The sequence below is a fragment of the Pisolithus orientalis genome, assembly GCF_024613125.1.
Source record: "Pisolithus orientalis strain OTSU chromosome Unknown F5J12scaffold_87, whole genome shotgun sequence".
Lineage (NCBI taxonomy): Eukaryota > Fungi > Basidiomycota > Agaricomycetes > Boletales > Pisolithaceae > Pisolithus > Pisolithus orientalis.
In genome coordinates this window covers 1-68,993 of record NW_026260868.1, presented here as the reverse complement: position 1 = coordinate 68,993, position 68,993 = coordinate 1, and the positions used below count along the sequence as shown (strand labels likewise).

The window sequence follows — 68,993 nt, the reverse complement described above, 5'->3', positions numbered from 1 at the left end:
CTTCAGAAGATAATTTCCCCTGAGCACACCTTTTACAGGAAGAAGTCTCCCCCTGTATTTGTATTTCAGGAAGACCCAATTGATGAAGGTGCCATAAAATAGCTTGTACAGGATGGCAAAGTCAATTATGCAAGAGTAATTCTGGAAAAGTCCTAACCAGAGGGCAAAGGACCATGTATGCATTGGTAGGTAGAAGTGATATGCCCAAAAACCAGTGTAGTGGTGAAGTTGGAGAGGCTAAGCACACCTCTAAGACAATCCAGCCATCTGGTGCTTGGATCACCTCGTGTGTGAGTGTCGCAGTGCTGTGATACCCATTTTTCAACAGCACATTTCTTGAACAACATTGCTTTGAGAACAAAGGACTATAGACAACATTATGGAGCAGTAGATTCTGCCCATTTTCAAGGAAATAACCACTGTTCCTTCACCTAATAATTGAACTTGACTTAACCCAGCAGTAGATGCAAGGGAAGGAGTAGTAAATTCTTGAAAGGTGAGGAAATCAGTTTTAAAAGGTGTCACATGATGTGAAGCACCAGAATTTAACATCCATATTGACTCACCCTTTGGAAGGTTCTTGAATGATGTGTGCACACCCAAGGGGTAGCAGTCAAAAGCATCATATGCATTCCTATCAAATTCACTGGGGAAATATCCCACAGCTGATTCATTAGGACCATACTTGATATCTGGATTATGATGAATATGGAAACATTTTACAGGCACAGGTGTAGGCACAGATTCATAAAATGTCTTTAAGGACATAGGGCAGTTTTTCTTTAATACTGGGACAGATCTTCAGTTGCAATGATCATGTCCTTGAACATCTCTGGCAGGGCTACTAAAATACCCATCTGCCTTCTGAGATGACCTGCCACTTCCCTCAACATCCCTAATTGCCACCATGTCCTCACAAGCCAAAAGGGAATCTGCCACTTGATTTGAGGGCAAGCTGGGACTACAAGGACATATCCTGTCCTCCCCAATAGTGGGAAGGGGAATCTGCCTCTGATGAGAGTTCAAAGTCTCCCATTCCCAGGGTTCCTGTAGGGGTGAGACCACTCAGTATAAAATGAGGGCTGCTCAGTGACATATAGAACAGGTGCAAGGTGAATTAGTTTGAGGGATATTAACATGAATCTTGACTGACTCAACTAGATCTGGTTGATGGTTCTGAATTTCTTCAAGATACCAAGAAGCTAGTTGGCCTGTGGAAGCATCTACTGGGAGATTGGGAGTTAACTCAACCAATTCCATAGCAGTAGTGATATCTTGTCTGGTAAGATCTGGATCATATGCCATGGTTTCACCAATGACATGAGAACCAATATAGGTATTAAGGTCATTGGAGTAGACATTCTCTACCGGAGCAGGTTTCTTGGGAGAAAGTTCAGGAGTTTGATTGCGAGGTATTTCAATAGCAGTGATATTGAATTCATCAGCAGCATACTTGTATTGTTGATAGTCAGGGATTTCTTCAATATAAGCAGATTCAACTGCTTCTGCTCCCTTGACTTCAACATCATTGGCTCAGGCTTTGCCCTTACCACATCTATGGTTTTGTCCTTGGCCATGGCCTGAGGAACCAGACTGTTGTTGCTGCTGCTGCTGTGGGTAAGGCATATAACTGCCATGTCCACTACCTCTGCATGATCCTCCTCAACCTCCATGGCCTCCATGTCCTCTGTGGAAACTCAATTCAGATCCACCACTTCCATGGTGATCTTGTGTATTGTGCCTGCCATGGCATATATTACAAAGCAGTGGCTTATTCATATGAGCAAGAAGAGAATTTGATTCTTGCTTAACAGTAGTGCCTGATGATGAAAGTTTCTCCTGCTGAGAGAGAGGAGACTTTCCAGATTTGTGGCTCCAGACTTCTTTCATTCAAGGTATGACAGTATCAGCAGAGAGTTTATTGGCAGGAATAGATGATAGGATATTGATGGGAGCCTGTTCCCAGGCTTGGGACATGGAATGAACAAGGACAAGGGCTTTCATTTTGTCATTAAGACCAATGCCCTGGCCTTGGATAGTGGCCATGATCATGGTAATCTCTGAGATCTTGACCATGATATCATCCTTAGGTTTGATCTGAATGTGGATCAACCTTTGAAATTCCATAAAAGTTGTCATGGAAGAAGGTTCGCCATATTTGGATTTAAGTTCATCCCACTTCTTCTTGGATGTATCCTTCCTGTCAATAGACATAGCAATCATCAGATCGCAGTATAGCATAATAATACCTTGAGCACGAGTATCAGAGATGTGACATCCAGATTGTACAATAATTTCAAAAGAAGAGTATGAATCCCCAATGCTACAACTATCAGAAGCCTCATGGTACCAGCCTCCAGATGCATATGGTACATCCATTGTACTGGGGAGAGGATAGGAGTGCATGAGTGGTACAAGAGCTGCAAGCTCTGGCAAGAGTGGTAGAAGGTGTTGGGCAGCTTTGGGGCTGCACAAGATAGTTGAAATCATCTTTCTCCATGGAACATTCAAGATCTTGAAGAACATCCTCCTGGGATGGCCAGTAAGCATATTCTTGTCTACTGGAAGAACTAACCCATCCAAGATGGTGGTTAGAGGACGAGTATCACAGGTTATTTCCCATATCTCCTTGAATTTTAAGTTTGCAGGTAAAGGTGAACAACTTCTCATCAAACTGATCTCCACTGACTTGTCTTTCACAGAACCACCTTGGGACACATCTAATGTCAGTGGTACCATCAGCCCAAATTCCTCAGAAAGAGCACTCAAGATGCTTGTGCCAAACCTGAAGAGGCAGGATGATCCCACAGAACTCAGGACTGTAGTGGGGCATTATAGGTGATGTAGACGAAGGCATCATGAGTGATGGTGGAGGCAGGAATGGTGAAGAGTGAAGGATCTTCATACATGAGAGAAGGAAGGTTGCAACCATTAAAATGTGTGATTGCCTGAGGAGAGGATGTATGGGTTAGCTTCAGAACAAAGTTGGTAAAATAGCCATGGTAGTTGACATGGATCCCAGGGGAAAAGTAAGGTGAGTCAAAGCCAGGAAAGTGGGGCATAAGTTGCCACACTGTTTCCATGACTGACAACAGAACAAGGTAAGTGGCCAGGTTCAGCCACTTGAAGAATGCCATGGATGAGGGCACACCCTCACACCAACTACCACAGTCTCGTACATATAGCATTTCCATAAACTCCATGATCTCTTTAACTGTGTACTTCCTCCATTTAGCCCCCTCATACATTCCATCCCAGTGTTCAGCAATTTGCATTTCAAGACATTTTGCAATGACCAAAGACATACTTGAAGTAGATTAGTTCCCATAACTTGAATAAATAACCATGAACAAGTTTTGTTTTAAAATAAATTGAACTCAGTGATGTCATCAGGGACAACAGCAAGAACAAGCTCAGGATTGAGCAACTCATTCACAGCCTCAACCTCCTCAGCCAAAGGCATGGGAGCATGACAAGGAGGTGCAGGATCGACTGCTCCTACCTCCATGCAAGGCAGTATGGGATCTAGGTCAGCATTGAAGTTGACATCAAGAAGATGGAAATGGAGGTAATGTGGTGGAGGGGTTGGTGGGCACATAACAAGTGCTTGTAGTAAAGCATGGCACACAACTGCTTGTTGAAGCAACTGCTGGTGCTGCTGCCACTAAGTGGAGAGACCTAAGAATGTCATCCAGAATGCTGTTGAGCTCAAGAAGAGCCAATGCAGGTCACCAGGATCATAAGCTCCATAATACAACAATAGAACTGACTGTTGACAGCCAGTGAGAAGTGACAAAATGATGGTGACTACCACTAACTCTAGCACATCTAGGCCTACATGATCCATAGTGATTTGCCTGTCAGCAGTGATCTATTCTATGCAAATTGCATAAATAGCACATGCCTAGAAGGTGGGGCTCATAACCTATTGCGCAGAGGATGGGCTACAGTACAAAGAGCTAAGACAAGAGCACTTGCCTTTTACTTGAGTTAAAATGGTAGTTTTTGAAATAGGTTTGTTGGGACCCTTGTTTGAGAGGACAGTAGAATGAATGTAGAATTTGATGTAGACTAAGGGAGAATATCCCTGAGTTTATATACATGTTTCCATATGCATGGACCAGTAATGTATATGGAAACTGTTACTACATATAGTAAAGAATAGTGGAGAATGCTATGGAATATGACACAATATGTGATGTCATACTGATGTCACTGTGGAGCTGATTGCTAAGGCAAGTCATGTGATATTACATGTGTATCAAAATGTGTAAGTCTAGATGAATCTAGATGTTGGACATATTATCATATTTCCAACAGCAATGTTGTCACAATAATGAAGCAGTGATACTGAGTTGCCATGGCCTTCCAGCTTGGCTGTAGTTGGAGAGGCATGTAGTAGTCATCACAGAATTGGATATGATAGTGGAATGCACCATGAACACCCCCAGGAGGACTAGTAGGTCACTGTCAACCACTATGTGCATCATGTTTACCTGGATGTACATGAGAGTGAAGTTTAACTGGATGTCCACCATGATGTGTTAGTTGCACCAGGACAAGAGTGGTTGGTGGATACCAACCAAGAGCTTATTGCTTTTATGTCTTCTCCCTTCTCTGACCTGAGGTCATGTCTGAGATCTGCTCCCAAGCAGATGCTCGGATTTCAGCACTAATGTGCATTCATAAGAAATGGAAAAGTGTGTATGTGCATCTTCTACTATAGTGGCACTCAAGGTGGCTTTGGAAGCGCTCTGGAAGCTGCTCTGGTAAGTGGCAAATTTGAGAGCAATGCCATGACAGAGTTTGAAAATTATGCCTCCCTATTGACAACACCCTCAACAGTCTGCTCACCTGCAGTCACTCTTATCAAAACCCATGGCTTCATTGAGTGGACAAGCTCATCAAGGAAGGCCTTCTGTAACTGCAACTACTGGTGGTGGATCATCCTCACAAGTACCTGGGAGTGGGAGTAAAGGGAAGGGCCCAGCATCCAACAAGCAGCTGGTGGCTGACTCCTTGATGGAAAGTACCCAGCTGAAAAACATCAATTGGGATACTCCTCATACTGAAATACTTGTCCAGTGGCTTCTTAGCCATCCTGCCAACTGCAGGATTCTTTTCAGTGACAAAAAATCAGGTGACTTACCCACATCATTATCATCTACTTTGACAGAGAGACCAGTGGGCCACAACAAGGAGGTCCAAGCGATGATCACCCAAGCTGTTTTCAAGGATGACAGTGTCTACAAGGACATGTACACAGTGAGTGCTGCCAAGTTTCAAGTCAGTGTGGGCAACCATCTCAATACATGAGTCTCCAATCATCTGATAAACCCAGGATTCACTAATGATCATCTAGGCTGAAAGCAAGCTATCAAAAGTGCTGTGCACAATTCAAACAGTCAGGGGAAGGCATCATACCTGGCCATCCAAAATTCACCAACCTTCATGGTATGTTACATGACTGATGTACAAGAATGCAGGGGCTTATGTACACATACAGATGCCGTTCTCAACAGTTTTCCTTGGTATTATGACTTACATTCCATTTGGCAGGGGAACCCATCGTTCAATCCTGAGCCCTTCAACTCCAAGCCGAACAAAAACCATGCAGAGGGCTTCTTAGTGGTTATCCAAAACAAGACACTTGGTATGAAGAATGTTTCAGGTTCCAGGGCTGAGATCACAGGTGATTGCATGGGTGTGGGGGGGACAGTGGGGGAACTCAAGGAAGCTGAGGAGGACATGCCATCTCAAGCTGGTGGTGAAGTCACTAATGAGGGCAAAGAAGATGGTGGAGCTGGGTTTGATGAGGCAATGCCAGGGTTTGGGGATGAGCAGACTGGTGGTGATGAGTACCCCAACATCAACATGGACTCCACATCTGTGCAGGGTGACAAGGTATGTTCATGTTCATTCAGAGCAATGTTAATGAATTTTTACTGATAAGTTATTGCTAGTTACAATGGCCTTCAATGCCAAGTGACACTCATTTCCCCTCTGGGTTCTCCCTCCTGTGAAGGGGTCATATGCCCTCATCAGATAGCCAAATTGCCTTCTCTCAGTCTTCACCATATCTTCACCCTCCTCCTTCATCTGCAAGTATTGCCTCTATGACAACATCTGACTCCTCTGGTAGTTCTTCCCAAAAACCTAGCCAGTCCCTCTGGGACTCATCAAAGACAAGTTCAATGAAGCCAAGTTTGATGCTAACTAAACATGGCAAGTCTCAGCTTCAAGACCAGGTCATCAACTTGAGTCACAAAGCTGAGTTGCTAGTGGTTTCTTCTTCTTCTGGGAAGACTAAATGCTATATGATCAAGATGGAATATCTTTGTAGGAAGGAGGAATTGATGAAAGAGCAGGTGGAAATGGTGACTAAGATGGAATTGGAGTTGGAGGCAAAGAAACTCAACATCCAGCTGATGAAGGCCCAGGAATTCACCTTCAACAGTGAGGCAGAGACACTTTGCCTCAAAATCAAGCTTGCAAAACTCATGAAGGCCAATTCAGATGCAACCCCTCCCACTGCATAGGTTTATCTTGTCATGGCCAAGTTTTTACCCACACTTCCCCACTGTATCCATCTCCAGCATGTTCCCACTATGTACTCATGTCATATTCATGTTTCCACTATTTCTCACAAGATGTACATATGGTGAATGTATTTTTTTCATCTTGCTAATACTACTGTCTCCCACAACCACCATTAATGGGTTCATTCCCATCCAAGATGTTGAAACAACTGATCCAATAGCTTTGCTTGAAATCACTGACCAATGGTCTCCACAGCCTCCACCACAGCAATTCTGTCCCCATCATCAAGGCTGCTTCCTTTGTTGACTGCCCAGTCAGTTGAATGCTCAATCATATTGTCCATTTCCTCCTCAAACCAGATGATCATGTTGTGTAGGATGATGCAACAAAGCACCCAGTAAATCATGACTTTCATATCTTTCTCTGTCTGGATTATCAGGCATACTTCACAGAGGCTTTGAAAGCACCCTTTCAAGGTGGAAAATGCATGTTCAACTCATATGTGGATCTTCCAAAGCTGTCAGCCCATGTACTGCAGCAAAACTAGGTGCATACCTTTGAAAGGTACTTGTTATACACATTCTGATCTCAAGATAATCTCCCACCTTTAGGTTTTTTGAAGGGGACAACACACCACATCTCTGATGGGGATGCACTGTCTGCCCACGTCCAATGATTGCATGGAATCAACTGCATAGGGTTTGAAGCAATGCTGAGTCCCCTGGAAGGCCCACACATCATGGATGCTTCCCAGATGTCCAAGTCCATAGTCCATGACAAGAAGATTGTGCAGCAAAACAATAAGCTATCTCAATAAGTTTCTTCTGCTGTTCACACTCAGCATTTGAGTACACACCTGGCAGTTCAATGAGTACCTAGATTTTCTATCATAGAAATGTTCCCCAAAGATATGTGGTTTCTCAAAGGGGGGAATACTTGAACCATCAGTGGTGAACATGCCATTCCTCCAGGATGAACAGGTGCATGACTCAGTGAAAACCCATGCTCTTTCCATCTCCTGCGAGTCTTCAGATGGAATATTGATGAATCTATTGTGCTCATCCAGTATAGCTACCATCACACAGTTTGTACAATTGACAACTGAGCCAACGCTAACACTGGCCCACTGCACTACATCCTCAGGCAATGCCATGTTTCCATAATGCCCTGTGCAGAAAAGGAAGATCGCCAACTGGACTGCAACTGCCAGCTGACAGTTTTCGGAATTGCTTTGGAATATCATGTGTCCACTAATCTGATCCAGAATGTGATCAAAAATTGGTGGGTCTACACGAAGGCACTTCCAAAACAGGTGGGGCCAATTGTTGGAGTTTATCACTTTTACCTTAGTTGTGGTTCACCGAGCACAGCATTACATAATCCAAAAGCGGACACTTAGCAGTTTATTTTTTCCTTACTGCACCTCAGCTTCAACCAACTTGAAGTCTGAGGTGGGACTCCTTCCATTCATTATATTGGAACACTTACTTACCTACCTACAGTATATTCCTCTCCATAGGTAGTTAATTGTTTAGCTTCAACCAACTTGAAGTCTGAGTATATTCCTCTCCATAGACTTGACAATCCTGCAGCTTGTCATCCTCCAAAAGGTTATGAGCCCCACTTGTGAGTTCTAATCCTAGGAAAATTGAACATGTCAAGTCTGGTACAAAGTGTCTACTATGTCTGGTCTGTCAGCATCCACTTCTGGTCCCTCAAAGGTCCCAGTCTCCACCTCAACAGTAACCTCTACTACACCTTCAGGTAAAGCTACTCAAGCCTCCAGTCGACTCTATGACATACCATCCCTCGAAGACAATGGTTCGAACTTCCAGACATGGAAGTACCAAATTATGATGATCCTAGATGTCCATGGACTTTGGGAGCTCATAGAAGGAAAGTTGAAGGCACCTGATGCAGCAGCTGATCCAGTTGCATGCACAGACTGGCACTACAAGGATAAAGAAGCAAGGGCTCAAATCACGCTTACTCTAAAGGACGACCCACTTAGTGGTGTTCTGCATGCCACAACAGCAGCAGAAGTCTGGAAAAAGCTATGTGAGTGCTATGAAGGCAAAGGGAAACAAATGATAGCCTACCTTATTGGTGAACTATTTTGTGGTACCCTAGCAGATGACATCTTGATGGAGATGCAGCTTAATGCCATGTGGCAGAAGGCAACAATCCTAAAGTCTCTTGGACAGCCCCTTGAAGACTCTCTTGTTGCCATAGCCATGGTCATCTCCCTTCCAACCTTGTACTCAACCCTTTGCACTATACTCATGTCATCCGATGAGAAACTAACTCCAGACTCTGTCATTTCCCAAGTCTTGATAGAAGAGAAGTCTCGCTGCACCTCTTCAGCACAAACTGCCCTCGTAACAAAGATGCCTAACAAAAGGGAAAAGAGGAATGACAAGAAAAAGAAAAAGGCTTATGGCTATTGCAAGAAGATGAACCATGTCGAAGATGACTGCTACAAGAAGAAGGCTGATGAGGGAGCCAAGTCCCCGTCACAGCCTGAAAAGGATAAGCCTAAGGAGGACAAACTTGTTGCTAAAGTTGCATGCATCTCACCTGCTGAAGACAGTGCCCTATGGCTCTTCATGGCCACTGACAATGGTGAGAATCCACACATGCACTGGGTCATTGACTCCAGTGCCTCTGTGAATATGTGCTGTCAGCAGAAATGGTTCACTTCACTAAAGATGCTCTCACCCCTGCAGCCTGTAGTCGTTGGAAATGGGAGCACAATTCCTGCTACTGCCATTGGACAGATTGAACTTTGTATGGATCTTCCAAATGGGAAGACCAGTAGAATCCTACTACAGAAGGTCTATTTTGTTCCAGATCTCAGCGCAAACCTCCTCTCAGTGGCATACCTTGCCACTAGAAATGTCCAGGTCACCTTCACAGGTGGAACATGCTCAATCACTGATGATGCAGACACTGTAGGTGTGGGTTGTTGTCAAGGCTCACTCTACATCCTTGCAGCAAGGACTCACTCTCCAAGTCATGGAGCACTTGTCATACAAGGACCATCTCCACTACTTGACCCTACCCTTACTTTCCTGGCACTTGCAGCTGCAGCACCAAAGTCTGTAGCCACACTTGACTTGTGGCATCAACAACTTGGGCATGCAAATACAAAATCTGTGCTTAAACTGGTCAAAGCGGGAATGGTTGAAGGCATGGAGCTTACCAGCACTGAGCACTTGAACTCAGTATGCCAACCTTGCCTTGAAGGGAAGCAACACCATAAGGTGATACCCATCAGGTCAAACATTGAAAGCCCAACAGTACTCTACCAGACATACTCTGATGTATGTGGCCCCATGGAGACTACAGCCTGAACTGGACACCACTACTTCGTAACCTTCATTGATGCTCGCTCACACCACCTTGTGGTTAAACTAATAAAATCCAAGGATGAAGTCTTCCCCTCAGTGAAAGACTACCTCACTCGAGCTGAAGTCAAGACTGGCGAAAAAGCAAATTATTTTTGGAGTGACTGGAGGTGGGGAGTATGGCTCAGATGAGTTCAAGGCCTACCTCAAGTTGAAAGGGGTCCACCACAGGAAGATGAATGCCTATACCCCACAGGAGAATGGCATTGCTGAGCAGATGAACCACACACTTGTTGAAAGTGCATGGGCAATGCTAAAAGACACTGGACTGCCAAATAAATATTGGGGGGATGCTATCCAGTATGTGGCCTACCTAATCAACCAATCACTGACCCATGCTATCTCCAAGGATGTCACACCATATGAAGCCTTTACAGGGATTAAGCCATCGCTGGCCCATATCTGAACCTTTGGCTGCACCCCACACATACATATACCTGAGGAAAAAAGAAAGAAGCTAGATGCAAAGTCCTTAGAATGCATTCATCTGGGCTTTGCAGAGAACAAGAAAGCATACCTATGCTTACACCAGCCCACTGGTCATGTCTTCGAATCCCAGGATGTAGTATTTGATGAGGGAAGCACAGCAGTGGGCCTAGATCACGTCTGGATAGAAGAAGATCCTGCAGGCATGGTTGGTAAACCAGCAGACATAAGAGGGAATGTCCAAAAGGGCAATACATTGCACCTGGATACCATCAGGGCTTCAGGCATGGAAGGCCATGCTCACATGGAGTCTGATGATGGGGATCTCGAGTCTAGTGAGGGAGAGAGTGAAGATGTTGTCCATGAGGTCAAAATCGAGTCAAACAACACACCTGATCACTCAGGATCAATGGTAGATCATTCCCCACAGCACTCAGAGGGTAACATGCCAGGCAGCAGCCAGAGTCCTGAAAAAGCGCTTGAAACGGCCTCAAAACCATCAGTAAAGCGAGCTAGGACGATGCCAAAACCTACCATGCATAAAGCGACACCCCTGCAGCCCTATCCAACTCCAATTCCACCTCGAGAGACCCACAGGTCCACCAGAACACAAAAAGCACCACCTAAAGAAGATGATTATCGCTTTTTCATCAATTCCTATGACAGGACAACCTTACCTAGTCAACAGCTTGTGGCACCAGAGGGTTCAGGTGCAGAGAGTGAGGGTGGAAGCCCCATCGATGAAGTCACTCGAGGATGAGAGCATGCGTGTGGCAACAGTGAGGCTGAGGTGGCTGAGATGAATGAGGAAGTGGCTTACAAAGCATCCACAATACATGACAATGAACCTCACTCGTTCAACGATGCAATGCAATGCACAGATGCAGATCAGTGGTACACTGTGATGATTGATGAATTACAGACCTTTAAGTCCATTGGACTGTACGAGGAAGTTGCCCTGCCTCCTGGCTGTAAACTGATTGACTCGAAATGGGTCTACAAGATCAAGCAAGGGCCGACTGGTGAAATTGAGAGGTACAAGGCTCGTTTGGTAGCCAAAGGCTTTACACAGGTACACAGGATCGACTACATGGAGACATTTGCACCTGTCACCAAGTTCGCAACCATCCACATACTCCTGGTGCTTGCCGACAAGTATAATCTCAAAATTCATCAGATGGATGTTAAATCTGCATTCCTAAATGGACTATTAGATGAAGAAATATACCTTCACCCCCCTCTGGGCTTTCCTCCTGACAGCAACAAAGTCTGGTGGCTGCTACGAGTGCTCTATGGCCTTAAACAGGCCCCCAAGTCATGGTACTCTCGTCTTTGGACTGTTTTTGAATCCCTGGGTTTCACTCAAAGCCAGGCCAACCATAGCCTCTTCTTTAAAGTCAAGAATGGCATACTCATTGTTGTTGCTGTCTATGTAGATGACAAGCTAATACTCTCAAAGTGCCACACAACCATTGAGCATGTCAAGGCTCAGCTCTTGCAGGAGTATGAGATGAAAGATCTGGGGGAGGCACATTGGATTTTAGGAATGGAGATACTTCATGACCATGATAAAGGTATCATACAGCTCTCACAGAAGAGATATGTCAAGAGTATTCTCGAGCACTTTGGAATGAGTGAGGGGCAAGCTATCGTGACCCCCATTGAGCCTAACCTAAAGCTCAAAAAACTAGAAATTCCAGAGGCTGACACCAAGTCATACCAGGGCACTCTCAGAGCCCTTATGTATGCAATGCTAGCAACGAGGCCTGACCTTGCCTTTACTGTAGGCATGTTGAGCCATCATGCTGCATGCCCTGGGCATGAACACTCTACTGCGCTAAAGCATGTTTTTCACTATCTGCAACACACCCCAAATGTCCATCTTACCTATAAGCGAGACTCAAATGCATGTGCAATTGGGTATGTAGATGCAGATTGGGCAGTGGATATCAATGACCACTGCTCTGTTACTGGCTATTCTTTCATCCTTTCTGGTGGAGCTGTTAGCTGGTCATCGAAAAAGCAATCATCTGTTGCTCTCTCGAAGTACAGAAGCCAAGTACATGGCTGCATGTGCTGCCACGAAGGAAGCTATCTGGATTCATACCCTAGTCCTCGAACTTGAGACTGTGTCATCACACGAACCCACTCCCCTCCTCATCAACAATCAATCTGCTATCTCACTGGCTCAAAATGCGATGTTCCATGACTGCATGAAACATATTGCAACCTGTCATCACTTCATACAAGAGAAGGTGGATTCTGGAGAAGTAGTCATCAACTATGTGTCTACCAATGACCAGGTGGCCAATGTGCTGACTAAGGGTGTGTCTAGGGAGAAGCATGTTCAGTTTCTCTGAAGCTATGGGTATTATTTTCTTTTAATTCCTTCTTGACTATACTTGTTGAAGGGGCATGTTGGAGTTTATCACTTTTACCTTAGTTGTGGTTCACCAAGCACAGCATTACATAATCCAAAAGCGGACACTTAGCAGTTTATTTTTTCCTTACTGCACCTCAGCTTCAACCAACTTGAAGTCTGAGTATATTCCTCTCCATAGACTTGACAATCCTGCAGCTCATCATCCTCCAAAACCAATGATCCACAAAATGTTTGAGGAGGCACAGCTGAGATGCCCACATCATTGGCATCTCAGGTCTCTCAGGGATATGTGCATGCTCTACTTCATCTCTGAGAGCCATGATTGCATTTAGCAGCTGAGCATAACACCCATTGCACTCAGCTGTGGAGTCTGTGTCATTGGAGGTGCTGGATTCGAAATCTGACAGGATTGGAGTGACTGGTGATGGTGGAGTGATGAAGAAGAGAGTTGTGGGGGAGCTGGAGCCTGAACTCAGTGACATTGACATAGATTCTGAGCTGCTACCATCAACTCCATGTCATGCATTTTCAAGCTTTGCTATCACAACATGAAGGCTAGTCTCATTCAGCTGTTTGAGCAGATCTTGGCAGACAGATTTCCAGGGCATCTGGTAGCTCTTGGATGATGGGTAGATGTTTATTGATCATGTACAATGCATTAATATGAGTTTGATATGTTATTTGACATGTATCTTCCAGGATAAGTAACTACCATGTATTGCTAGTCAAGCAGTGCCACAGGGCATGGCACATTGGAGTCAAATGTTATAGCAGCAGTGGCCTGTCAGAGTGTGATTCCAGAGCACTTTCAAAGCCACCTTGAGTGCCACTTATCACTACTTTGTGAAGTAGAGTCAGCAGAAGTGGTATGGAAGGTTTATGAATATGGTCATAGCTAGTTACTATTCTGTGAGGCCCGATTCATGTAAAGGGGGTTCGAGGAAACATCATAAAGTGTGCTGGACAGTTACATTCGCAGGAACAGGTACTTGCATATTCCCCGTGCATCTTCACTGCTGTCATATGATTCAATGTTGTTGCAGAGTACTTTAAGACCAACAAATCCACTAGCGCAACACGTTGAAATCAATGGCTTGGGTCAGATTTCGACGGCATCATTTGTAACCACAAACTTCGATGAATTCTTTTGCATCCTCGGTGGCTGCTGCCAGGAACTGACCTCCAGGGTAATGAATTTCTACATTCCAATTCCAAGTATCCAGAAAATGCAAGATGCAGTATTGTGATATGGTAGCAGAACTAACGGAGCTTGGGAATATTCAGAACCGGGATCAAAACATGTGCCTGAGCAGAAAATAATCACAACGGTTATCAGTACCTTCATCCAAAATATGCTATCGTACCAGCCAGCACCGAGCCATGCAATGAAGGCGCAGCCACCTGTGGCGAACAGGAAGAGAGTTGGCATCACCATCAATGAACCAGCTGGCATAGCGTTTGAGCAAGTTGCCGTTCAATCGCTGTTAGTTGTTGGTTGTTACCAAAGCGATAGGATTCATCAATAACGATGACCACACTCACCCTAATAGATTGGGGGGTCATAATGCCCAAGTACATAATGAGACCAAGACCGCTCGCAGTCGGCAGCATAGCACAAGCACTGGCACCTGCGATAAAAAGGTATGGCAATTCCTTCTCCCATGCTACATAGGGGGTTAGGGGTTGGGCAGCCAGATATGTAGTAGTGGCCCTTGCATTGTGACAGTGTGAGTGTACTGGGGACACATCAGAGAAACTCAACTTGGGACATACAAGGCTGCAAGGGTGGCAATGATGGTTATGTTTTTCATGCAATCCATTAAATGGTCTTTGAGATCTTTGTGAATTTAGGAGTTTAACAACTTCTCAGTCAAAGTGAGCAGCCAAAGAGTCAGTAATACTATAAGCACAAGAAGAAATGCACAAATCAATCACAAAAGATCTGAAGAAATAAATCATGGGTGGTAGGAGTAAGTGGGTGGATACATTTGTTGGGATCACAAGGTATCCCTGGTTCTTCTGAGCCACAAACATCCTGGATGGCAACATACTCCTGGCCTGAAGTTGAACCTGGAGAGCTGGAGGTAGGAAAGTGATCTGGATATGAGATTGCTTCAAAGGGAGGAGGGTGTCCAGAAGCTGCGACAAAACCAATGGCTTTAGCAAGCATGTGGAGGCCAGACTCCTGTAATGCATTCACATCTACCTCATCTTCATCACCTGCTGTGACTGAAACTCCTGGAGTGTATGATACATCTGACAGAGTCAAACAAGAGGAAGAATGGTCAAATCTGGTCTTGTTGTCATCACCTGATTGACCCTCTACAGCATCCTATAAATGAGCAACCCATCCAGTAAAAGTATGATGCATAACAACATTGTTGTAAGGCACAGGCATTGCAATTGGCACCTCATTGATGACAGCATCAGGTACAGTGGAAAGGACTGCAGGAGGAAATGGAGTGGGCAGGAATGGGCTGGGCAGATGAAAGTGAGAGGTAACGCCAGTATTAAACATGTCTGAGGCAAGAGGAGAAAGTGTTGTGGGTATATCTGGGGATGGCTGGACCTCCTGAGTGTTTTCTTGAACTGTTAGACACAACTGACTCACAGTATGAAGTATCAAAGATGGACAGCAAAGCCTCAGAGTCTGGAGTCACAGTATCTTTGGAAAACAGGAGGGAAGTGTGATGGGAAGCTTTATTGGGCTCTTCCTGCAAAACAATGACAGGCTCTGGCAATGAAGGAGAAGGAGTTTGAGGTGGAGCAGTGATGCCATTAGTTAATACAGGTGAAGCAGGTGGATCTAAGTCAGATGGTGGTTCCTGAGGCAGTGTTTCACTGTGCTGAGTTGGAGATGGCTCTGGAATGAAATGGGGATAGAACTGGACACAAGCAGACCCTTCAACCTCATGATAATGGTCAACAGGGGCAGGAACCTGTCAGATCAAGTGAGTATGGAGCATCAGGAAGTCCTGGAAGTAGCTGCCTGACTTGTCAGTACCTCTTTCTCCAGCAAGAGCATGGTTTGAGTTGAGATAAAGGGGTGACAAATTGGGAGTGTGACAGGAGAGACTGGTGAGCAGGGCAACAAGTGACTGGCACTCTTCAATCCTGATCCTCTGGCGAATCCTGGCAATGACATGGTTATGCTCCAATCCACTCGTCTCAGTGGACTCCAACTCTTGCAGAAGTTGATGCACAAACTCCAAATGAAAGGGGCTTGAAGGCAGGTGGAAAGGTCTGAACTGGGATGGGCTGGAAGGCAGGCAATGCTGAAGTGACATCAAACCCATCTGCAATTGACTCAGGGTACAGCAGGGTGGAATGAAGCGACTGAGGGGGTGACCATGAAGTTGATGGGGGTGGAGCGAAGATTACAGGGGAAACTCGATGAGGAGTACCAGCTGATACATCCATCATGCCTTCATCAACATTTTCCTGAGGTTGGGCAGGCTCTAGAGTCGCCATAAGTGTATCTGCAACAGTTCCAAGCTGACCTTCAGTGACACACATCTCCAGGGGTTGCTCTGAATCAGCTCCAAAGACAACAAAGGTCCCAGACTCTCTCTATGATGCTAACAGAGTTCCCAAGGGCCCAAGGACAACCTAGGAGGAGATCAAAGCCAGCATTGGTGTCTGGGGCAACAAAAAGATTGGTCCAAGTCCTGGCAGCACCACAGAAGAGGGGGACATCTTGTACCAGGCCTTTCAGTGTCAAAATACCCCCCTTTGCATCTTGCATATTGACAGTTTGTGACATATCAATGGGCATGTGAATGACAGACTGAGCTATACCTGATCTGATGACATTCAGGGTTGATCCAGAGTCAGTGACACTTGTCACTTGTCAACCATTACAGGACAGATTGATGGTGATCAAGGGGCTAGATGTCAATGCCAGATAAGAAGCCACAGGGGGAGTTCCATCAACAGCTGTCACAGATTTGATGGGCTGTTGCATCAGTGGCTGTCTTTTGAATCACATCAGTTCCTGGAGGTGCTGAGAAACATCCCTTGGAACTGGTAGATTGTGAGAGGGATGAAGACAGGGATGTGGTAGTGGCAGGTTTTGACTTCTTGGACCTTTCTGCAGAGTCAGGGGCCTGTTCTGATGGCTTTGGGACAGAATCATCTTCCATGATAGCATCATCTCTTGTTCCATCGAAGGCAGGGGCATGAACATCAACTGGAATGAAGGCAGGAGCAAGTGGTGCTTTCTGTGGAGCAGGGATAGATACAGAGGATGAAGGCCTTGGAATCTGGTTCTCTTTCTCCTTGCCATGTGAATGAGGTGGGATAAGGACACTGTCAAAGGCAGCCTTTCTTTTCTCCTTGGTAATCTTGGTGGAATGATCCACAGCAGCAACAAGAGGTTCATCTTCCAACTCATAGATCTCAGCACTGGATTCTTCTTTGACATCTTCATGGACAACAAAGCGAACCACATTGGCAGGCTGGGCTGCAGCCTGAGTGCACTCATAGGCCTGGAGGATGGTCTCTTCACCATTGCGATAAATACACTGCCCATTGCAGTAAATAACTTGACAACTCTCATCACATGCCAAGGAACCCTTCTGAACAAGATCATTAACTGCTTCACAATTATCAAGACCATGACCTTCGACACCACAGCCATAACAAGTGATGGTCCTTCTAGCAGGATGAGTCTGAGTGGGTGGAGTTGTTGGAGATATATTCTCCCCTGTGTTCTGCTCACTTTGGTCCGATGTTTGGGTGCTTACATAATCACCTTAGAGCGCACATTTTACAGTAGTTTATTCACTGTTCCCTCAGTAGCTTGTTGCACTACTGAGGGTAAGCTCACTTTCACTACCAGTATTATACTTACTGATGTCCTGTAGATACCTACAGGTTGGTCTAATACATCAGTAGCTTGTTGCACTACTGAGGATACCTACAGCATCCTTCAAAAGGAGTAGCAACAGGAGGAGTAGGAGCAGGAGCAGGAGCAGGACAAAGAGATGGAGCATGAAGGACCTTTGCAGCATCAGGATCCATTTTAATGGCTTGATGATACAGGAGGGAGTAGTCTGGGTCACTAAGTGACATACAAGACAGGGATTTAATCAAAGTTTTGACCTCATCCTGTTTGTGAGCAGTAGGAGCTTCTCTCTCCAAAGTTTTGAGGTTTCTTCTGGCTTCATGGGCAGGGAGTAGGGGTCAAACACTATTGTCTCTGCCATCAGAGCAATGAGAAGTGCTATTCTGGGGCTGAGGAGCATTAGGGGCAGCTCTGGGGCCAAGGAAATCGAGATCATCTGCATCAAAGCAATCATGACAAAGGACCTCTTTAGCAGACTGGCACACATCTGCATAAGTGAAGGGCTTGCTGGTATCAAGGTTTGGATCCTTCAGCCTGAGATGACTCTCAACCAGGCTACAAAAAACAGGAGACAAACCAGCCCAAAAATAGCAATTGTGCTCATCAACTGAGATCCTTCCCTTGTTCTTCAACCAACCACCAATGCAAATGAAACCACAATTGTAAGCCCTAAAGTCTTGAAGCAACATGATGGGCTGTAACCTAGACTCCAAAGCAAAGCTCTTGAGATGCCTTTCAAAGAATCTTTCATCTGATAGATCAGCATCAAAGTACTTGAGGAGATCAGCCTTCAAGTTAGCCCAGTTAGGAGCATAGTAGTGCGCCATTCCTTTGATAATCTCCCTAACCTGAGCATTACAGTATTGGAGGATTGACTTGACCATTTCCTGGTCAGAACTGACATTATGGAAAGCACAGAGTCATTCATAGTGATCTAGGAAAGTGTGAACATGAGTATGGTCTCCTTGGAAGAGTTCTGGAGCAGATTTCATGCCAAGCAAGGGCAAAGTAAGGACAGAGCGAGCAGGAGGAACAGCAACAGCTGGAGGAGCTGCTGGAGGCATGGGTGGATAAACAGCAGAGGTAGTAGATGACATAGAAGTGAGATATATGGTGGATTTACAGGCAAGATTCGATGAGATAAGGAGGATAGGAGTTGTGATGGGAAAAGCAATAGACTCTGGTGATTATGATGACCTAGGAGGCAGGAATATGAAGGATGTGAACATGAACAAGGTTTTTCTTGATCCAGGAATGACCACCCCTTGTGGTGGGCTCCAGATGTGAGTCAAAGTGTGGTTCAGTGGTGAAAACCAAACAAAACCAACACAAAAGACAAAAAGAGCAAGTGGTGGTGTGCCTATGCAGTACCTAGATGGTATAACCTGTTCTTTGGGAGGGTTTTTGCAAGTTACAACACTCAAAGATGAGTGCTGAGGGTTGTGGGTGCTCCTGATGAAGAAGGAGCAGGAATGTGAGAGAATGCAATAGGGTAGACTGCTGTCAGCCTACAGAAGGATGGATGACAACTTAATTCGATGTCCTAAGCTGCACTGAGCTCAGGAAGGGCTTGGAGTGAAGTATATTGATGATAGACAAGGATAAGCAAAGTAGATGATAGTTAGACCCTTAATAAAGTCTCAACTATCAAAGCTGCTGAATGAATTACTGAGTGATGATAAAATGCAAGCAAGAGGGGCTCTCTGATGTCTTCTTTTTTTGCTATCTAAGTACAGTGATTTATATACAGTACAGGGGTGTTGCCCTTGGAAAACAAGGTGCAAACACTTGGTAAGTGATTGGTAACTGATGAGTAAGGAATGTAAGTGATGGGTAATCATCTTGGAAAGCATTGGTAAGCATTGGTAAGGATTAGCAAGCCAAAAGGCAAAGAATCAGTAAGCAAAGTCAAAATATTGGTAAGTATTGGCAATAGGTGAGTCAAAGACAGTCAGAACATCAAAGTATGAGTCAAGTGATGTCAGGAACTGGGAAAGTGCACTGGAATCGCATTAGGGGGAGGCTGTGCATGTCACATCTCAAAGAGATTGCTTCTAGGCCAAGGTGGGATGACAGAGAGGCAGCACTGATCTGATGCTGATATAGTACATCCAAAAGTGGACAGGGTGAGTCAGATGTCAACAGGGGTCAATCTTTGGGGGTCTGTGGGGTGACAGGAGCATAGGGGATTGCAACTTTCCCCCCCAAACCATCCTCTCAGGGAAGCAAATAAAAACTTCATGAATGAGGCTCTGTTGGAAGAGAGGATGAAGGGGGAGTGTCTTCTGCTGTATCTTGCAACAAGGAGGCAAGATGTGCATCATACTCATCATGGATGTGATCAGGGAGAGTGGGGAACAGTAGATTATACTGTAGCTGTCACAATCTTGGAAGAATGATGGACAAGACTGGTATGAAGACATTGCAGGGAGCAGGGAGGAAGGATCCATATGCTTCTTGGACCAGAGAGACTGAAATGACCACATAAGACCTTTCCAAGTGAATGACAGACCTGAGGCAACCAAAGAATGTCCTCCTAGAGGTCACACTGACAAAAAGAACATGCTGTCCAAGCTGGATGGGCTGAGAGGGCACAGACAAGGGTGGGATGTACCAGGATGCTTCAGGACAGAAGCTGGTAGGAACTCCTGGTAGATATATGTAGCCATGGCCCCTAGCAAAGGGGACAAGTGAAATGATTGATGTAGAGGCAGCCATATCAGAAGAATTTAGCAAAATGAGCATCTTTTGGAGGGAGTGCTGTAGAAACATGTGGAGTGTGCAAATCCTTTCCAATTTTGGAAGGTAAGATCGTGTGGCTGAGCACTACAAGCGAGTGTGGGAATGGTCTTGGTATCTGTAGAAATGGTGGAGATATGTCGAAAACTGGAATGCCATACATGGGCACTTAAGAATTTTAGCCAGTGCTTAACTTGCTCCCTTTCTTTTTCTCTGGCACTGATGACTTGTTCTTGTGTGAGGGATGACTGCTGACATTCCTTGCTGTCCTTCTTCACATGAGGGCTATGGTCTTCATCTCCATTCATCAGATGTATCCATGTCCACCTCACCAAACACCTTTGGTGTGTGACACCAATTTCACCTGATCACAGTATGCTCATTCACCCTGCACATAAAAAACACATAGCTTGCATGTATACATAAATCAATGCGTAGGTTAACATAGAAATGGTAAAGCATAGATAACAGCCTGTTAATACTAGAAATTCTCACTCAGCAGATCCTCATTACTGTCCCCAGCATGCAAACCCCCCGAGCAATGACCACAGGCAGGTTGCAGTGATGTGTTGGTCATGGAGGATTGCCTAATGATGGATGGCTGCATTATACAAGATGTGCTGTGATTTCCAGGAGTAGGCAGTGTGCAAGGGGCAGAAGAAACAGTAGCTGGTGATTCTGTGTACACACTGGGGAGAGGCAGTAGGATGGATCCAATGTTCTTGCCATAAAGTTCTTGATCCTGAGTGATGACTGAGTTGAAAAACCTACAAGTATATAAATATCAGTCACCAATAACAAGCTCAAGCTACTTACTCATGCCATTTATCATTCTTCATGTCCTTTCCAAGCCAGTCAAGATCCTTTGAAAACATGCAGTCGATTATGCTCCAGAAGTTGTAACCTGAACGAACGCACTTGTCTTGATTGTTCCTCTGTTAGCTCTTCCGAGGCTTTCATCCCGTTGAAGGTGATCAACCTTTTCGCAATGTGTGCGAGTGAGGCGTGTGAAGGAGGAAGTAAAGAACGAATTTGACAGCACTTACCACCCAACCATGCGACTTCTTCCCTCCTATTCCTTGCTCCCCTTAAACCTCGTGTACCCCGTAACGAGTTCTTGAAGGATAGGATGTAGCTGATCTTTTGCACGTAGACGTAACTCGAGTGCGTCCATGAAGGTTATGAAGTTCTGTGCGTTACATGTTTAGTGCGAAGATCAAGCGTACGGTGAGACGCGGAGAAGTGGGGAATAGGTGAGCAGAGTATCGAAGAATCTCCCTACCTGTGTCGTTTCAGCTATCCATTTTCCAGTCTCCGGACCAGCCTCGCTCGAATCCACCGTAACGGGTACCCCTACCTTGATCCTATGCAACGCAGCAAGCGTGTCAAGCTATGTCATCGCCGCACGTACAGAACAAGATCAAAATGTCGGGTGAAAGGAGAAACAGGAGAAACAGGACTCACGCGATAGCGGGTCATGAACTCCTTGATCGACGGGATCGAATCCTTGACCAACTTGAGCATCGTCATATACTGCGGCAACAACCTCGTGCATGCCGACGAGTACCTCTCGTCGTATACCCCAGTATGTACGAGCTCCACATTGAACCGACCGATAGGATCAGTGGAATGGATAAATAGTGGTGGGACTCACTCAGCGGCAGTAATTGAATCGCGGACGTATGCGCGTTCCAGAAAGTCCAGTGCGACTACAATACCGAAGAACGTAGCTAGAAGAGAGTATTTCTCCCGTTCTGCGTTGGTGGTGTACAGTCGGACGTCTTCGTCGAGGGACAGCCTCGTCGTGGTTACGGTACTCAGGGAGTGTACAAAGCTATGCCAACTCAGCAGCAGAATGTCAGTGGTATACGCTTGAGATCCCCAGGAGTGATGGTAATAAGACAGTTAGATAGACAGAGATGTCGTGACATCCACTAATGACAACATTGAAAAGCATGGAGTGGTATCGTATGCAGTCCGGGAATGACAAGGAAAAAGCGAGACTGGTATAAGTATATGTGCGGCCAGCACCGTCCATCAAGCCTGTTGAGTACTTGCCACCGCTCTCTTCAACGCCTCCAGTTCTTGGAGCAACTTCGCATTTGCTTCCTCCGCTTCCCGTGCCCTTTCCTCGGCTGCCTGACCTTCCCGCTCGGCCACTTCGCGTTGCTCACGTTCCCTCTGCCTTTCCTCCGCGCGAACTGGAACGACGCTAACTGCGGCAAATGTTATGCCATCATGTATGCAAAGAACACTATCAACGTCCTTGCACTGGATGTGTCGAAGGATGGGTTTACGGTGTCACCCCAGGCGATGAACGTGCTGACGAACGGGCAGGCGAGCGCGTTAGGGAGAGTGGAGGTCACTGCCACTGAGGTGCCCGCCAGTGTATGTGGCTTGTGAGGATGGGATGTGACGGCGCAGTTAACCTTTCGAGCGGTATGTTAGCAGGGATCAGCATTAAAGGAGCTTGTCTGTATTTCATGGCGGTATATCGAGTTCTGGACATGGACCAGTTAGTCTTCTTGTTATATCTTTACTTGGACAACTTGTACCAGGACGTTGTCGGTACCTTTATCGGTACCGTGGATTTGATTCCTGGCTTGTATAGCACCTAGGCGTTTGCTTCTACTTCTGAGAAACATTTTCAATTCAGATTCTCGTCGATCGTTCGTACGTACGGTCCGCAGGCGGGTGTTGTCCCAAATTCTCGTTCGATTCGTTGCAAAGATCGTCACGAAGAGAACGTTCGAACATTATGGTGGATATGAACTCGCCTTAATAGATCTTCAGCGCTTAGTCGAATACAAAAATAAGTCACATTGATGAACAGATCCTGGAACCCCTGAAGCTCCCCCACACGCTCCAGCAACCACAGCTCTATGGACATGCCATCAATGGACGCCCGCGAGGCATAAAATTCTGGATCGGAGGTTATCGCATGGGAAACGATTCGCATTTTGAAATTGGAGAACCCTACAGTTAGGGAAGAGAGGCGACTCCTATGGATTGATGGCCATCGCACGGTGGGTTGTCGAGGTGGACCTTGTCGACTTCGAAAAATCTCACGTCCGTCACGATGCAAGAGAAACCTTTTCACGAAAAAACGCAAGGGAAGCACCTGGTAAGATGGTAACACCATTCTAGCGGGCGAACATCGAAAACCACTTACCACTTTCAAAGAGAATCCTGAGCAGTCAGTTCGACATCCAAGTTCCAAGATGAAGTCCACTTTTGGCTTGGGTCGTGACCCGCAGTATCGACCAACTCAGCACGTTGATTAGGCGGCATCCGCTCCTCTTTAAACGGGTCTTCTAGACTGCTATGTTGTTATTGTCAACGCGCCGGGTGTAGCTCCGCGGGGTTGGGGAGCTTCGATATACCTCCGGCCGCGCAGCGCTGTACCGACATCTTGCTTCCCCTTACAACACGCTGCTTGGGTACCTAACACGTAGCAGGAGTTCGGTGGGCAAGCGATCAACCAGTGGCGGTCGTGTCCTAATCAACGAGTTGACCACTCTAATTTTTGATGGGGCCGCACACGAGCAACGATTTGCGCAGAGCTCTTCGGCCTTGGGATGAGCTACGTCCAATATGCAAAGGACAAGAAGGGGTGACCGCCACGGGCTCGAAACTAAAATGGGAACAACCGCAGCAGCACTGAACTGCTCGTCATGTGGCCCTCCAACTGTACTCGTCCTTGCAGTAACGGCATATGACTTCGAATCTCGACGGGAGAACTAGCAGGTCAGCGAGACAATAGCCACCCGATACAGCCACGATGCGTCTTGTGGACGACTTTTTTCTCAGCCTGGCTGCGATGTTAATTTCCGATGCCAGCGAGACATGACACGTATTGGCGATAACATTGCCTTCCGCGGTAGGTGTTCTCCATGTTTTCTTGGGTCGAGCGTCCAGTCGACACATTTATCATAAGCAGGATGTGGATGTAAGGTTGGGGACTTCGAAGGACGCGGCACCGCCATAGCTTGCTTACACAATCTGTTGAACGAGTACAATTTTTCCTTCAAGTGCAGCTTTCTGGCTACGGTGATTTGGGCATGCTATCTGCGTTGTATCGATGAAATTTCCTGGCAAACAATCTCTGAATCCCATGCGCTGCTTGAGCACTGTGACAGCCATGAAATTGAGACGTTGTCGAACTCTCCCTCCCACCGTCTACTAGGCTTGACGCCCCATCCGAGCTGATCCCAACGATAGAAACAAGTCCCGTTCCTCAGAGACTATGATATTGTACTTCCACTTTCTCCCCCTTGATTATTGTGCGGACGACCGCCTCCCTCGTCTTCGACGCCAGTGACTATTTTTCTATGGCGATGCAACTATCCCCTCCTCAATCTTGCCTGCTCTGGTGGGTCTACGGTCGAAAAATAAAGGGGTATGCCACTCTTGCTTCGTTTCCCCAACTCCCTTACTTCTGGGATGCGCCGACCATCGTCGACTGGCCCCAATTGCGGAGATTGTCATTCTGTCGTGTATGGGTACGGACGGCCAAGTTCCAACACGACCGCGATGCATCCGTCGAATTTACGTTGTCATTGCGTGCGAAATTGAGAAGCGGGCTGAGATGGATGCTGAGTGGCCGCTCTTAGGACTATCTGAGCCTTGATTCTCACGTCTTTCGTAGTTGAAACGTTGTTGAGAGTCGTATGCCTGGGAATCACGCGTGATTGCCTTGTCCCCGTCCAGCGGCGACGCTTCAGCTCTTTTGCCTGCGACCTAGGATGTTCTGTCCGTAAATTGCGACTCAGTTTTGCGAGTTACAAAGTCGATGCATATGCGGTAAGTGAGTTTTTTGTTCTCGATGCCGAGCTGCCATTGATTGATATTCCTGGGACGTGCACAGGTACCGTAAATCATTACGGGGGCACCGAAGTGGCGTTATTTCTGGAGGGAATTCTTATTGTTACAGTTTAATATTACTAACCGTCCTTGTCCCAGTGTTCAGGATCCACGTATCGATTCCGAATCAAATTCCCTACCAGGCATGTCCTTCTCGAAGGATTGGGTTCGGACCCTGGGTTCTCGCCGTGTTGTATGCGTATCTCCATCGAAACGCAACTGTGCGTACACCGTGGACTTGTTTTTTTTATCCCCTAGATGCACAAGAGACCGTGAAGCGGTGCAACTTCGATGGCATGCTACTCATTATCTGGCGCTTCCTATGGATACCGCGTTGATCAGATACCTAGTCTGAACCACAAGCGGTCTCATACATGACTTGTGCCATCGTCGAGCGCCTTACGAACAGTCCTTGTACTTTTTGCCCTGCGGCTGCAGCCTTCGGATCTCTCCTGCACATCGGAGTTTTTTTGTTTTCACTTGAATTGATCTAAGTAACACGATCACCCGCCCATGACACGCACGACATACATACCTCTCTCGCTCCTTGTTCGCTGGGTTGAAATCGGTACTTTATACAATGTTTCCGTAGCAACAAGGTGGGCCTCCGATGTCTGCTGCCTTTCGTGCCATCCGCGAGCTTCCTTGTCCCGGCGGGTTATCTCCTCCCGATACTATAGTTTAGATCCGCGGTCTATCAGTGACGTTTTTAATAGGTCCTGACATCCGTCCACTGCCTGGGCTATAATCCTCTGCAGCTGGCACAATTGGATCCAGTTACTGCATATGTCTGTGAGATTTGATTCACTACTCAAAGAAATATTCTTGAGAGCACCCCGCTATATCTCGTCACAGAGTGACGAGCCTGTGCCAAAGCAACGATCAACTGGAGGTCAGGCTCCGGGCAACACTCGAATCACATTGCTATGGTGTGGAGGGTATGAGTATAGGGACATCCACGAATGGAAGGTAGGTTACAACGTCGATACCTGGTATGAAGAGAGCCATCCTTATTGTTGCCATAACAGCTGGACAACGGTGAAACTTAGTCTCGCGCACTGAATTGCATCATGTAATCAGGAGCTGTGCAGGAGGCATTCCAACGGTAGTTCATCCCAGCCATCTCGCTGTGATCGCCACTCAGACTAAGATGCCCCTCTACAACAGGATCATGTTCAGAAAACTACGCAGACTTTTCCATCGAGTCCTTCGCTTGCTCAATATGGTCTCGGAAGTGTTGAAATTACTACCGGTTCTAGACTTGCTTATTACAAGTGATGACTCATATGATGTCATGCTTTCTAAGTGACTCCACTATGATGTCACTTTACTCCACTTATTCTACGGCGTTCCATGACATTCTTTACTATACATAGTAGGTAGTACATTTACTTACCATATGCGTCACCTGGTCTGTGCGCATACCTACATGTATATAAACCAAGGGGTTTCTGCCGTATCCCCTCAGACTAGCAGTCAATCTCATACTGTTTACTCTTCAAGCCTCAATAGCTCTTATTCAATACCGTATACTTCTAACACTCAATCCAATCATAAAGGCAAGTGCTCGTCTTTAGCTCTCGCCCTTTTCCCCTTTCGTCCTCGTTCCTCTGCCAATAGGTTATGAGCCCCGACATCTAAACCGTCGGTGTGCTATTGTCATTTGTGCATTTACTGATCTCTGGCGACGGCCATATCAGCATGCCGATTGACGGCCTAGATGTGCTGGGATTGAGTGTTGTTGCTTACATTGTGTCGCTTTTGATGGCTTTCTATACTACTATTTTTTATTTGTCCCTTGGAGGATATGGAGCGTTTAGGGAAATGTTTGCGTGCTCGGTAGCCTTCTGGACTGCAGCTTTGGCTGGTCCACTGTGGCGAGATATCTACTTGCATTGGGTACGCGCCCGCATCGCTGCTGCCGTAGGAGCTGATCTACGCCTTATTCGCGATGGACTTCGTCCTCCTATGGTTGAGGCTCCGCCTCCCAACTATCTTCTCCATGCTATTCCCGATCGTGACGACGACGCCGACCTCAACCCTGTTCCGCCTTACACGATTGAAGGGAGTGCTGACCCTGCACCTCCTGTTCGTGAAGCGACTCCACCCCCGGAGCTCGTTTTGGCGTTGAATGACGCACTCGCTCAGGCTAATCACCTGATCGCTGAGGTCGATCTCGCTGTCGCCGACAACGCAGAGTTCGATTTGCTTTTTTAGCTGCGTCTTTCACTTTTATGGAACAGTCGTCTTATACTTTTCATTCAGCATGTCTCTCGTTGTCGCAAAACGTACCGAAGTTGCTATTGCCCACACTCGTGACGGCATGTATGCGGGAAATAAATGGAGAGAGGAGTACGTGAAAAAAGTTGTGGAATATGTGGAGGCGTTGTATGTTAGAGATTGCTCTCACTGGCGTTACGCGGTACCTTCAAGTAGATCTTTCTTCGTGCGCCCGCAGCCCTTGCTTGCCCATGTCCCTCTCTCGCAGATCGAGGTGACTTGGGATGGCTTCCCGACGTATCCTGGCTTCGACACCCCGTTCGAATTTCCCGGTATCCATACTGCTTATCACGGTTACTTGACCGACTTCGCCCCTAAAATTTCCTTCCTCTCCTCTCCGAATGCAATCGCTCACTTTAACGGTTGCGATCTTCCCAGTCTTACGTATGAAGATCCTGCCCTCTGGACCGTTCCGGCCTCCACGATCACGCACGACACCTTCGTCTACGTGTATTACAACTGCCATCCCCTCTACGTCTCGGGAAATCCCTTCCGCGAGCTCGTCCCTCCTCTCAGGGTTTGGCACGAGTATCTGGAGAGCCATTACAGAGGACTTTGGAGAGAAGGAATTACCGACGTCGACTGTGTCCCCCCACTCTTCAGAGAGCGACGACCTGGGGGACATCTTTTTGACCTCCAACTACTGGAGTTCATCGACAGGTTTAAGGCGGTCGCAGATATGGACGAAACCCGAACAGGTTTCAACGCAGCTCGAAGTACTCTTTGGTACTTTGACGCTACCGGTTACCGCAGGTTCGTTTACTGGCCCTCAACAGGGACAGTTTATGTGGATCTCGAACGTGCGATGGCCAGTGATATTGGCCAAACTTATGTCCAACCCAGACGTCGTGGACTATTTGCCAACGCTCTTGCAAGGTCTCGCGCGGCTGCCGAAGTTAAGCACAAACTATCCTCTTCCCGGTACGATGGACGTACCGTACGCATCCGCAGGCCGATTCCTCGAGTATCCTGATGGATCTCTAGAACCCTGCCTAGATAGCCCTTACAACTGTTACGAAATCTTGGCTTCTAGGGAGTATGGTAATCGAATTTACGGCTGGTTTCCTTTTCCTTATAGCTGTGCCTCAGAATGGTTAGGTTTTTCGAACCCCCATGGTCTTCATGAAATGGGATGGTCGTTCTTATCCTACCATTATTTCCCTGACTTATGCTTCGATTTTCTCGAGTATAATGTTCAGCGGAATTCTCGCATCGCCGATTGGCGTTACGCTGAGAAAGGCACGGAACCAGAGCTAAAAATAAAACATCGATCACCACGTACTCGGAATCGTCCCGGACAAAAGTCCCGCGCCTGCAAGCGCCGTAAACGTTTACGCGCTTCCTTCCAAGGAGATCTTAATCCTTCCATCACCGATCCAAGGAAATCTTTCCTTTACGACCATCTAATCCTCGACATTTATTAGAATGTCTTCTGAAGGAGGTCTTGGAAAGAACATCCCGAAACTCAATGGGATGAACTATGCCGTTTGGCAGGTTATGATGAAAGCATACTTCCAAACTCTGGGAGTGTGGGGTATTGTCGCAGGTACCGAACCTTTACCTGCTGACGCAGATGCTGCTGCGATCTGGCGCGTTTCCGATTCTCGGGCGCAAGGTTGCATTACGCTATACTGCGATCCGATGATCGCACTCTCCGTTGATGCACACGCGACTTCTAAATTAAAATGGGATGACCTCGAATCTAAATATGGCAAACCTTCTGCCATGACCACGTTTATGGAATTCCAAAGGCTTCTCCGAATTCAAATAAAACCCAAGGATGATCTCATGGCGAAGATCGCGGAGATCAATATGCTCTTTAAGACCATATCTGGTCAAGGCATTACCTTGGACAATAAAATGAAGTCGTTGTTGTTAGTGCATACAATGACAGCAGCATGGGATCAAGCTCCCACAAATATCTTATCGTCAATTGACCCCGCACATTTAGACCCAGATTCGGTCATTCCTTGTATGAAGGAACTCTGGTCTCATCGGTCCGGACAATCACTTTTACCAAGACAAATTGGGGAATCGTCTAGTTCCCAAACCACTGTTAAACGGGAATCTAATTCCCTACTATCTCGCATGAATAAACCACCTTTGTGCAACATTTGCAAAGGATCCCATAATACTCAGGACCATCGTGGTGGCGGTGGTAGTTCTTCACGTGGCCGTGGTGGCCGAGGAGGTTCTCGTGGTAGACGCGGAAGAGGGGGAGGCGGCTTCCAGCCTTACCCGCAAAATAATAATCAAGGTCAAAATCAGAACCAACAGGGTGGTTCGTCTAACCGTGGACGAAACCAGAATCGTCGCCGTGGCAAAGGCAAAGGAAAAGCCAATGCCAACGAGCTTGACATTCCCGGACAAGGTGCTGAGGAGTTTAACCTCGCATCAGTTGAAGAAGTCCTGGAATCATACCCTGATGATGACTTTGATATTAATGCGATCAACTTCCGCCACACATCTCCGGAGTATTCTCCGGATGATCAAGTTACCGAAATTCCTCGTCCCAATATGAATGTTCCTCTTGGCACTCATAACATTCTCGCTTCTCGGGAACTTTCTCCCGAGTTAACCGCTGAGGATATTGAGATGGCCATGGAACATGTTGGTCATGTCCCTACCTTACCCATCCAACCTGATGGTACCCTCTCAGACTGGTATCAGGAGGAGATCCAAAACTCCTTCATTAGCGAAGTTGAGTTAGTGACTCCTCGTGTCAAGTTACCCAGATCTGACTCTCCATGTCTTTGCTCAATTTGCCTACGTGCCTATCGCTCCTCAGAACCGACGGGTTTCAGAATGGGTATATCCCTTCAGGAACCCTTACAACGGGAGAACTCGGATCCTCTATCGAGGAGGATTCCGTTTCCCTCTACTGAGTCGAGAGCCGGGCCTGTATCTAGCTCGCCCCTCCAATCCGAGAATGGAATGGGAGCTGCCGGCTTGGCTAGTATACACATGGCAGGAGAGAGGAATTCTGCAGATGATGAGTCGCAGGTTATTCGAGGAAACAGACATTCTTCCAAGTCTTCCCGAAAATCTCGCAGACCATTTACAGTATCATTAGCAGAGTTTCATGCGAGTGTATCAAATCCGAGGACTTATATTCGTCCTCGTCCTTTTATTTGTCTTGATGTACCGGACTTTGACTTTGACCCGGAGAATTCTGTCAGTGGTTATAACCCTGGCGAATTCGACCGCAATGCATCAGATGCTTATGACTGTTATCCTTTGGATATTTCAGCCAACATCACACTGCCAAAAGGCGAGTCCATTTGGATGCTTGACTCTGGGGCTTCACATCATGTGACCCCTTATTATTCTGACTTTTTGTCCTTTAAAAAGTATTCTACTCCGCAGTCTGCTAATACTGCTGGAAAACAAAAAGTCAATTTAATCGGTGAAGGAACTGTAGTGTTGCAGCTAGAAAATGGCTCCACTCTTTCCTTGGATAATGTGGTATACAGCCCTCAATTTTCGAAGAGATTATGCTCTCGAAATATGCTTCTAAACAGGGGATATAGAAGCGAAGCGACTTCAAACAATGAAGTAATCCGAACACCTGACAGCCGGATTTTAGTTGAAGCACGATTAGCTTCACCTAATTCACCGTTACATTGGTTTGTGGGCGTTCCGCTTCCACCCTCCAATGCTTTTTCGGTCCTTTGCCCGATGGTTAAATTGGATGCCGAATCACTTTGGCATAATCGGCTGGCACATCCTGCCAATAATATATTACATCATACTCGCCGATTAGGTCTTCCTGACATCCCTCTCCATGGGATTCAGTCCTGCAAGGGCTGTGCACAAGGCAAAATGGCTTCAGAGTCATTTAAACCTTCCTGGAAACGTGCAACTCGCCCTTTAGAATTGGTTCATGCCGACCTTTTGGAACTTCCCATTGAATCCTATTTCCGGTCCAAGTATGTTCTTACATTACTTGATGACTATTCCTCCTTTGGCTTCTGCATTTACATGCGCCATAAATCCGACACCTACCAACACTTTACCGAATGGTTGCTTGCTATGCAGTGACAACTTAATTTGGAATTGGGTACTCTCCGTTTGGATCGAGGGGGAGAGTTTATGGGAAATACTTTCAAAGCGCTCCTCAACTCTCGAGGAATTGCTCATCAGCTTTCAATAGCTGACCAACCCCAACAAAATGGTCGTGCCGAACAATTCAATCGAACTATACTGGAAAAATCCGGAGCTATTCGTCACTATGCATGTGTTCCGAAGAAATTCTGGAACTTCGCATTTGACTGTGCACTTCATGTGTACAACAGAACACCGCTCAAAAGGATACAATTCAAGACACCAGCTGAATTATTCACTGGCAAAATTCCAGATATTTCTTATTTTCGCACTTTTGGTTGCAAAGCATATGTATGGGTGCCAAAAGAACAGAGAAAAGATAAATTGGACCCACATGCAATCGAAATGATATTTTTAGGATACGAACCAAAAACCAAAGGCTATCGATTTTTCTATGGTCGAAAGATCATTTTATCTCGCACTGCCAAGTTCGTAGAAGACTCCTTTCCTTTTTGTTCAGATAGTATTCGAAGAAAATCCGATACCTCAAATGACCCTGATTCTGAAGACGACCAATCATCTGGTTCTAGCGATGCTGGTGGAAACCTACTGGACTTCGGGATTGATCCTCCCGACTTTGGACCTCATCCAATCCAACCACAGAATCCACAACAACCTCCTTGTAATCCAAACCCACAACAGGGTGGTCAACATAACAGACCAGTTCAACAACCACAAAGACCACACAGAGCTCCTGTTGTACCTCCCAATCTTGTTCAACATCCTTATCAACCATATCCTGTTCCTGGAGATAATAGAAATCTACGAAGGGCAAATCCGGAACAACTTGAACAAAGGGAACCTCGTCCTAAACGAAGAATAATCCCTACTTCTCGACCTGATAACATATATGGAACTAGACCTCCTGTTCAAATCGAGAGGGATATTCAACAAAATAGAGACACTGCTCAGGAATGGATTAGGAATGCTGAGCAACATGCTCGCAATTCTAGAGAGTATAGGAGACAGGTACAGGAAGAAAGGAGACCTCCGTCACCTTTATGACCTCAGGCTCCTTCTGTTCCTAGGGAGTGGATTTCACATCCTCCTGATTCTCCTTTGACTCCTCTACCTGAGTCAACTACTCCTCCTACTCCTACCCAACCAATTGCAGGTCCTTCTCGAACCGCACGCGTTGATGATGAAGAAGAAGAACACAAAGGCATTTTTGCCAATACTTTCGAATTTCTTCTTGCAGCACGTGTTAAAGAATCTCCGGAACATTTCAAAGACGTCCTTAAATTAAATCCGGAGTTACAAAAGAAATGGTTCGACGCCATGAAGGATGAGATTAAATCAATCGAGGAACGCAATGTTTGGACTCTAGTGGATCCAAAACCAGATCGCAAACCAGTCAAATGCAGATGGGTTTTCGCTATAAAAAGCGATGGTCGCTATAAAGCTCGTCTTGTGGCCAAAGGTTTCACACAAGAATTCGGAACAGATTTTGAAGATACCTTCTCGCCGGTCGCTCGTTTTGAGACAGTACGAATCGTTTTAGCATTCGCTGCTCAACGAAACTGGGAAATGAGCGCCCTGGACGTCAAAACTGCCTTTTTATATGGTGGTTTGGATGAAGAAATTTATATGGAACAACCTGAAGGCTTCAAAATTAAAGGTCAAGAGCACAAGGTCTATCGGTTGCTGCGTGCTCTTTATGGCTTAAAGCAAGCAGCATTAGCATGGAACAAAGCCCTACATGCTTCCCTACTTCGCATGGGCTACACTCGATCAAAAGTGGATGCAGGAATTTATGTTTTTAAATCCAATGCAGGCATGGTCATCTTTCTTGTTTATGTTGATGATGGTCTATTTTTAGGATCACATCCTAAACTCTTAAAAGCAAAGAAAGACGAGTTTATGAAGAAATGGGAATCAAGAGATCTAGGAGAATGTAAAGAATACCTAGGTCTACAGATCCACAGAAACCGTGCTAAGCACGAGATCTACCTGGATCAGATCCCTTATATCAAAAAGGTGATCAAAAGATTCCAAATGGAGAATGCACACAATGTTCGCACTCCACTTCCATCTGGCTACCAACCGAAGAAACCCGAAGCTACTTATCAAGCTTCTTCTTCACTTCGTTCCCATTATCAATCTATTATTGGATCTTTACTCTATATGGCCCTGGGTACTCACCCAGATATTGCTTTCGCGGTTATTCGCATGTCGCAGTACATGGCCAATCCAACAGAAGATCACAAACAAAAAGCGCTACACATTGTCAAATATGTGGCTTCCACTCCGAAACTCGCACTTTACTATTCTGGGAACGAATCTCGCATCTTCGGATTCGCTGATTCTGATTGGGCAGCCAATATCGATACTCGTCACTCTACTACCGGATATGCTATGTTTCTTGGTACCTCCCTTATTTCTTGGCGATCGCGCAAACAAAAGACAATTGCGCTTTCATCCACTGAAGCCGAATATATGGCTTTATGTGACTCTGCCAGACAAATCAAATGGCTGTTTATGCTTTTCAAAGAACTAGACCTTACTCTGGAGAAAACTATTCTCTACTGTGACAATATGGGTGCTCGCTTTATTGCGGAGAATCCAGTCTCAGACGGTCGTTCCAAGCATATTGATGTCCAGTGGCACTTCGTACGCGAATGTGTACAGGATAATCTATTTGCCATCGAATATATCCAGACGGACCGACAAAAGGCCGATGGATTAACCAAGTCACTTACCTGGCAGAAATTTGAAACAAATCGCTCGTCGCTTGGTCTTGTGACATTACCATTCTAGAGCGAGGGGGAGTGTTGAAATTACTACCGGTTCTAGACTTGCTTATTACAAGTGATGACTCATATGATGTCATGCTTTCTAAGTGACTCCACTATGATGTCACTTTACTCCACTTATTCTACGGCGTTCCATGACATTCTTTACTATACATAGTAGGTAGTACATTTACTTACCATATGCGTCACCTGGTCTGTGCGCATACCTACATGTATATAAACCAAGGGGTTTCTGCCGTATCCCCTCAGACTAGCAGTCAATCTCATACTGTTTACTCTTCAAGCCTCAATAGCTCTTATTCAATACCGTATACTTCTAACACTCAATCCAATCATAAAGGCAAGTGCTCGTCTTTAGCTCTCGCCCTTTTCCCCTTTCGTCCTCGTTCCTCTGCCAATAGGAAGCTCCAAAGATTGAATGTCTGTGCCCTGAGCAGTCCCTCTACGGGACTGCGGACATCTGGTCGTGGTACTCCCTCATCCGTAACAACCCTCTTACGTCGGATTGTCAAGTCATCGGGGTCGGCTGGTACAAGAAAAGGAAAGGGGTAGAGAATGAGTTCTTGCAATTTGACATCTCTTCCCCCGAAAATCAGCACATATGCATTGTCATTGCCAAGAGTGGTGGTGGTGTTCGCAGTACAAACTCCGGTACTTCTGCTCACATTCGTTAGTAACTTAAGCCGCTGACAATACTGTAGACGCCACACAAGTTTCCGATACCATTGCTCAAACGGACACAGCGGTAGACGCCACAGCATCACCGCTCACTCCCCCGGAGACTTCTGCACTCTCACCTGATGCCGGCGATTCCACTGCAAGTAGTGCCGACGAAAGCAGTCCTCTGTTAGACTAAGTTACTAAGAGCGATGGGGGAAAAAAAAATTGCTGCTTCTCTTTCCCCCAGTTCCAAGCGGGACGCCTATGATCGCGTTTATTTTGCACGCGTATTAGTGCAGCAGGCGCTTGGGTGGAGGAGATGTGCGACAGGCCTCGACTTGTCTGTACTCTATCGTTTACCGGCGCAAAGCCTACCTGCAAACGAGCTAGCGACCTTGCTTTATGTAACCTCGGCACAGGAGCCCAAGTATGCCATTGCCCAAACACAATGCTACTGGTTCGCCACAACTGTGTTTGACGCTCTCAAGATGCTATACAAGGGTTCCGAGCAAGATCCCATGCCCCATCTGGGGGGTACAATCTGTGGGGTACCGGTTGATTTCAAGGCAAGCAGGGAAGAGGTGTGCGCCAAGTATCGTGATTCTCGAGCTGCTTTAGCCGAGGAATTGAACAGCGGTGCAGGCTTAAACAAGAGGTAACTTGTCTTTGATTTCTGTTTACTGTCTGTGCTTATGATGCCCGAAACAGAAAAAGGAACAGAGGCAGCGAGAACGTGAACAACGCCAGGCCGTGGAGGAAGCCATGAAAAGGGCGGAGGAGGAAAGGCGTGCAGCTGAGGAAGGAGCACAGGCAGCAGAGGAGGAAAGGTAGAAAGAATGCCAGGCCACAGAGGAAGCTGCAAAATGGGAACGAGCAATGTGATCTGGCCGAGGAAAGGGCATGGGCAGCGGAAGAAACAAATGCGAAGTTTTCCAGTTCTTGGAGCAACTTCTCATTTGCCTCCTCTGCTGCCTGTGCCCTTTCCTCGGCCACACGCTCCTTTTGTGCGACTTCCTCTGTGGCCTGGCATTCTCTCGGCCTTTCCTCCTCCACTGCCCATGCCCTTTCCTCAGCTGCCTGCCTTTCCCACTCAGCCACTTCATGATTGCTCACATTCCCTCTGCCTTTCCTCCTCTGCCCTTTTCACAGCTTCCTCCGCAGCCTGGCATTGTTCATGTTCTCACTGCCTCTGTTCCTTTTTCTATTTGGGGTCATCATAAGCATGGACAGTAAACAGAAATCAAAGACAAGTTACCTCTTGTTTAAGCCTGCACTGCTGTTCAATTTCCTCGGCTAAAGCAGCTCGAGCATCATGATACTTGGCACACACCTCTTCCCCACTCGCCTTGAAATCCACCAGTACCCCACAGATTGTACCCTTACCACCCAACCATGTGACTTCTTCCCTCCCATTCCTTGCTCCCCTTAAACCTTGTGTACCCCATAACAAGTTCTTGAAGGATAGGATGCAGCTGATCTTTTGCGCGTAGACGTAACTTGAGTGCGTCCATGAAGGTTATGAAGTTCTGTGCGTTACATGTGCGGAGAAGTGGGAAATAGGTGAGCAGAGTATCGAAGAATCTCCCTACCTGTGTCGTTTCAGCTATCCATTTTCCAGTCTCCGGACCAGCTTCGCTCGAATGTTCCACCGTAGCGGGCACCCCTACCTTGATCCTGTGCAACGCAGCAGGCGTATCAAGCTATGTCATTGCCGCACGTACAGAACAAGATCAAAACGTCGGGTGAAAGGAGAAGGAGGAGGAGAAACGGGACTCACGCGATAGCGGGTCATGAACTCCTCGATCGACGGGATCGAATCCTTGACCAACTTGAGCATCGTCATATACTGCGACAACAACCTCGTGCACGCCGGCGAGTACCTCTCGTGGCATATCTTAGTATGTACGAGCTCCACATTGAACCGACCGATAGGATGGATGGAATTGGTAAATAGTGGTGGGACTGACTCAGCGGCCGTAATTGAATCGCGGACGTATGCGCGTTCCTGAGAGTCCAGTGCGACTACGATGCCGAAGAGCGTAGCTAGAAGAGAGTATTTCTCCCGTTCTGCGTTGGTGTAAAGTCGGACCTCTTCGTCGAGGGACAGCATCGTCGTGGTTATGGCAGTACCCAGGGTGTACAAAACTATGCCAACTCAGCAGCAGAATGTCAGGGGTATACACCTGAGAACCCCAGGAGTGATGGTAATAAGGCAGTTAGATAGACAGATGTCGTGACATCCACTAATGACAACATTGAAAAGCATGGACTCGTATCGTATGCAGTCCGGGAATGACAAGGAAAAAGCGAGACTGGTATAAGTATATGTGCGGCCGGCACCATCCATCAAGCCTGTTGAGTATTTGTCTCCGCTCTCCTCAACGCCTGCAGTTCGCGTTGCAACTTCGCAATCTCTTCCTGCGCTACCTTGCATTCTCTCTGTCTTTCCTCCTCCGCTGCCCGTGCCCTTTCCTCGGCTTCCTCTGCGGCCTGGCGTTGCTCGCGTTCTCGTTGCCTCTCTTCCTCTTGCTGTTTGGGTCATCGTAAGCACGGACAGTAAACAGAAATCAAAGATAACTTACCTGTTGTTTAAGCCTGCGCTCCTGTTCAATTTCCTCGGCCAACGCAGCTCGAGCTTCACGATACTTGGCGCACACCTCTTTCCCGCTCGCCTTGATAGCCACTGGTACCCCACGAATTGTACCCCCCCGATGGGTCAGGTTATCTTGCACGGTACCCTTGTACCGCATCTTGAGAGCATCAAACACAGTTGCAACGAACCAGTAGCATTGTGTTTGGGCAATGGCGTACTTGGGCTCCTGTGCCGAGGTTACATAAAGCAAGGTCGCTAGCTCGTTTGCAGTGGGCCTTGCGCCAGTAAACGATAAAGTACAGAGACGTTGAGGCTTGTCGCACATCTCCTCCACCTGAGCGCCTGCTGCAGTAAGACGCGTTCCAAAATGAACGCGATTATAGGCGTCCCGCTTGGAACTGGAGAAAAAAGAAGCTGCAATTTGGGCGGTATTCATCTTCCGTTTTTTTTTCCCGTCGCTCTGAGTAACTTTGTCTAGCGGAGGACTCCTTTCGTCGGCACTACTTGCAGTGGAATCGCCGACATCAGGTGAGAGTACAGAAGTCTCTGGTGGAGTGAGCGGCGACGCCGTGGCGTCTACCGCTATGTCCGTTCGAGCAAGGTTATCGACAGCTTGTGTGGCGTCTACAGAATTGTCAGCGGCTTAAGTTACTAACGAATGTGAGCAGAAGTACCGGAGTTTGGACTGCGAACACCACCACCACTCTTCTCGGCAATGACAATGCATGTGTGCTGATTGTCGGGGGAAGAGATGTCAAACCGCAAGAACTCATTCCTCTACCCCTTTCCGTTTCTTGTACCAGCCGACCCCGATGACTTGACAATCCGATGTAAGAGGGTTGTTACGGATGAGGGAGTACCACGACCCGATGTCCGCAGTCCCAGTAGCGGGACTGCTCAGAGAACAGACCTTCAATCTTTGGAGCTTCCGAGACCATTTTGAGCAAGCGAAGGACTCAACGGAAAAGTCTGCGTAGTCTTCTGAGCTTGATCCTGTTGTGGAGGGGCATATTTATATTATCGACGTTGTAACCCACCTTCCATTCGTGGATGTCCTTATACTCATACCCTCCACGCCATAGCAACGTGATTCGAGTGTTGCCCAGAGCCCGACTGTGCGTGCCATGGGCGGGTGATCGTGTTGCTTAGATCAATTCAAGTGAAAACAAAGAAAACTCCGATGAGCAGGAGAGATCCGAAGGCTGCCGCCGCGGGGTAAAAAGTACAAGGACTGTTCGTAAGGCGCTCGACGATGGCACAAGTCATGTATAAGACCGCTTGTGGTTCAGACGCCGCGGTATCCATAGGAAACGCCGGAGAATGAGTAGCATGCCATCGAAGTTGCACCGCTTCACGGTCTCTCGTGCATCTAGGGGATAAAAAGAACAAGTCCACAGTGTGTGCACAGTTGCGTTTCGATGGTGATATGCACATAACATGGTGCGCACCCAATCCTTCGAGAAGGACATACTGGGACAAGGACGGTTCGTAATATTAAACTGTAACGATAAGAATTCCCTCCAGAAATCACGCCACTTCGGTGCCGCTGTACGGCTACAGCCTGTGCATGTCCCAGGAATGTCAATCAATGGCAGCTCGGCATCGAGAACAAGAAACTCACTTACGGCATATGCATCGATTTTGTAACTCGCAAACTGAGTCGCAATTTACGAACAGAACATGCTAGGTCACAGGCGGAAGAGTTGAAGCGTCATTGCTGGACGTGGACCAGTCAGTCACGAGTGATTCTCAGGCATACGACTCTCAACAACGTTTCAACTACAAAAGACGTGAAAATCAAGGCTCAGATGGTCTCAAGAGTGGCCATTCAGCATCCATCTCAGCCCGCTTCTCAATTCGCACGCAGTGGCATCATAAACTCGACGATGCATCGTGGTCGTGTTGGCCGTCCGTACCCATACGCGACAGAATGACAATCCCCGCAATTGGGGTGCTCCAGTCGACGACGGTCGGCGCAACCCAGAAGTAAGGGAGTTGTGGGAATGAACTAAGAGTGGCATGCCCCTTTGTTCTTTCGTCCATAGACCCATCGGAGCAGGGAAGATTGGGGAGGGGATAGTTGCATCGCAATAGACAAAGAGGTATAAAAATACAAAATAGTCACTGGCGTCGAAGACGAGGGAGGCGGTCGTCTGCGCAAGAATCAAGGGGGAGAAAGTGGAAGTACAGCATCATAATCTCTGAGGAACGGGACTTGTTTCGATCGTTGGGATCAGCTCGGATGGGGAGTCAAGCCTAGTAGACGGTGGGAGGGAGAGTTCGACAGCGTCTCAATTTCATGGCTGTCACAGTGCTCAAGCAGCGCATGGGATTCAGAGATTGTTTCGCCAGGGAATTTCAGCGATACAACGCAGATAGCATGCCCAAATCACCGTAGACAGAAAGCTGCACTTGAAGGAAAAATTGTACTCGTTCAACAGATTGTGTAAGCAAGCTGAGGCTATGGCGGTGCCGCGTCCTTCGAAGTCCCCAACCTTACATCCACATCCTGCTTATGATAAATGTATCGACTGGACGACCTAAGAAAACACGGAGATCACCTACCGCGGAAGGCAAGGTTGTCGCCAACATCTCTCGGCAACGTTTTTGTCTGGATTTTCCGTTCCCGTCGGAAATTGGCATCGCAGTCATGATGCCACTCTCGCACGGTTGTGAGAAAAGTCGTCAACAACACGCGCCGTAGCTATATCGGCTCGCTGTTATCTCGCTGACTTGCTAGTACCCCCGCGAAGTCATATGCCTTTGCTGCAAGGGCGAGTACGATTGGAGGGCCGTGCATGACGAACAGTATCATCGCATGACAGGTTCAGTGCTCCTGCGGTGTGTTCCCATTTTAGTTTCGAGCCCATGGCGGTCACCCCTTCTCCAAATCTCGCTCATGTACGACCCCATCAAAAATTAGAGTGGTTAACTCGTTGATCAGGAAACGGCTGCCACTCGTTGATCGCTTTCCCACTGAACTATTGCTACGTGTTAGGTACCCAAGCAGTGTCTTGTAAGGGGAAGCAAGATGTCGGTACAGTGCTACGCGGCTGGAGGGATATCGAAGCTCCCCAACCCCGCGGAGCTACACCGGGCGTGTTGACAATAACAGCATAGCAGTCTAGAAGACCCGTTTAAAGAGGAGCGGATGCCGCCTAATCAACGTGCTGAATTTGGTCGATACTGCGGGTCAAGACCCAACCCCAAGGTGGACTGCATCTTGGAAATTGGATGTCGAATTGACTGCTCAGGATTTTCTTTGAAACTGGTAAGTGGTTTTCGATGTTCGCCCACTAGAATGGTGTTACCATCCTACCAGGTGCTTCCCTTGCGTTCTTTCGTGAAAAAAGTTTCCCTTGCAATGTGAGGGACGTGAGATTTTTCGAAGTCGACAAGGTCCACCTCGACAACCCACCGTGAGATGGCTATCAATCCACAGGAGTCGTGACTCTGCCCTAACTCTAGGGTTCTTCAATTTCGAAATGTGAATCGTTTGCCATGTGATAACTTTCAATCCAGAATTTTATGTCGCATGGTCGTCCATCGACGGCAGGTTCGTAGAGCACTGCTTTCTGGAGCATGTGAAGGAACTTCAAATGCCTACCTGCGGACGGTGCGAACAAACAACCGACGAGAGTCTGGATTGAAAATGTCTGTTGGAAGCAGAAGGAAGTGCCTAGATGTTATACAAACCAGGTATCAAGTCTAAGGTACCGATAAAGGCACCGACAACGTCCCGGTACAAGTCGTCCAAGTGAAGATATAACAAGAAGCCCGTATTCTAATCAAAGGATCAACGGGTCCATGTACAGAACCTGATACACCGCCAAGAAATACAGACAAGGTCCTTCAATGCTGATCCCTGCTAACGTGCCGCTCGCAAGGTTAACTGCGCCGTCACCTCCCATCCTCACAAGCCACATTCACTGGCGGGCACCTCAACGGCAGTGACCTCTACTCTCCCTAACGCGTTTGCCTGCCCGTTCGTCAGTACGTTCATCGCCTGTGGTGACACCGTAAACCCATCCTTCGACACATCCAGTGCAAGGACATTGATAGTGTTCTTTGCATACGTGATGGCATAACATTTGCCGCAGTTAGCGTCGTTCCAGTTCGCGATGGTTGGTGCGCCCCCGAGGTAAGGGAAGTTGGAGAAGGAACTAAGGATGGTGTACCCTTTGCTTTCGAGTCCGTTGGACCCGTCAGAGCAGGCGAGACTAGAGAGGGGGCAGTTGGCATCGCCATAGATGATGTCGTAGGCGAGAAAAGTGGTCATCTGCCCGAGAACAGGAGTGGAGAGGAAGAAAATAAATGTGAAGTAGAGGTACAGCATTGTTTAGGAATGGCACTTGTCTCGGTCGCAGGGATGAGGTCGGATGAGGAGTTAGGCCTGGCAAACCAACAGAGGCACGAGTCTGGTAAAGTATCGCGTCGTCGACGCCTTTATATATATTCTTATCGTTGGATTAGGCTTACGCTGGCAGACGGTCATATGGAGATCCATGTGCAATGCAAACTTCTGACAGAGATCCTCGTTTCTCCGGCACCTGTGGAGCGGCGGGGATGCGTAGAGCACATGGTAACTTTGCGCTCGAGAATGTGGCACGAAGCTCGCTGCGAGGTGGATATGCTTTTCAGTTCCTTCTTTGGAGCACGCTCAAGATGACTTGGCATATGAAGAAGCGCTTGGTAGGAAGTTCGAACGGTAGAGTTTCGGGAGGCTCACCCAACTATCACACCAAAATGTGGCGCATGTCTGTTCCAGGTCCCTCCGTCGAACGATAGGAAGTGCTGAGGTCCGAGAGTCGCAGGTGTATTCGTTGAGGACATGATCGGAATGACATCGCTCAGTAGACTTCCGGTCTACTCGACACTTGCCGGCTATGGTGAATGTGATCTTAAGGCAAAATGAGAAATTGTGCACGGTAGGTAAGTGCGAACGTCCTTCGCCTCCTGCTCAATGTATGATTAGATTGAACTTTAGAACCCAGTCCCAGCGGACCGTACCCTAGTTTTGCGGGTTTCCACCCCTACGGGTGGCCCAAGGACATAACGGGAACTGAATGCATGCAACATTGTCTATTTCTGAGTGGCCACTCATCGTCCCACAAAATTTCCTTGATTCGGCGCCGTTTCTGCAGAATTCAACGTCCTCGCTCCCGAGGAACGTTGCTACAACAACGAAAGCAACAATACTGGGGTTCTCATGGCCTGCCAGCTTGGCCAGAATCGAAGATGCATGTCGTCGTCGTCGTCGCAGAACCGAAGATGATAGTGGAACGAGTCGTGAATCCCCCCAGCGGGACCGGGAGACCGCCCTTGACCACTATGCGCACTATGTTTACCCGGGTGTACATGAGTGCAAAGTTCGACCGGATGTTCACCATGATCTGTGTTAGTTGTTCCAGAAGGGTAGTCGGTGGCTCTCAAGCGAGAGTTCCCTTCTTCGACGTGAGGTGGTGCCTGCGATCCGGTCCAAAGTAGGTGTCCAGATTTCGGCAGGAATGTACATTCATAGGAAATGGAAAGGTGTGTGTACATCTTCTACTATTGCTACTTTGCGAGCCAGAGTCATCAGATGCAATACGCAAGGCTCATTACTATGGTCACAGCTAGCTACCATTCTGTGAGGTTTGATTCGTTTGACAGGGGTTCGAGGAAGCGTGGTGAAGTGCGCCGGACAGTTACATTCGCAGGGAAAGGTACTGTTGCATCTTCACGCTGTCATACTATTTCACTGTGGGTTTGCCGAGTACTCTTGGACCGAAAAATCCACCAGCGCAACAGGTTGTCGCAAACGACTCGGAGTAGATTTCAATGGCATCATTAGTAACCACAAACCTCAACAAATTCTTTTGCGTCTACGGTGGCTGTTGCCATGGACATGACCTCCAAGATATGAATTTCGTTATTCCAATGCCAAGTATCCAGAGACTACAAGATGGGCGTTGTGATGTGGTAGCAGAACTAATAGAGCATGGGAATGATCAGAAACAGCATCACAATGAGCGCTGAGCAGCCAAGGGTTAAAGCGGTCATTGTTAACTTCATCCAAAGTTTATTACCGTACCAGACAGCGCCAAGCCATGCGAGGAAAGCACAGCCCGCCGTAATGAACAGGAAGAGAGTTGGAATCGTCATCAACACGACAGCAGCCCAGCGTTTGAGGACGTTGCCCTTCAATCGCTAGAGTTGTTGGTTGTTAACAAAGCGATAGGAATCATCGATAACAGTAACCACTGACCATAACAGATTGGTGGGTCATGACGCCCAAGTACATAATTAAGCCAAGACCACTCGCAGCGGACAATATAGCACTCCCACTAGCGCATGCGATAAAAGCGTATGGGAATTCTTCGTCCCACGCTGCATAGGGGGTTGGGGGAGTGGTGGTCAGAAATGCCACAGTGGCCCTTGCATTGCAACGGAGTGAGTATATCAGGGGTACATCAGAGCAACTCAGTTTGGGACGTACGAGACTGCAAGGGCAGCAACGACGGTCGTGTTTGTCATGCGAGTAATTAAACGGTCTCTGAGTTCCTTGAAGTCCGGCTCTGGGATCTCAGCAAGCTCGTCTAGCGAAGGTGCGCCAAGTAAGAGAAGGAAAGCAACTGTATGCATGGATGGTTAGAAATGGATAGACTGTTAGAAACGTCATCAAAATACCACTCACATCGACAGATCCGTTGTGTGCGAGTATATTTCTCGTCCTGATGAGTGGGAGTTAAGAAATTGTGTTCCCGGCGCATCGTAAGAGGACGAAGATGTAGAAATTGGGCTACGACTGGAGGGAGGTGAGGGCATGAGCTGAAGATCCTTACCTTCTCCTTTTATGTGCTACCTTCGATTTGCAATGAGGCATACGACTCGCAGCCAGGAAAAAGGCCATGGGCGCCTGAATAAAGCGTATATAACCTAGTATAGCTCGTGTGAGCCAAATATATCAGCATGGTGGTTGATCGCTGAACGTTGAGCGCCGAGTAGTAACCCAGAAGTCACGTCCGTGGAGCTAGCCACACATGCCCTCGACCCACAAGACAAACGCCCACTTGCAAGCTATGTAAGTGGAACCGAGATATGTAGGAACGTGGAGTTTGTTCCAGAGAAGCTTATAACTGTGTCTAGATATTAGCTGTTCTCCCAAAGCAAAGACTCGATCACAACACATATTCCAGGGAATAATAATGCGTTGTTGTACATATTTTTCTGTTTTCTGTTGTAATTTAGAACGAAAAAACCTGTAATACATGAATCAGTGCCCTGCAGTTGTTCCGAGACGAAAAATTGTAATCTAGTAAACGACGAACATGAGGAGACCGTGCGGAAGGAGTTCTTTTAGGGACTTCCATACATTGCAGGAACATCCCTGGCCAGTGTGTAATTTGCAGCGTGTGTGCTCCTACTACCCTAACAGAAGCGCCAGGGAATCTCTGTATCTCTAGCGAATAGTTTCAATTTCAAAGTTGACGGAGACTGACTCAGGACTCACCTTTAACGAAGGTTGTTTCGACCAGTGCTGTCTCTTTGCATAGCGAGCCTTTGTGAAGACCATATGACGCAAAGCAGGGGTGCGAAGGAACTTGGAGCCAAGTTTCGAAATCGGGTGTATCCAGCTGTCGATGGGCGAACAAGTTGGTTACGTAATTTCAATATGGTTCTGGGGTAGGAACTCTACTCCCGCTATCAATTCTTTCACGCTCCACTGCGGTATGTAGGACTTCGTAGGACCTCTGATCAATCACCATTTCCTTGACGCGAAGCGCATACCCATGGACTCACAACCACGTGTTTATCGCCACCACGCGACAATGGATAGTCACATCAGCACTCACGACAATCCATCGATATGATATGTTTAAGGTTGTGCGGAAAACTAGGGGTTGACCTGTCAATGCATGGCGACTGGTTATGGAGGCTCTGATGTTTAGCCAATAGCGAAAACGTTGGGAACGGTGAGCAAGCGCGTTAAAGGCCTTCCATGTTCATGTCGAAGATAATGAGGGTCGAAGGGATTCCCCTTCTCCACCCCGGATTGTGCAAAGCCTGCGTGTACATAAACTTCTTGACTGACCCGAGTATCGTAGTGCTTGCCTTCCCAGGCTTGGTGGCTATGTTTTCCTAGAGCTTTCCATGAACACAAGAACTCTTCCGCACCTAGTGATGTATCAAGGGTTCGTTGCCAGGAAACTGGAAATTTGCTTGACGAACGCGGGGGCATTGCTGACAATGTTGGCACAAGTCTTACTTGCTTCGCCCACCATCTTTTCCAGGATGTACATCAGAGAGAAGTTCGTCTAAGTGGCGGATAGGCTCACGACCTGCGATATATGTGAACCTGACTAGAGGACAAGATTGGCGGTTGAGTGACTCAAAGGTACAGTTCATTGCTGTCACAAGAATAATTCTCCCGATTTTGGTGGAATGATGGCCGGTACATCCTGGCATCACAGTCATATGCCACTGGTCACTGGGATCGTTCAAATTGTGTTTGGGACAAGAGTGAGGTGCTCGGATTCCGGCACGTGAGTGGTTTGGTGCATGCATAGGAAGTGAATCAAGCTTCTGGACCCGCAGAGCGACGGCACATTACTGCGATCGTGTGGGCGTCGGACATATTGAGCGTTAGAGCATGATGCTTACAGCGGGTTACTCTTTTCCTGGAGGTCAGCCGCTCACTGCATGACGAACGGTGCCACTAGAGAAGTGAGCGACTCGAGATTTGACTCTCCTTTTTCGGTAGTGACATGCTCACACCGCGCGGCTCTGGGAGTTTTCTTCGTCCTTTCGTTGAATCTCCCAGCGTCCGCCTCCAGCTAGACTGCGTCTGCTGTGAACGCACCGACATGAGCCAAGGTGAATCCGATAAATTCGAGGGAACATGCAGGACCCATGATATGACATGCAGTGTCTGAAGATCTACTCAGCTTTTGTCTGTTTTTCAAGTTTGTCCCTATCCCCCCCCCTTCCCTTTCCATTTTCATATACTCCATCGTGGTCCACCTTTCGCGTCGAAGTAAGCAAGTCCTGACGTCATTGTCAATCTTGGTGCTGTTGTCGGTGCATATCGCTGCCTAGACCGGGAGATTTAAGAGCCTCATAAGTGTGTTTCAGATTGCAGAACTCGTGAACACGTACCACCTACAGCTAAATACATATTGCAATTCCAAGTGTATCCCTCAACTTTCGGACCAAGTATTTAGTCCCGCCCGTGTAAAATGAGGGGTCACTAACATCTCACTCTTGGCCATCGATACGAGGGCTTGCACGGAAGACCAGATCTGGACGGCCAGTGCATAATGAGCAGTGACGGCGAATCGGTGAATAGATATAGTGAGTCTGATCACGAAGAGTTCAGGTGTGGGGGCCAGGCATGGCGAGTAAGTGCAAGCTCTCTTTTGATGAAATCGTGAAGGCGGAGGGGCACTATGAAAAAGCACGCTCTCCGCGACCTTTCAGAACGTTTTCCTGTTGTGCGCTATCAAAGTACATTCTCATATTGTCCCCAAGATATCGTACTCTTGAAGGATTTCTTGCCAATCCGTCTGCGCACGCGTTTCTCATCATAAGACAGGTACGTACACTGATCATAATATATCTACGTCGCGCCGGAAGGCCCAACGCGAAAGCTTACATTGGCATACAATCTGCCATTCGCTGTGTTTTTGGTTCTCCCTGGCCGTCGTCTCTCAATCACCTCCGTTTTGCATTCGTCTCTGCTTCCGTGTGGTTCACCAATGTGAGTAAAATAAGCTAGCACCGATGTCACTGTTGATATCATTGCGATAGTGGGAATTGATAAGGCTGCAAAGAAACTCGATACGTCAGGTATGCAATACCTCTGCATAAACGCACTCGACTTGTCGGTCTTCGGACGTGTTGTAGAAGGTCGTAGATCAGATGGAGTCTATGTCTGCCACTGCTCTTCTGATCGCTGCGTAAACGAAGAAGAAGACGCTCACTTGGTAGCAGATGCAAATGGTGAGTGGCCCATGGCCTGTGTAGACAAATATCCCAAGCCCTCGTATATGCGCGGTGTGCCTCATTCATGATACGAGCTAATACGTTCGGATAACAGTCACCCCATGGTACGCATTAACATATGCCTAAGGCTGGTCTCTTTAGGTTCTGACGCTATTTTCGTCGGAAGTCGAGTGCCCGTGGGATGTGTAGCGGCGTCATTCTCCAGAGAAGCCGTACCTGACGATGTATTAACTGGACTCTCGACGGAGAAAAATACAAAGAGATGTCGTCTAAGAGTACGTCTCACTAGCAGCGGGTTCGTCGATTGCCACTGTAGGAGTACTACGTCATTTTCCATCTTCTACAGTTCAAGCGGCTTGAAATGACTCTCCCTTCGTTGGCTCTAACACATGTGTTCACAGACACAAGTCCCAATGGAAATACTGACATGGTGCGCTCCTCACTGTGACTGTCCATGAAACGGCCTTTCTGTGCTTGTGCCGAACGATTTCGACCGTTGTTATATACACTTGGCATTCAACACATGATATCTACACCTGTGGTGTTGTCTTTACGTTCGTGAGTCTGGGAAGTCCTCACCACCCTTCACTCCTACAGCTAGTACTGGAACTCGTTCTATATGGCCGTCGTCCTCCCAAACCTGCTCCCCGTACGACGCATTTGCAATAAGCCAATTCCTACTATGCCACGGACAGTTAGACATAACATAACCACGAAGAGAGTTTCAGCGGTACAAAGTGCGAGCACACATCCATCACGAGCCACCAAGTATTCAGCTCTCCCGTATATCAGCGGGAAATCATCGGCATCCCGCACTGATCTACCCACAAGACGGGTCGTACAGAAGACTATTCAACGAGTGATAAGTGGTGGTGGTGATTGGAGTACGCTAAATCTGCTTTTACTGTAAGCCAGTTGCACACGGTGAGTGAGTGCAAGTGCCTTCCACCTTATGCTAGACAAATGATCGGAGTCCCAGAAGCTCATGCTCTTGATTTCGCGGATTCTTCTGACCTGAAGATATAACAGGAACTGAACATATACTCCATCACCAGCCACTCACCTTCCTGCAAGACCGTCTTCATTGAATGCCATCTGTGCGCAATGATTGCCGTAGATGTGCACGCGTCCTGTGATCGCTGCTGCAGATCCGGAGGAAACAGAGGTCTGTGCCATGAGTGCCCACGGCGCAACAGAGAGGTTGCGCTAAACCACTCTGCGTAGTATGTTTGCCAGGATGTACATGAGGGCGGGGGTACTACCCACACAGAAGCGCTTATATCTCTAGCGAACAGTTTCAATTCCAAATGTTCATGGAGACTGACTCACAGGAAGCCTTTAACAAAGCTTGTGTCGACCAGTGCTGACCCTTCGCATAGCGATCCGTGGGTACTTTTTGTGAAGACCATGCCACGAGCCTGATGATTTGTTTGGCGTCAATTGACAGCTGGACACGTTTAACAAGCTGCTTGCGTAAATTCAATATGGTTCCGGTGTAGGAACCCTACGACCGGCAATGGATAGTTACATCAGCACTCATGACAATCCATCGGTACGATAGGTTCAAGGTTGTATGGAAAGCTAGGGGTTGAAGAAGGTAAGGACCTTCTTCAGTTCACGCCCTCACCTCCCCCCAGTCGTAGTCCAATTTCTGCATATTCCTCTCTCACGATGGAACAGGATCCCAAATCGTCAACTACCTTTGATATCCACTTCTTCCTGTTCTTTGCAGCGTTCTGTGTTGTCGACGCATGGATTGGGTCTACCTGGTTCGGCAACGAAACTTGGCTGAGTTGTAGAGACCATTCTGTTTGTTAGCTCCACAGCCGTCGTTATGTTCTCGATTCTGGTTATTGGTGTGGTCAATTAGTCCTACTACAATCTCACAACATGTATCTTTTATTTCCTTGGGAATTCTGGACACGGCATTAGAATGAGGAAATTTATATCTTAGAATCCAGCCCCCAGCAACAGTCACCTCGAAGGCGTTTAACACGCTTGCCCACCGTTCCCAACGTTTTCGCCCTTGGGTAAACATCAAAGCCTCGATAGCCAATCGCCATGCATTGATAGGTCAACGTCCCTTTACGTGCTACTCGCCATTTGCAATGAGGCATATAACACATGGCTGGGGGAAGGTCATAGACGCTTGAGTAAAATGTATTGAACCTAGTATAGCCTAGGTGGACCAAAGAAGGCAGCATGGCGGCCGAACGTTGAACGTCGCAACCTTGAGCGCTGAGCAGCAATGTAAATGAATCCCCTCAACCCACAAAGCAAAGCCTAAACACTATGCGGGTGGAACCGAGATATGCGGGAACGTGGAGCGTGTTCCGGAGAAGCTTGTGATTGCGCCTAGATATCACCTGCTCTTCCAAAGCAAAGACTCCGCCACAACACGTATTCCAGAGAGTATAGCGCATTGTTGTATGTGGTTGTTTTCCTTCTTTTTCCAGCTTTGTTACTGTAATTCGGAATGAACAAAACTGTAATACATAAATTAGCGCCTGCAATTGATATGAATGAAATATTGCCTGCCACATCTAATCAGCGACAGACATGAGGAGATGTGAATGGAAGAGCTCCCTTCAGGGACTTCCACACATGGTTAGAACATTCTTGACCCGTGTATAATTTGCAACGTGTGTACTTATGTCTCATACTGCCCCCGCAGATGTGCAGTATCTCTGGCAGATAGCTTCAATCTTAAATGTTGACAGAGACTGACTTACAGACAAGACGCGATATATTTTCCTAGGTCTGTTAGCATGTTTCGAATTCGGGTGTGGATTGTCAACTTGATTTGCGCGGTGTCGACAGCTGGACAGATTAGAGATTGTCATTTACATGATTTTGACATAGTTCCATTAGGTATTAGGAACTCAATCTGGTAGTGGAAACTCTACTCTTGCTATCAATTCTCTTATTCTCATACTCCCGTGCAGTAATTGGGACCTAGGTGGGTCTCCGACCAATCACCATTTCCTTGATGTAAAGTGTGTGCCCACGCCCCGTCCCCTCCACAACGTGTTTAGCTCTATCATGCAGTAGTGGATAGTCGCCGATCGGCACTCACGACAATCCATCGACAGGATAGGTTCATGGTTGTACGGAAAGACCTGTTAATGCATGGCGATTAGTTATGGAGGATCTGACGTTTAGCCAAGAGCTAAAACGCTGGGCATGGTAAGTGAGCTAACGCCTTCCATGTTCGTGTCGAAGATCAAGGGGGTGAACCGCGAATCCACGCCGGATTGCGCAATGCCTGCATGCATATAAACTTCTTGATTAATCCGAGTATTACGGTACTTACCATAATCCAGTTTCCTAGGTACGGCCAAAGTACACCTCCATGGCTATATTTTCTTGGAGTTTCCCATGGAAAACGACGACCTCTTCATGCCTAGTCAAGTATCAAGGGTTCATTGCAGGATATCGGAAATGTGTGCGACGAGCGCAGGGGACATGGCTGACAGCGTTTACACAACCTCACTACGCGTGCCGTGTTTTCCAGGATGTACATTAGAGGGGAGTTCGATTAAACGGTGGGTACACTCTTGAACAACCTGCGACATGTGCGAACCTGAGGAGAGGACAAGATTGGCGGTTAACTGACCCGGTAGTACCGTTCACTGCCGTTATGAATTCGCTCAGTTTCAGCAGGATGATGGCCGATACATTCTGACATCGCAGTCAAACACCGCCAATCGCCGAGACCGTTTAAATTGCGCTGGGAGGTGCTCGGAGTCCAGTACGTGAGTGACTCGGTGGATGCATAGGAAATGGGTAAAAGTATCTGGACCCATGGAGCGACGGTGCCTTGCTGTGATCATGTAGTCGTCAAACATATCAATTCTGAGAGTATGATGTTTACAACAAATCACCCTTCTTCTCAAGGTCAGCACGCACTGGCATAAGCTGTGGTGAATCCGAGAAACATGCGGGACATACGCGGGACCCGTGGCTTGACCTAAAGATCTTTTCTTCAAAGTTTGCTCCTATCCCTCCTCCCTCCATTTCCACATACTCCACCATAGTCCACGTTTCGTGTCGAGGAAAGCTAGTTCTAGCGTTGTCGGCAGTCTTACCGTCGTTGTCGGTGCACGGCACTGGCCTGCACCGAGAGAGTTAGGAACCCCATAGATGTGTTTTAGACGGAGAACTCGCGAACACGTACCACCTCCAGTCAAGTACATAATGCAATGCCAAGGATGCGTCCGAAGGGTCTCGCGCCGGACACTGAGCGATGTACTTATGTGGAATGGCAGCTCAAGCACTCCCCGCTGGGTTGCTCGCAGTTGATTGGCAAATGCTGCCTCCGGCTGAACAATGTAATGTAATGTAGAGGATAGATGTTTTGTGTGCGTGTATTTGTCCCTTCACCCGCCCGCACTCCCTGTGGCCCAGTTTATATTCTATCATATGGTACGCACTTGGTTTGTATCGTACTCTTGAAGGACTTCTTCTCAATCCGTCCGCGTGCATTTGCCATCACCAAACAGACATGTGCACTGGTTACAATTTCTAAAGCGCAACGGATGGCCCGACACAAGTTTACTCATCTGACACGTTCAGGCGATATCCCCATATACTTGAAACGTTTCTATCTTTCCTCAGGCTGCCGAGGACTACAAAAATGACGGCCGCATACTCTACGTACCTCCTACCCAGAGGAGTTGACCCAAGCCGACTCTTCCGTCCTCCACCAAAAAGAGTGCACTCGTGTTGAAGTTGCAAAAGCTTCTGAAGTAATAGGCATCGTGGTTGATGGTGTGTCCTCTATTTGCGTTACCAAGCTCGAGGGGCTACGAGAAGTAATACTACGTGACATAGCAGGTTTCTTGTTGGTTCCCTGAGCTCGGCACGACAAGCCCACAGTCAACACTGCTTGATTTAGAGCACTGCCAGGTGCCTTGAAATTCGTACGGTTCAACTACTAAAATTGTTGTGTATGTACATCCCGTTGAGGGTGATCAACCTTTTCGTGTGTGCGAGCGAGGTGTGTGAAGGAGGAGGTAAAGAACGAATCTGAGAGCACTTACCACCCGACCATGCGACTTCTTCCCTCCTATTCCTTGCTCCCTTTAAACCTCGCATACCCTGTAACGAATTCTTGAAGGATAGGATGTAGCTGATCTTTTGCGCGCAGACGTAACTTGAGTGCGTCCATGAAGGTTATGAAGTTCTGTGCGTTACATGTTTAGTGCGAAGATCAAGCGTGCGGTGAGATGCGGAGAAGTGGGAAATAGGTGAGCAGAGTATCGAAGGATCTCTGTACCTTTGTCGTTTCAGCTATCCATTTTCCAGTCTCAGGACCAGCCTCGCTCGAATGCTCCACCGTGGGGGGTACCCCTACCTTGATCCTATGCAGCGCAGCAGGCGTATCAAGCTAGGTCATCGCCGTACGTACAGAACAATATCAAAGCGTTGGGTGAAAGGAGAAAGAGGAGAAGCGGGACTCACGCGATAGCAGGTCATGAACTCCTCGATCGACGGGATCGAATCCTTGACCAACTTGAGCATCGTCATATACTGCGACAACAACCTCGTGCATGCCGGCGAGTACCTCTCGTAGTACATCTTAGTATGTACGAGCTCCACATTGAACCGACCGATAGGATCGATGGAATGGATAACTATTGGTTGGACTCACTCAGCGGCAGTAATTGAATCGCGGACGTATGCGCGTTCCAGAAAGTCCAGTGCGACTACAATACCGAAGAGCGTAGCTAGAAGAGAGTATTTCTCCCGTTCTGCGTCGGTGGTGTAAAGTTGGACCTCTTCGTCGAGGGACAGCATCCTCGTGGTTATGGCAGTACCCAGGAGGTGTACAAAGCTATGCCAACTCAGCAGCAGAATGTCAGGGATATACGCCTGAGATCCCCAGGAGTGATGGTAATAAGGCAGTTAGATAGACAGAGATGTCGTGACATCCACTAATGACAATATTGAAAAGCATGGAGTCGTATCGTATGCAGTCCGGGAATGACAAGGAAAAAGCGAGACTGGTATAAGTATATGTGCGGCCAGCACCGTCCATCAAGCCTGTTGAGTACTTGCCACCGCTCTCTTCAACACCTCCACTTCCTGGAGCAACTTCGCAATCTCTTCCTGCGTTGCCCGTGCCCTTTCCTCGGCCTCCTGGCGTTGCTCGCGTTCCTTCTGCCTTTCCTGCTCGGTAGCTTCACGTTGCTCGCGCTCCCTCTGCCCTTCCTTTTCGTGGCTTCCTCTGCGGCCTGGCGTTTACGTTCTCGCTGCCTCTGTTCCCCTTGCTGTTTGGGACATCATAAGCACGGACAGTAAACAGAAATCAAAGACAAGTTACCTCTTGTTTGAGCCTGCGCTACTGCTCAATTTCCTCGGCTAAAGCAGCTCGAGCACCACGATACTTGGCGCACACCTCTTCCCCGCTGGCCTTGAAATCGACCGGTACCCCACAGATTGTACTCCCCCTGATGGGGCGTAGGATCTTGCTTGGCACCGTCATATAGTATGTTGAGAGCATCAAACACAGTTGCGGCGAACCAGTAGCATTGTGTGTCGTGGTTGTACTTGGGCTCCTGTGCCGAGGTTACATAAAGCAAGGTCGCTAGCTCGTTTGCAGTAGGCCTTGCGCCAGTAAACGATAAAGTACAGACAAGTCGAGACCTGTCGCACCTCTCCTCCACCCAAGCGCCTGCTGCACTAATACGCGTTGCAACGTAAACGCGATCACAGGCGTAGCGCTCGGAACCGGAGGAAAAAGAAGCTGCAATTTGAGCTGTATTCCTCTTCTGTTTTTTTTTCCCCGTCGCTCTGAGTAACTTTGTCTAGCGGAGGACTGCTTTCGTCGGCACTACTTGCAGTGGAATCGCCAACATCAGGTAAGAGTGCAAAAGTCTCTGGTGGACTGAGCGACGACGCCGTAGCGTCTACCGCTGTGTCCGTTTGAGCAAGGGTATCGGCAGCTTGTGTGGCGTCTACAGAATTGTCAGCGGCTTAAGTTACTAACGAATGTCAGCAGAAGTACCGGAGTTTGGACTGCAAACACCACCACCACTCCTCTCGGCAATGACAATGCATGTGTGCTGATTGTCGGGGGAAGAGATGTCAAACCGCAAGAATTCATGCTCTGCCCCTTTCCGTTTCTTGTACCAGCCGACTCCGATGACTTGACAATCCGACGTAAGAGGGTTGTTACGGATGAGGGAGTACCACCCGCGGACGTTCGCGAGCCCGTAAGGGGCCCGCTCATGGAACAGACCTTCAATCTTTGGAGCTTCCGAGACCATTTTGAACAAGCGAAGGCCTCGGTGGAAAAGTCTGCGTAGTTTTCTGAGCATGATCCTGTTGTAGAGGGGCATCTTTATCTGAGTGGCGATCACAGCGAGATGGCTGGGATGAACTACCGTTGGAATGCCTCCTGCACAGCTCCTGATTACATGATGCAATTCAGTGCGCAAGACTAAGTTTCACCCTCGTCCAGCTATTATGGCAACAATAAGGATGGCTCTCTTCATACCAGGTATCGACGTTGTAACCTACCTTCCATTGGTGGATGTCCCTATACTCATACCCTCCACACCATAGCAATGTGATTCGAGTGTTGCCCTGAGCCCGACCTCCAGTTGATCGTTGCTTTGGCACAGGCTCGTCACTCTGTGACGAGATATAGTGGGGTGCTCACAAGAATATTTCTTTGAGTAGTAAATCAATGCTCACAGACATATGCAGTAACTGGATCCAATTGTGCCAACTGCAGAGGATTATAGCCCAGGCAGTGGTCGGATGTCAGGGCCTATTAAAAACATCACTGATAGACCGCGGATCTAAGCTATGGTATCAGGAGGAAGTAACCTGCCGGGACAGGGAAGCTCGCGGATGGCACGAAAGGCAGCGGACATCGGAGGCCCATCTTGTTGCTACGGTGATATTGTATGAAGTACCGTTTGCAACCCAGCGAACAAGGAGCGAGAGAGGTATGTATGTTGTGCGTGCCATGGGTGGGTGATCGTGTTACTTAGATCAATTCAAGGGGGAAAAAAAAAACCGATGAGCAGGAGAGATCCGAAGGCTGCCGCCGCAGGGTAAAAAGTACAAGGACTGTTCGTAAGGCGCTCGACGATGGCATAAGTCATGTATGAGACCGCTTGTGGTTCAGACTAGGTATTTGATCAACGCGGTATCCATAGGAAACGCCGGAGAATAAGTAGCATGCCATCGAAGTTGCACTGCTTCACGGTCTCTCGTGCATCTAGGGGATAAAATGAACAAGTCCACGGTGTGTGCACAGTTGCGTTTCGATAGGGATACGCACACAACACGGCGAGAACCCAGGGTCCGAACCCAATCCTTCGAGAAGGACATGCCCGGTAGGGAATCTGATTCGGAATCGATACGTGGAACCTGAACACGTGTAAGGGGGTATGGCATGCTGGGACAAGGACGGTTAGTAATATTAAACTGTAATGATAAGAATTCTCTCCAGAAATAACGCCACATCGGTGCCTCCATACCGATTTGCGGTACGAAAACACTGTCATGCTGTATGGCTACAGCCTGTGCATGTCCCAGGAATATCAATCAATGGCAGCTCGGCATCGAGAACAAAAAACTCACCACAGATGCATCGACTTTGTAACTCGCAAAACTGAGTCGCAATTTACGGACAGAACATCCTAGGTCGCGGGCAGAAGAGTTGAAGCGTCGCCGCTGGACGGGGACAAGGCAGTCACGAGTGATTTTCAGGGATACGACTCTCAACAACGTTTCAACTACGAAAGACGTGAAAATCAAGGCTCAGATGGTCCTCAGAGCGGACACTCAGCATCCATCTCAGCCTGCTTCTCAATTTCGCGCGCGGTGATATCGTAACCTCGACGATGCATCGCGGTCGTGTTGGCCGTCCGTACCCATATGCAACAGAATGACAATCCCCGCAATTGGGGTGCTCCAGTCAACGACGGTCGGCGCAGCTCAGAAGTAAGGGAGTTGGGGGAATGAACTAAGAGTGGCATGCCCCTTTGTTTTTTCGTCCGTAGACCCATCTGAGGAGGAAGGAATGGGGAGGGGATAGTTGCATCGCAATAGACAAAGAGGTATAAAGATACAAAACAGTCACCGGCATCGCAGACGAGGGAGGCGGTCGTTTGGGAAAGGACTGGAATCAAGGAGAAAGTGGAAGTAGGGAATCATAGCCTTTGAGGAATGGGACTCGTGTCGATCGTTGGGATCGGCTCGGATGGGAAGTCAGGCCTAGTAGATGGAGGGAGGGAGAGTCTGACAGCGTCTCAATTTCAAGGTCTGCACGGTGCTCCAGCAGCGCATGAGATTCGGAGATTGTTTGCCAGGGAATTCTATCGATACAACGCAGATAGCATGCCTAAATCACCGCAGCCAGAAAGCTGCACTTGAAAGAAAAAATTGTACTCGTTCTATAGATTGTGTAAGCACGCTGAGGCTATGGCGGCGCCGCGTCCTTCGAAGTTCCCAACCTTACATCCACATCCTGCTTATGGTAATTGTATCGACTGGACGACCTAAGGAAACACGGATATCACCTACCGCGGAAGGCAAGGTTGTCGCCAACATCTCGCGGCAACGTTTTTGTCTGGATTTTTCGTTCCCGTCGGAAATTGATATCGCAGTTATGGTGCTGCTCTCGCACGGTTGTGAGAGAAGTCGTTGACAGCACGGCCGTAGCTGTATCGGCTCGCTGTTGTCTCGCTGACTTGCTAGTACTCCCGTCGAAGTCATATGCCTTTGCTGCAAGGACGAGTACGATGGGAGGACCGTGCATGGCGAGCAGTATCATCGTATGGCAGGTTCAGTGCTCCTGCGGTGTGTCCCCATTTTAGTTTCGAGCCCATGGCGGTCACCCCTTCTCCAAATCGTCGCTCGTGTACGACCCCATCATTAGAGTGGTTAAATCGTTGATCAGGAAATGGCTGCCACTCGTTGATCGCTTTCGCACTGAACTGTCGCTATGTGTTAGGTACCCAAGCAGTGTCTTGTAAGGGGAAGCAAGATGTCGGTACAGCGCTATGCGTCTGGAGGGGTATCGAAGCTCCTCAAGCCCGCGGAGCTACACCGGGCGCGTTGACAATAACCACGTAGCAATCTAGAAGACCCGTTTAAAGAGGAGCAGATGCTGCCTGGTCAACGTGCTGAGTTGGTCGATACTGCGGTTCACGACCCAAGCCGAAGGTGGACTGCATCTTGGAACTTGGATATCGTACTGACCGCTCAGGATTTGAAAGTGGCAAATAGTTTTCGATGTTCGCCCACTAGAATGGTGTTACCATCCTACCAGGTGCTTCTCTTGCGTTTTTTCGTGAAAAAGAAAAATGTTTCCCTTGCACTGTGAGGGACTTGAGATTTTCGAAGTCGACAAGGTCCACCTCGACAACCCACCGTGTGATAGCTATCAATCCACAGGAGTCGTGACTTGTCTAACTCTAGGGTTCTTCAATTTCGAAATGCGAATCATTTGCCATGCGATAACTTTCGATCCAGAATTTTACGTCGCATGATCGTCCATTGATGCCAGGTTCGTAGAGCTCTGCTTTCTGGAGCATGTGAAGGAGCTTCAGGTGTTGAAGGGTCTGTTCATCTTGAATGTGGCTTGTTTTGTATTCGACTAAGCGCTGAAGATCTATTACAGCGGTTTGCGAAAATAATGTCAGTTAGCAAAATATTTGTGAGCGCGTCGTGAGCTCCGCCCAACAAGGAAACGTACCAAGCTGGCATGAAAACACTACATCAGTGAATTCAGCCAAATTACAGCATGCACATTAGACAGTTTTTGAATGCTCGGCAAACACTGGCGAACATTAAGCGCTTGAAAACCCAGGTTTTTGAACGCTTAGCTTTACTGATGTAGTGAGGCTAACTACCGGCGTCACTCCGACTCACGAAAATCTCACTGGCGACGGGTCGGAACTCGCGGTTGTTGACGAAACGAGTAAGAACGAGCGTACGCTCGCCCAGCACCACAGAAGACCAGGATATAGTCACTGTGCACGGCTAAAGGACGCGATTGTTCGAGATGATAGATACTATGTGCCGCAATAACAGTGAATGGGTAAGTACGTTGCAGCACATGTTGTTTACTGCGCCATCTCGTGAGTACATGATGTAGTTCGGCCATCGCTAGTAGTACGTAGACAAATGAATGCGATGAAAGCACACATTCCTACATTCCCATATCGGGAAGGGCTCACGACGCGCTCACAAATATTTTGCTAACTGACATTATTTTCGCAAACCGCTGCAAGGCAAGTTCGTATCCGCCATATTGTTCGAACGTTCTCTACGTGACGATCTTTGCAACGAATCAAACGAGAAGTTGGGAAAATGCCTACTTGCAGACTGCGTACAAACGATCGACGAGAGTCTGGATTGAAACTGCCTGTTGGAAGCCGAAGGAAGTGCCTAGATGTTATACAAACCACGTATCAAGTCTAAGAGGTACCGCGAAAGGCACTGACAACGTCCTGGTACAAGATGTCCAAGTGAAGAAATAACAAAGCCCGTATTCTAATCAAAGGATCAACGGGCATGTACAGAACTCGATACATCGCCAAGAAATACAGACAAGGTCCTTTAATGCTGATCCCTGCTAGCATACCGCTAGCAAGGTTAACTGCGCCGTCACGTCCCACCCTCACAAGCCACATTCGCTGGCGGGCACTTCAGCAGCAGTGACCTCCACTCTCCCTAACGTGCTCGCCTGCCCGTTCGTCAGTACGTTCATCGCCTGCGGTGATACCGTAAACCCATCTTTCGACACATCCAGTGCAAGGATGTTAATAGTGTCCTTTGCATACGTGATGGCATAACATTTGCCGCAGTTAGCGTCGTTCCAGTTCGCGATGGTTGGTGCGCCCCCGAGGTAAGGGAAGTTGGAGAAAGAGCTAAGGGTGGTGTACCCTTTGCTTTCGAGTCCGTTGGACCCATCAGAGCAGGCGAGACTGGAGAGGGGACAGCTGGCATCGCCATAGATGGCGTCATAGGCGAGAAAAGTGGTCATCTGCCCGAGAACAGGCGTGGAGAGGAAGAAAGCAAATGTGAAGTAGAGGTACAGCATTGTTTGGGAATGGCACTTGTCTTGGTCCCAGGGATGAGGTCGGATGAGGAGTTGGCCTGGCAGACCAACAGAGGCACGAGTCTGGTGAAGTATCGCGTCGTCGTCGACTTTATATATATTCTTATCGTTGGATTAGGCTCACGCTGGCAGACGATCATATGGAAATTCATGTGCATTGCAGACTTCTGACAACAATCCTCATTTCTCTGGCACCTATGGAACGGCGGGGATGAGCGGCGGCACACATGGTAACTTTGCGCTCGAGAATGTGATACGAAGCTCGCTGCGAGGTGGGTATGCTTTTCAGTTCCTTCTTCAGAGGACGTTTCAAGATGACTTGGCATATGAAGAAGTGCTTAGTAGGAAGTTCGAACGGCAGAGCTTCGGGAGGCTCACCCAACTATCACACCAAAATGTGGCGCATGTCTGTTCCAGTTCCTCCGTCGAACGACAGGGAGTGCTGAGGTCCGAGAGTTGCGACGGGACACGTCAGCGTGGTGTATTCGTTGAGGACATGATCAGAATGAAATCGCTCAGTAGACTTCCGGTTTACTCGACATTTACTGACTATGGTGGATGTGATCTTAAAGCAAGATGAGTAGTTGTGCACGGTAGGTAAGTGCGAACGTCCTTCGCCTCCTGCCCAATGAATGATTACACTGAATTTTAGGATCCAGTCCCAGCGGACCGTACCCTAGTTTTGCGGATTTCCACCCCTAAGGGTAGCCCAAGGGCATAACGGGAACTGAATGTACACAATATCGTCTATCTCTGAGTGGCTACTCGTCGTCCCACAAGATTTCCTTGATTCTGCACCATTTTTGTGCGGGATTCGCCGTCCTCGCTTCCGAGGATCATTGCTGCAACAAGAAAGCAGAAATACCGAGGTGTCATGGCCTTCCAGCTTGGTTGGAGTCGAAGATACATATGGTAGTCGTTGTCGCAGAATCGGTGACGATAGTGAAACGCGCCATGAATACCCCCAGGAGGACTGGTAGGTCGCTGCTGACCACTATGGGCACTAGGTTCACCCGGATGTACATGAGGGCGAAGTTCGACCGGACGTCCACCATGATGTGTTAGTTGTACCAGGACAAGAGTGATGGGTGGCTGCCAAGCGAGGGTTCGTTGCTTTTATGTCTCTCCGATGTGAGGTCATGCCTGTGATCCGGTCCAAAGCAGGTGCTCTGATTTCGGCACGAATGTATATTCATAGGCAATGGAAAGGTGTGTATGCATCTTTTACTATCGCTACTTTGCAAAGCAGATTCAGCGGAGGTTCATTACTTGGTCACAGCTAGCTATCGTTTTGTGAGGTCTGATTCGTGTGACAGGGATTCGAGGAAGCGTCGTAAAGTGCACCGGACAGTTACACTCGCAGGAAGAGGCACCGTCGCATATTCACCGTGCATGTTCACGTTGTCATACTATTCACTGCGGTGTTGCCGAGCACTCTTGGACCGGACAGTTCCGACGCATCCACCGGCACGCCAGGTTGTCGCAAACGACTTGGAGTAGATTTCAATGACATCATTAGTAACTGCAAACCTCAACGAGTGTCCACGGTAGCTGTTGCCAGGGACTGATCTCCAAGAGATGAGTTTCGATGTTAAGTGTACCAAGAGTACAGATGCATGTTGTGATATAGTAGCAGAACTAACAGAGATTGGGAAAAACCAGAAATAGGAGCACAACGAGCACTACGCAGACAAAGAGTACAGCAGTCACTACTATCTTCACCCAAAGTATGTCACCGTACCAGACAGCGACAAGCCATGCCATGGAACCGCAGCCCGCGCCAACGAACAGGAAGACAGTTGGCATCACCAACAACGCGACAGCGATATAGCGATCGAAGTTTCGCTTGATTCGCTATAGTCGTTGGTTGTTACCAAAGCGACAGGAATCATCGATAACAGTGACCACACTGACCTCAATGGAATCCTCGGTCATGATGCCCAAGTACATAATTAAGCCAAGACCGCACGCAGTGGACATTATAGTATTCCAACAAGCACCCGCGATAAAAAGGTATGGGACTTTATTGTCCCAGGCTGCGTAGTCGACTGGGGGAGGAGCGGTCAGAAATGAAATAGTGGTCCTTGCATTGCAACAGAGTGAGTATACCAGGGGTACATCAGAGCGACTCAGTTTGGGACGCACGAGACAGCAAGGGCAGAAACGACGGTTAGGTTTTTCGTGCGTTCCATTAATTTGTCTCTGAGCTCCGTGAACTTCTTGCCTTTGAGCTTGCCAATCTCGTCTAGTGAAGGCGCTCCAAGTAAGAGAAGGGAAACAGCTGTATGAATGAATGGATGGTTAGAAATAGATAGACTGTTAGAAACATCATCAAAATACCACTCACATTTCCAGAATGAGACCCAAATATTGTCCTTGCCCTTGCCCTTGCCCTTGTCCTTGTCCTTGTCCTTATCCTGCTCAGAATCATTGGTGCGTTCCAGAAGTGAGCTGAGTATGATGGCTGCAAAGTCGTCATTGTTGACGGACTGTCCGAGTGCAGCAAGTCGTTCGCGCAGTTTGCGCATCTTGTCGAGGTGAGCAAGAAAATCGTCATGCACAATATTCTTGTCGAAGTGATCAGGGACATCGTCATTCGCAAACATCATGAGAGGATGATGATGTAGAAATTGGGCTACGACTGGAGGGAGGTGAGGGCGTCAGCTGAAGAAGGTGCCTACCATCTCCTTTTATGTGCTACCTTCGATTTGCAATGAGGCACACAACCCACAGCGAGCAGAAGGCCGTATATCACCTAGTATAACTCATGTGCGCCAAACATATCAGCATGGTGGTTGATCGTTGAACGCTGAGCGCCGAGCAATAACCCAGAATATAGGTCTGTGGATCTAGTCACGCATGCCCTCAACCCACCAGACAGATGCCCACTTGCAAGCTATGTAGGTGGAACCGAGATATGTGGGAACATGGACTTTGTTCCGGAGAAGCTTGTGAATGTCTAGATATTAGCTGTTCTCCCAAAGCAAGGAGTCGATCGCAACCCAAATAATGATGCGTTGTTGTACATATTTCTCTCTCTTTTTGTTGTTTTGCTGCTGTAATAAACATACCTGTAATACATGAATCAGTACTTGCAATTGATCCGAAATGAGAAATTGTGATTTAGTAAACGCCGAACATGAGGAGATGGTGTGGAAGACATTCCTTCAGGGACTTCCATGCCTTGCTAGAACATCCTCGATCGGTGTGTAATTTGTAGCGTGTCTGCTAGTACTACCCACACAGGAGTGCTATATCTCTAGCGAATAGTTTCAATTCCAATGTTGATGGAGACTGACCAACAGGAAGCCTTTAACAAAGTTTGTGTCAACCAGTGCTGACCCTTTGCATAGCGAGCCGTAGGAACTTTTTGTGAAGACTGTGCCATGAACCTGATGATTTGTTTGGCGTCAATTGACGGCTGGATGCGCTGCTTACGTAAATTCAATATGGTTCCGGGGTAGGAACTCCACTCCCGCTATCAATTCTTTCATACTCCACTGCGGTATATAGGACATCCGATCAATAGCCATTTCCATAATGCGAAGCGCGTGCCCACGACCGCTCCACTACGTGTTTAGCGCCCCCATGCAGCAATGGATAGTTACATCAGCACTCATGACAATCCATTGGTACGATAGGTTCAAGGTTGTATGGAAAGCTAGGGGTTGAACATTGACCTATCAACGCATGACAATTGGCTATCGAGGCTTTGATGTTTACCCAAGAGCGAAAACGTTGGGAACGGTGGGCAAGCGTGTTAAACGCCTTCGAAGTGACTGTTGCTAAGGGCTGGATTCTAAGATATAAATCTCATCATTCTACATCTGGGAAACAGCTACGCGACGCGGCTGTTAACAACTCTTTCGCACTTGAGCGAGCCCTCTCATTGGCCAACAAGTGTCTTAGCGAGTCTTACGACAAGTCACTTCCAAACGGAGGCAGGTATAACCTGCTCATTCCCTCGAGTAGTTTCGCAGATGTAATGCCGTGTCCAGAATTCCAAAGGAAATAAAAGATACATGTTGTGAGATTGTAGTAGGACTGATTGACTACACCAATAACCAGATTCGGGAACATAACGACGGCTGTGGAGCTAACAAACAGAATGGTCCCTACAACACAGCCAAGTTTCGTTGCCGAACCAGATAGACCCAATCCATGCGTCGACAACACAGAACGCTGCAAAGAACAGGAAGAAGTGGATATCGAAGGTAGTTGACGATTTGGGATCCTGTTCCATCGTGAGAGAGGAATATGTAGAAATTAGACCACGACTGGGGGGAGGTGAGGGCGTAAACTGAAGAAGGTCCCCATATTCTCCCTTTACGTGCTACCCGTCGTTTGCAACGAGGCACACGGCTCATGAGGGGGAAGGCCATAGACGCCTGAGTAAAATGTATTGAACCTAGTATAGCCTAGGCGGACCAAAGATGACAGCATGGCGGCCGAACGTTGAACGTCGCAATCTTGAGCGCTGAGCAGCAATGTAAATGACTCCCCTCAACCCACAAAGCGAAGCCTACAAACTATGTGGGTGGAACCAAGATATGCGGGAACGTGGAGCATGTTCCGGAGATGCTTGTGATTGCGCCTGGATACCACCTGCTCTTCCAAAGCGAAGACTCCGTCACAACACGTATTCCAGAGAGTATAGCGCATTGTTGTATATGGTTATTTTCCTTCTTTTTTCAGCTTTGCTACTGTAATTCGGAATGAACGAAACTGTAATACATAAATTAGCGCCTGCAATTGATATGAATAAAACATTGCCTGCCACATCTAATAAGCGACAAACATGAGGAGATGTGAATGGAAGAGCTCCCTTCAGGGACTTCCACACATAGTTAGAACATTCCTGACCCGTGTATAATTTGCAACATGTGTACTTATGTCTCATACTGCCCCCGCAGATGTGCAGTATCTCTGGCAGATAGCTTCAATCTTAAATGTCGACAGAGACTGACTTACAGACAAGATGCGATATATTTTCCTAGGCCTGTTAGCATGTTTCGAATTCGGGTGTGGATTGTCAACTTGATTTGCACAGTGTCGACAGCTGGACAGATTAGAGATTGTCATTTACATGATTTTGACATAGTTCCATTAGGTATTAGGAACTCAATCTGGTAGTGGAAACTCTACTCTTGCTATCAATTCTCTTATTCTCATACTCCCATGCAGTAATTGGGACCTAGGTGGGTCTCTGACCAATCACCATTTCCTTGATGTAAAGTGTGTGCCCATGCCCTGTCCCCTCCACAATGTGTTTTGCTCTATCATGCAGTAGTGGATAGTCACCAATCAGCATTCATGACAATCTGGTAGAAATATCTGTAGGCTACTACAGGATGTCAGTATAGTAGAACACTTGTAATATGAATGGACTTACCCTCAGTAGTGAACAAACTACTGAGGCAATACTAGTAGGAAATACTACAAGTATGTGCGCTATTTCAGCTTATGTAAGCAGCCAAAACATCGCACAGTGGTCAAGTACCACAGGGGCACTTTATGTTCCAACAAATCCATTGACAGGATAGCTTCATGGTTGTATGGAAAGACCTGTTAATGCATGGTGATTAGTTATGGAGGATCTGACATTTAGCCAAGAGCTAAAACACTGGGCATGGCAAGTGAGCTAACACCTTCCATGTTTGTGTCAAAGATCAAGGGGGTGAACCACAAATCCATGCCGGATTGTGCAATGCTTGCATGCATATAAACTTCTTGATTGATCTGAGTATTACAGTACTTACCATAATCCAGTTTCTAGGTATGGCCAAAGTACACCTCCATGGCTATATTTTCTTGGAGCTTCCCATGGAAAATGATGACCTCTTCATGCCTAGACAAGTATCAAGGGTTCATTGTAGGATATCAGAAAGGTGTGTGATGAGCACAGGGGACGTGGCTGACAGCATTTACACAACCTTGCTATGCATGCCATGTTTTCCAGGATGTCACATCATGTAGTCACATTTAGTCACAACACATGGGCAGCCTGTGTGCCAAAACACCAACACTTATATAGACCCTGAGATGGGCCCACCTATCATAACATGGAGAGGGTCACAACATAAGGATGGGCCTGTCTATGATTAGAATACAAAGTTGGCAACATATGGATGGGCCTGGGAGTAATATCATTTATGGTGTTGCAACATCTAGACAGGCCCATTCATAACAAGCCATACCCCTGTCACAACATAAAGATGGGCCTGTCACTAGTATCATTTAATAGAGTCACAACATAAGGTCAGGCCCATCAGTAGTATTATGCAACATATGGACAGGCCCATCCACAGTAAGATGTGCCTCTGACAAGACATAAAGACAGGCCCTACAGTAATATTATTTATATTGTTGCAACATAAAGATGGGCCCATCAGTAATCTCATGCATAGCATCACAACATATGGATGGGCCCTTCAGTAGTATTATTTATATCATCACAACATATGGGTGGAACTGGCCCCAGTAAGATGTACCCTGTCAAAACATAAAGATGGGCCTGTCACTAATATCATTTAATAGAGTCACAACATATGGATGGGCCCGTCCACAGTAAGATGTACCTCTGACAAAACATAAAGATGGGCCTGTCAGAATCTCATGTATAGCATCACAACATATGGACAGGCCCTTCAGTAGTATTATTTATATTGTCACAACATATGGGTGGGCCCATCAGTAATGTTGTTTAATAGTGTTGCAACATAAGGATGGGCCCTTCAGTAGTACTGTTTATATTGTTGCAACATATGGATGGGCCCATCAGTAATATCATCTAATAGCATCACAACATAAGGACAGGCCCTTCAGTAGTATCATGTATATCATCACAACAAATGGATGGGCCCATCTAGCAAGATGCACCCCTGTTGCAACATAAGGATGAGTCCATGTATGGTATTCTTAGGCAGCAGAAAGGGAGATCCAAGCTATCTACATAAGGACAGTCCATGTAAGGCATTCTCAGGCAGCAGAAAGGGAGATCAAAGGGATCTACATAAGGATGGGCCCATCCATGGTATTCTCAGGCAGCAGATAAGGGAAAACAAAAACCAGTGTTACAACATAAGACAGGCCAATCTGTCCATTGCAGGATTACAAACTCTTGGCACTGCATAAGACAGGCCAATCCATCATATCATAGATAGCTCACCACAAATGGATGGGCCTATCCATAATTGGGTTATCCCCCTGTTACAATATAAGATGGGCCCAGGAAGACAAGAAATGAAGAAAGTGGAACCTCTCACACTATAAAGTATCTGAATTTCCCACTATAAATTGTGTTTCACATTGGATGATTTGCCTATTTAGTTGGAATCTCAGGTGCTGGTCTATGTAGCTGTGAGCCAGGTTCTGCCATTGGAGCAGATGGGAAACATGCAAAACAAACAGCAATGCTATTCCAGAACAACACATCATATTTTTATCTGAGCCTCTGCTTCATATATGCATTCAGGATTATTGACTTGTACTGGTATTGCTGTCATGCTGTGGGAATCATTCATAGGTGGGATAAAAAATGTGACATCCACATATCTCATCGTCCATCTTTAACCTCTGACTCTTCCACTCTCCAATCACCATCACCACTCTCACTGTCAAACTACTCCATTGTCTTGTCATCAGAAACATGTCATCATCATCATCTTGCAAGCTCTTCAAGAAATTGCCTGAGCTTGATGCTGCAGCCAACTGCATCCTTCAAATTTACTTCAAGGATATCATGGAAAGCAGCAAGCTGGGAAAGGCAGACAAGATTGTGAAGTGGAGAGGTGCCATCAAGGTGATAAACAATGAACTAGTGCATCATAGCATCATCACATTTTTTTCATTAACTGATGCATTCAGGATGCTGTACATGACCTCATCACTAGGATGGATGAGATTCTGATGACCCTCATTGGTGTTGACACATTCTTATGGTGGCATGAAGACCTTGGCTTGATTGAGCACCTGTGGCCTGAGTGGAAGACCACCCTATCCCCTTCCAAAACTGATGTCATCAACCACAAGTGGCTTGACATTGTCAAGTATTGATACAACTAACACCAGTTGGGCCTCCCTATGCCCCACATGGTGCCAACACCAACACCACCTGCTCAAGAGACTGAAATGCCTACGAGTGACAAAGGAAAACAGAAAGTGACTGAGGCAGAGGTGGAGCAAATGATAGTGGATAGCTTGCACAGGATGAAGGTGGATGATGAGGGTGAAGATGAGGTGCCAGAGAAGGAGGATGAAAAGGAAGAACAGCATGAGGCAGGCAGAAGTGCAAAGCTGCCATGAAAACAACATCCCATTGATCCAGATGTTGATCCTGCTCTAGGGAGGCAACAGCAGAAACTGATGATGACAAAGACATTCCCACTCAAGGCCAATCAAAACACAAGCCTCATCCACCATTGGACAGACTATATGGTTGCACTGCCATAGCTCCCAGAAGGACATCTTCCCCTGACCCCCATTCCTGTGAGTTGTGCTGCAGATGCAAGGTCCAATGCTACAAGAACCCTGGGAAGTCCTGCTTCCTGTGTGATGGTTGCAAGATTCGATGTAGCCATGCCAAAGGTGGGATTGTTGCTCCAACTCAATGGAATCCATCACAAGCCAGGGGAAAACAGCAAGTGTGAAGTCTGTCCCTGATGATGGAGGCCCAAGAATCCCAAAGCCCAAAGGAATGTCCCCCAAAGTGACACATTTCAATGGCTTCCAAAGCCATCAATGCTGGGGTTGGGCCCTCCAACCAGGGAGAGATGATCCCTGAGGGATCTTCACTCAGTATGTTCACAATTTCATGTATTTATGTTGACTCAAATTTTATTCAGAGATTTGTATTCCTGCATTCAAACACAGGGATTCCTGCCCAATCCCAGCTGCTGTATGAGCAGATTCGATTGTTGAGGCTGGCCCATCTGTTGTGCAGGAGGTAGAGGAATCTATGGCAGCAGGTACATTTAATCACTCTACATTTACACTAATTGTCATGGTTAACCCTTGTATTCAAAGCAGACACCCACCCATTGACAACAGCAGCACCCATCCAACTTGCAACTGCTGCAACTCCCAGTGCACCATCACCCATCTGTGCCCCAATTGCTGAGGTGTTGCAAATGTCCAACACAATCAAAGAGTGAATTAAAGATTTGGAATGTTGACTCTGTGATGCTGAGGCCCACTGCCAATACTATGAGGATTGAATGTATGATGTCCAAATACAACAGGACAAAACCATGCAGATGCTGGACAGGATGGCTTGTGAGCTGGAGGCTCTGTGTATTTGGGTATATGGACAAGCATTGGGTGACAATCTCA

The 68,993-nt window shown here is 47.5% G+C and overlaps 12 protein-coding genes across 12 annotated transcripts; 2 read left to right on the top strand and 10 right to left on the bottom strand.

Moving 5' to 3' along the window:
- Positions 1-20,947: 20,947 nt before the first annotated feature.
- On the bottom strand, positions 20,948-23,098 carry F5J12DRAFT_787124 (VPS28 protein-domain-containing protein; the record flags this gene model as incomplete). The annotated part of the gene is made up of 12 exons (XM_051743582.1): positions 20,948-20,961; positions 21,032-21,108; positions 21,158-21,204; positions 21,260-21,320; positions 21,436-21,530; positions 21,624-21,731; positions 21,806-21,887; positions 21,996-22,212; positions 22,396-22,557; positions 22,614-22,770; positions 22,882-22,955; positions 23,023-23,098. The coding sequence occupies 12 exons, from the start codon at positions 23,096-23,098 to the stop codon at positions 20,948-20,950; spliced, it is 1,170 nt and encodes a 389-aa protein (XP_051594613.1).
- Positions 23,099-35,210: 12,112 nt separating this feature from the next.
- Positions 35,211-35,943, top strand: F5J12DRAFT_930230 (uncharacterized protein; the record flags this gene model as incomplete). Its single annotated transcript, XM_051749532.1, has 2 exons — positions 35,211-35,582; positions 35,710-35,943. The coding sequence occupies 2 exons, from the start codon at positions 35,211-35,213 to the stop codon at positions 35,830-35,832; spliced, it is 495 nt and encodes a 164-aa protein (XP_051594612.1). The 3' UTR covers positions 35,833-35,943.
- Positions 35,944-36,380: 437 nt separating this feature from the next.
- On the bottom strand, positions 36,381-37,111 carry F5J12DRAFT_898583 (VPS28 protein-domain-containing protein; the record flags this gene model as incomplete). The annotated part of the gene is made up of 3 exons (XM_051748121.1): positions 36,381-36,527; positions 36,591-36,701; positions 36,779-37,111. 3 exons carry the CDS (start codon positions 37,109-37,111, stop codon positions 36,381-36,383), a joined length of 591 nt encoding a protein of 196 aa, XP_051594611.1.
- A 62-nt stretch (positions 37,112-37,173) lies between these two features.
- Positions 37,174-38,225, bottom strand: F5J12DRAFT_560265 (uncharacterized protein). Its single transcript, XM_051740054.1, has 2 exons — positions 37,584-38,225; positions 37,174-37,530 (listed from the first exon to the last, which is right to left on the bottom strand). The coding sequence occupies exons 1-2, from the start codon at positions 38,028-38,030 to the stop codon at positions 37,348-37,350; spliced, it is 630 nt and encodes a 209-aa protein (XP_051594610.1). The 5' UTR covers positions 38,031-38,225; the 3' UTR covers positions 37,174-37,347.
- Positions 38,226-41,269: 3,044 nt separating this feature from the next.
- On the bottom strand, positions 41,270-42,100 carry F5J12DRAFT_916085 (Cerato-platanin). Its single transcript, XM_051749184.1, has one exon. The coding sequence runs from the start codon at positions 41,928-41,930 to the stop codon at positions 41,508-41,510; it is 423 nt and encodes a 140-aa protein (XP_051594609.1). The 5' UTR covers positions 41,931-42,100; the 3' UTR covers positions 41,270-41,507.
- A 1,341-nt stretch (positions 42,101-43,441) lies between these two features.
- On the bottom strand, positions 43,442-44,535 carry F5J12DRAFT_560208 (uncharacterized protein). Its single transcript, XM_051740053.1, has 4 exons — positions 44,271-44,535; positions 44,073-44,208; positions 43,842-44,010; positions 43,442-43,783 (listed from the first exon to the last, which is right to left on the bottom strand). Exons 1-4 carry the CDS (start codon positions 44,344-44,346, stop codon positions 43,565-43,567), a joined length of 600 nt encoding a protein of 199 aa, XP_051594608.1. The 5' UTR covers positions 44,347-44,535; the 3' UTR covers positions 43,442-43,564.
- Positions 44,536-46,383: 1,848 nt separating this feature from the next.
- F5J12DRAFT_560186 (uncharacterized protein) lies at positions 46,384-46,941 on the top strand. The gene is made up of 3 exons (XM_051740052.1): positions 46,384-46,450; positions 46,503-46,654; positions 46,709-46,941. Exons 1-3 carry the CDS (start codon positions 46,441-46,443, stop codon positions 46,814-46,816), a joined length of 270 nt encoding a protein of 89 aa, XP_051594607.1. The 5' UTR covers positions 46,384-46,440; the 3' UTR covers positions 46,817-46,941.
- Positions 46,942-52,646: 5,705 nt separating this feature from the next.
- On the bottom strand, positions 52,647-53,377 carry F5J12DRAFT_907779 (VPS28 protein-domain-containing protein; the record flags this gene model as incomplete). Its single annotated transcript, XM_051748980.1, has 4 exons — positions 52,647-52,763; positions 52,857-52,967; positions 53,042-53,144; positions 53,232-53,377. The coding sequence occupies 4 exons, from the start codon at positions 53,375-53,377 to the stop codon at positions 52,647-52,649; spliced, it is 477 nt and encodes a 158-aa protein (XP_051594606.1).
- Positions 53,378-53,446: 69 nt separating this feature from the next.
- On the bottom strand, positions 53,447-54,234 carry F5J12DRAFT_867541 (uncharacterized protein; the record flags this gene model as incomplete). The annotated part of the gene is made up of 3 exons (XM_051747063.1): positions 53,447-53,807; positions 53,926-53,988; positions 54,026-54,234. Coding segments are annotated over 3 exons (462 nt in total), but the record flags the coding sequence as incomplete, so codon positions are not given.
- Positions 54,235-55,117: 883 nt separating this feature from the next.
- F5J12DRAFT_560096 (uncharacterized protein) lies at positions 55,118-55,644 on the bottom strand. The gene is made up of 3 exons (XM_051740051.1): positions 55,415-55,644; positions 55,280-55,355; positions 55,118-55,216 (listed from the first exon to the last, which is right to left on the bottom strand). Coding segments are annotated over exons 1-3 (222 nt in total). The 5' UTR covers positions 55,559-55,644; the 3' UTR covers positions 55,118-55,214.
- A 3,342-nt stretch (positions 55,645-58,986) lies between these two features.
- On the bottom strand, positions 58,987-59,645 carry F5J12DRAFT_916081 (Cerato-platanin; the record flags this gene model as incomplete). The annotated part of the gene is made up of 1 exon (XM_051749183.1): positions 58,987-59,645. One exon carries the CDS (start codon positions 59,643-59,645, stop codon positions 59,223-59,225), a length of 423 nt encoding a protein of 140 aa, XP_051594603.1. The 3' UTR covers positions 58,987-59,222.
- Positions 59,646-61,228: 1,583 nt separating this feature from the next.
- On the bottom strand, positions 61,229-62,621 carry F5J12DRAFT_559921 (uncharacterized protein). Its single transcript, XM_051740050.1, has 5 exons — positions 62,553-62,621; positions 62,011-62,504; positions 61,809-61,944; positions 61,578-61,746; positions 61,229-61,517 (listed from the first exon to the last, which is right to left on the bottom strand). Exons 2-5 carry the CDS (start codon positions 62,270-62,272, stop codon positions 61,302-61,304), a joined length of 783 nt encoding a protein of 260 aa, XP_051594602.1. The 5' UTR covers positions 62,273-62,504; positions 62,553-62,621; the 3' UTR covers positions 61,229-61,301.
- Positions 62,622-68,993: the final 6,372 nt, after the last annotated feature.

Excerpts from the sequence above, each read along its gene's own strand:
- F5J12DRAFT_560265 (XM_051740054.1), bottom strand. The coding sequence starts at position 38,030 with ATGAATACCGCCCAAATTGCAGCTTCTTTTTTCTCCAGTTCCAAGCGG. Across the intron at positions 37,531-37,583 it reads AGCGCAGGCTTAAACAACAG|CAAGAGGAAGAGAGGCAACG; the intron begins GTAAGTTATCTT and ends TGACCCAAACAG.
- F5J12DRAFT_916085 (XM_051749184.1), bottom strand. The coding sequence starts at position 41,930 with ATGCTGTACCTCTACTTCACATTTATTTTCTTCCTCTCCACTCCTGTT.
- F5J12DRAFT_560208 (XM_051740053.1), bottom strand. The coding sequence starts at position 44,346 with ATGCGCCGGGAACACAATTTCTTAACTCCCACTCATCAGGACGAGAAA. Across the intron at positions 44,011-44,072 it reads GTTGCTGCCCTTGCAGTCTC|GGCCACTGTGGCATTTCTGA; the intron begins GTACGTCCCAAA and ends TTGCAATGCAAG. Across the intron at positions 43,784-43,841 it reads TGACCCACCAATCTGTTATG|CGATTGAAGGGCAACGTCCT; the intron begins GTCAGTGGTTAC and ends CAACAACTCTAG.
- F5J12DRAFT_560186 (XM_051740052.1), top strand. Across the intron at positions 46,655-46,708 it reads CAATCTTGGTGCTGTTGTCG|ATTGCAGAACTCGTGAACAC; the intron begins GTGCATATCGCT and ends AGTGTGTTTCAG.
- F5J12DRAFT_560096 (XM_051740051.1), bottom strand. The coding sequence starts at position 55,558 with ATGGCACGCACAACATACATACCTCTCTCGCTCCTTGTTCGCTGGGTT. Across the intron at positions 55,356-55,414 it reads GAGCTTCCCTGTCCCGGCAG|GCCCTGACATCCGACCACTG; the intron begins GTTACTTCCTCC and ends TGTTTTTAATAG.
- F5J12DRAFT_559921 (XM_051740050.1), bottom strand. The coding sequence starts at position 62,272 with ATGATGTTTGCGAATGACGATGTCCCTGATCACTTCGACAAGAATATT. Across the intron at positions 61,945-62,010 it reads TTGGGTCTCATTCTGGAAAT|CTGTTTCCCTTCTCTTACTT; the intron begins GTGAGTGGTATT and ends TCATTCATACAG. Across the intron at positions 61,518-61,577 it reads TGACCGAGGATTCCATTGAG|CGAATCAAGCGAAACTTCGA; the intron begins GTCAGTGTGGTC and ends CAACGACTATAG.